This window comes from Aotus nancymaae, unplaced genomic scaffold (assembly GCF_030222135.1).
Source record: "Aotus nancymaae isolate 86718 unplaced genomic scaffold, 86718_ANA_hifiasm-v0.15.2.pri h1tg000032l_0, whole genome shotgun sequence".
Classification (NCBI taxonomy): Eukaryota; Metazoa; Chordata; class Mammalia; order Primates; family Aotidae; genus Aotus; species Aotus nancymaae.
The window spans coordinates 14,927,380-14,999,468 of NW_026988445.1; the positions used below are offsets into that span (position 1 = coordinate 14,927,380).

The following is a 72,089-nucleotide window of genomic DNA, read 5'->3' on the forward strand; positions in this document are numbered from 1 at the left end:
GCCCAGTGCTGGACACATGACAGATTATTTTGCCTGCAGGGTCTTAACAACATTTTGTAGGTGGTCTTGTAAAGGAAAGCAAATATTTAAGGCTTTTCTCTTTCCCTCTCCGTAATTGTTTATGTGGGGAGAGAGGTACCAGTTGCTCCTGATAAGAGCAGGCCACAGCCCCAGGCAGCCGTGCAGCGCATGCTCTGTGTGAGCAGCTCTGGCCTGCTGTGGTGAGCACTGCGCTGACCTCACTGCCCCCTGGGAGGAGGCCCCCAGTTAAGTGGGGAACATACATCTGAAAATGTTGAAGTGGATTGCTTCCACGGTCAGGGCATTTGGGAGAAACATCTATGAAATCGGTATAGCCCAGATGTCTTTATATGCACATGCTTAGCAAATCAGGATTTAACAGATGGCATGAATATATACACTTTGCATATCTAAAGATGCTTATATGATTAAATGTAAGTGATTTTGAATACTTGTATCATCCACATTTTGCAAAAGAAAAGCCGACCAATTATATGGTCCATGTTATGGTTTACATATGTGGCCATCATTATAAATTATGTCTGTCAAGCACTTACAGGGAGTTGAATTAGTTACTGTACAAAGCATATAGCCCTCTAGGAATTTATGATCCAGGGAAAACAACGTTCCCTGCAAGGGAATTGAAGACTGTATCATCTGTAATAACAATTGAGATTTGTATATGGTTTTACAAGGTACAAAGTACTTTCACAAACATGTATGATCTTCACAGAGGCCTGAGAAGGCTACGTGTCTTGGGAGAGGTCATGCAGTTATTAAGAGCTAGGCAGATTCATTACCAGGTTTTGGTCAGTTCTCTCCGGCCCCTAGTGCTGATATCTGCAGCCCCAGTCCAGCCCCAGGACTGGGCGGGCGTGAGGGGCCTCCACTGGGAATCAGGATGCAGAGGCCACGCTGTGGTTATGTGATGGGCTCACTGTGATTTCTGTGGTGTGGAGAGTGGTGAGCATGGGGTCGGGCACTCAAGAGAGCTGTGGCGCGGATGGGTGAGGCTATGCTGCAGCCATGGGGGGCTACCTTCAGGCCAAGTTTCCTTGGGGAAAAGGGCCAGGGATTTGCAACAGCCAGAGTCTCTCCAAGGATATGATTTCTGCAGGCAGAGCACTGCTTGGATGATTCCTCGTCCAGAGTTATACCCACCAAGTGGATGTGGTTGAGAACACGCCAGAGGGCTGGGTGGACAGTGTCAGCGGAGAGACTCAGAGCAGCAGGTGCTGAGCAGGCGCAATGGGCCGGGCTCAATGCCAGGAAGCCGAAGTCACTTCACCTCCCATCTTTCATCAAACCTTTTAGCACCCTCTTCCACCGGTGAGGAGACAGAGCTCAGACAAGCTGAAAACATGTCCCAGCTCACAAGATCTGGTAAGTCAGAGCCAGACTCCCAGCCACCAGCTTCCTCTGAAGCCTGAGTTCCTACCCACTCCGCTGGCTGTCTCCCGAGGACTGTGGGCACATGAGGCCAGAGACCTCAGAATTCAGCTGCACTGGAATCCCCCGGAGGGCTGGCTGAAACTCAGATTGCCTGCCCCCTTGCTGACTCCGTAGGGTCCAGTAGGCCTGAGAATCTGCATTTCTAACTAGTGTTCAGGTGCTGCTGCTGCTGGTGGTGCTGGTAGTGGGTATCCACTTTAGAGACCACTGCTTGAGGCTGGGAGACTGGCCGGGGCAGGGGACACTGAGGTCTGGTTCTGATTCCCCTGGGAACTGAGTGAGCTCCCCTGAGCCTGCTGGTTATCTTAGCATTCCCATTCTGCCTGTTCATGTCTCGAGGTGCATGGGGTGGGAAGAGGCCTTTTTTCAGAGTGCATGTTGCCCAACCACAGGAGCTATGTCTTTTTGTTTGTTTGTTTTGGAGACAGGGTCTCACTCCATCTCCCAGGCTAGAGTGCAGTGGCACCATCACGTCTCCCTGCAGCCTCAACTTCCAGAGCTCAAGCTATCCCCCCACTGCATCCTCTCACGTAGCTGGGACTATAGGCATAAATCACCATGCCCAGCTACTTTTTAAATTTTTTGTAGAGATGAGGACTCATTTTGTTGCTGAGGCTGGTCTAGAACTCCTGGGCTCAAGTGATCCTCCCACCTCAGCCTCCCAAAGTGATGGGACTACAGGCGTGAGCCACTGTGCCTGGCCAGGAACTATGACCTAATCTTCTCCTTGTTAACTAGTGCCAGGCACACAGTGACTGCTCAGTGAATAGTCAGCATCTCGCTGGCTTGTCTGACACCTCAGGGGCCTCAGACCCCTCAGTCATGAGCCCCAGCTGCCATCTGGCATGGATGCTGCCCGTGTTGCGGGGCCAGGATGTCTCCATTCTTGTCCATGGAGCTCCACTATTTAGGATACAAGTCTCTTTCTGGGCTTTTAGAACTCCATCTACATTCAATAAAATTCACATGATCATTCAGCTAGGACTACCCCTAGGCCTGCCTTCTTGCTGAGTTCTGGGCCCCATTTCTCCCAGTGGGAGCAGGGATTGGTCAGCACCGGCAGCCATTCCCGAGTGAGGGCATCACAGGCTTTGCTGCTTTGTGGGGTGTAGCCTCACCCCGTGGGTCTGGAGCAGGGAACCAGTGCCAGTCCTGGGTTTCTGTGCCAGGAAAGACACTTTTGACAGCATCAACTCTGTGGGTGAATTTGGAGGAGAAAAGCATGTTTTTAAAATTTTCATTAAAACAGATAGATATTTTATAGATTACAAGTAAAATTTGCATGATTTTTTAAGATAGAAATTTAGATGTGAAGGAATTGTGCTTTTAAATGGGGCCAGTCTCCTTGGGGTAACACCATTGCTTCTCCGAGCCTCCAGGGTCATCTCTGTGGAGAAGTTTGAAAGTTAGTGATGAAGAATAAGATGCTAGTGGTGACCATCTTACTATCTTAATATTGAGTCTTTATGTAAATATTGGCTGCAGATATTATGGAAGAGAAATAAGTTCACAGGGAGCAAAAGTTGTGTGTGATGGACAGTGGTCCTGGAGCTACCTTGTGGGCAGACAGTGGGTCTGTCCTGGACAATTGCTGTCACTAACCTGCAGCCATCAACATCAAGAAGTCAACACTTGTTCACAGCCTCAGTATTCTTAAGAGTCTGTGTTGCCAAAGGAGGTCACAGTGACCCTTCTATCCCATCTGCCCTTTTTGCAGCGTCACTTTGCCAGTTGGTCTGTGACTTGCTTTGGCCAATAAGATACAGCAGAAATTCTTCCTTAAGTTGTAGGTTCTATTCTTTCTCTGTCTTGGGAGCCAGCTGTCTTGTTTAGAAGTTCAGACTAAGCTGCTTGTTGGTGAGGTTGTGCAGACAAAGGTCAGAGTGCAGGAAGCTTAAGGCACGGGGCGGCAGCCAGCATCATGCCTAGATGACTGCGTGTGGCCAGCTCAGTCACCCAGTGACCCCTGTGGAGCAGAGATGGATCGTTCTACATAGCTTTGCCCAAATTCCTGAGCCTTAGAATCAACAGGAACAACACAGTGGTGTTTGAAGCCACTGTGCTTTGGGATGGTTTGTTATGCAGCAATAGACAGCTGGCATGGGCCATTGTCACAACCACACATCAGCTCTGTTGAGTATTGTATAGGCACAGTGGTACATTTAAAAATACTTATTATCTTCCTTAAGGTAATAGGTGAAGTCTTTAATGAGAATAATCTAGTAAATAAGTTTATTAAAATTAATAATGTCAAAGCTAGGTGTGGTGATTTATGCCTGTAATTCCAGTACTTTGGGAGGCCTAGGAAGGAGGTTTTCTTCAGCCAGAAGTTTGAGATCAGTGTGGGTAACTGAAACCCCATCTCTACAAAAGAAAAAACAAGATTAGCTGGTCATCATGGCATGCACCTGTAGTCCCAACTACATGGGAGGCTGAGGTGGGAGGATTTCTTGAACCCAGGAGTTTGAGGTTGCAGTGAGCTATGATCCTGTCACTGCATTACAGTTTGAGTGACAGAGCAAGACTTTGTCTCTATAATAATAATAATAATGCCACTATTGGCCAGAATATTAGCCTTGTGATTATTGGCCTTATTGGTCAATTAAGGCTACCTTGAAGATAATTCCATTTAATAAAAGATACCATGCAATAACCATAAGACAGCAGCAGATGGGTGAGTCTCGAAGCGTGGGTGCTTTAGGAGCAACTGGAGGAAAATGCTGTATGAGGCGACACTGCAGGAGAAACTGCCAGTTCCTGGGTCCTGGGATAAAGGAGGGAGGCTTTCGTCAGAGCTGACCGCACACGGGAAATCTTTGAACATTTTCTCTTTCCCTTTCAGTGAAGCAGAGCCTGCCGCCCCGGCCAGTGCTTGTGGATCTTTCCAGTTTAATGTTTTGTTTACCCCACTGCTGATTTTCCTGGGAGCACTAGTGTGTGTTTTAAATTACTTCTCTTTCCCCTTTAGACCAGAATGAGCCTCTTTTCCTTCTGAGTGCAAGATTCCATGGCCCAGTGTTTCAGGGAAAATCTCTGAAACTGCTTTTCCTCTGCTCTCACACCACAACCATCAACATGGAAGACTTCCGTGCCCAAATGCAGGGGGCTTCTTCTCCACCAACAAGCAGGGGACACCAGCTGGGTGTCCCCCAATTCAGTTCTAACACTACCTGGAGATAGCATCAAGTCCCACAGGTTGAGGGCTCAGTCCCCAAGACTGCGACACTGCCAGATACCACGCAGTTGGATTGCTGAAATAATGAGCATTTTTCCTGGATCAAGGCATCTGGACCAAGAGAAAAGAAAGTATTTCAGGCACTGAGCATTAATGGCTGTAGGTGTTCATTTAGAGAAAAAGAACTGAAGGAAACCTGGGTGGTCAGAAAACTCTAAAGCCACCAGGTTTGTGATTTTATTTTCTAAACTCTTTCTCCCCCAAAATCCCAAAGCATTTTACCTCTGTTGAGTCTGTTTTAATGGAGAGGGAAAGTGAGAAGTCTAAACTTTCCCTTAATTGATTTTTGGCTGTTGTGTCTATGAGAGACATGAAAATACTGTTCTTTGCAGATTTATTTCTTTTCCTATTAGGGCAAAGTTTCCTATTAGGGCAAAGATAAATTAGGATCTATTTATTTCTGTTTCGCTGGTGGTTTGATAATTATGAGCAGAGTATTGTGAGTGGTAGGTGAGTATGTTACAGAAACATTTAGCCATCATTGGCTATATAACCATCCCCAATAATCTGGTGTATTGGGGCCCAAAGAGAAAGACAAACTCCAAACACCAAAGAAAAGAATGTCACTCAAAGGTCAAATGGCCCAGGTGAGCCTGGAATGGAAGGAGCTATCGTTTATGTCACTAATCTACTAAAGCTCCCCAGGATTGGGAGTTCATATAATGGAGGGAGGAATGAAACAGTCCAACATAAAAAAAAAAAACATTGCTGGGAAGTCCTTTATTGCTGGGAAGTCCTTTATTGCTGGGAAGTCCTTTTTATTCAAGCTGGGCCATTGTAGCAGGTTGTCAGAGACACTCAAGGTCACAAAACCACACTTGAACTGAGAACCCGCTTCCACTAACTGTGGGGTGCATGTGAGTGACTCAGTTTGCTCCAACTCTCTCTTAGGCTAGGTCTGCATGGGACCTGGTAGGCGGATCAGGAGAAAGATATTTCTCAACAGCTGCCTCTCTCAGCCTCCCTCCTCCTCCTTATTATTCCTAGAAATGACAACAAACGTTGCCTGTTTTGCAAGAGGGCTGCCCAGCTGCTTAATTTGCAAACAAGAAAGGATCAGTGGATTCTTTCTCATTTTGGAACTGGAGAAGGGGAAAGCAGGAGTTTGGCATTTTCAACAGGAGACGAGAACCTGTGGAGGCTGCCCTAGAAATCGGCAGGTTCCACGGTGCCTGATGGGCCTTCTGATTCTTTATTGCTCAGTAACAAATCACTAAAACTTAGTGGCTTAAGAACACAACATTTAGGTTACTTGCAAATCTGCAGTTTGGGCAGAATTCAGTAGGACAGCTTCTTTGTCCCTGCTCCATGGACAGAGGCTGATAGTGACTGGTCCTGGGGCTGCAGTCATCTGTGGGCTCACCCGTTCAACGTGACTGGGTTGTTGCTGGTGGATCCCACTTGGGCCATCAACCAGAACCATTAAAGGAACCCCTCCCCATGGTTGCTGGGCTACCTCGTGATGGCTGGATTCCAGAGACAGGAAAGAGCAGCCACCAGCTTCTTCAGGAAGCATCCCGTTCTGCTGTATCAAGTGGCCAGGGAGCCTCAGAGAGCCGGGATGCAGGAGGGTCACATGTAGACACCCACTCTCCGCAAAAGGGCTGTGAGAGATATCGGGCCTTGTTTTATAGTGGTTGCAGTGGTTTACCTTCCAGTTGTAGAATCACAGCATTTACCTCTTAGAAGTCATTGAGACCACTTACAATGAACATCCACACTTTGCAGGATCCTTGGTCTGCAGCACGCTGGTGAAAGTTAATGGTGGTCTGCCTTGGATTGGGAGATCATGTGATCATTACAGAGCCATCCTATAGCAAGGACCTGGAGGCATCAGGCGCATGGCAAGAATGTGAGAAAGGCCCTTGAGGCCCCTGAGCCCCTGGCTAGGTCCCTGGCAGGACTACCGGGAGCAGCCTCCACCTTTTCAGTGTCCTTCAGGATGGGTCAGATGCAGAAGAGAAGCTGTTAGAAGTGTAGGCGCCAGCACCTGTGGGCCATGAGAGCCAGAACAGCCAGTCTTTGCACGTGAGCCAGTAGTCCATCTAAGTGGTACTGCCTTAGGAGTTTACTCAACTCTTTAAACTTGTTGCCATCATTATCAACAAAACCATCATCTTGACAGTATGGCTACACTTCTTAGCACCTACCACTTGACACTTTTGTTTCCTTTGTACGCTCACAGAGGTGTGTATATGACTCTGAAATCTATTCCCCTCACTAGAAAGTAAGCTTCATGAGGACCAAGAGTGAGTGCTTTGCTCATTATTGTTACTGTAGTGCCTGGAACAGTGACTGTACTCTGTAGGTGTCCAATAAATGGTTTTAAGGGAATAAATGAATCATCACCATCACCATTGTCATAATCATCCCGTAGTGACTTTTTATTCCAACCAAATGTCTGTCTCTTTAATCATTTTCTTTTTTTTTTGAGACAGAGTTTCGCTCTTGTTACCCAGGCTGGAGTGCAATGGCGCGATCTCGGCTCACCGCAACCTCCGCCTCCTGGATTCAGGCACTTCTCCTGCCTCAGCCTCCCGAGTAGCTGGGACTACAGGCATGTGCCACCATGCCCAGCTAATTTTTTGTATTTTTAGTAGAGACGGGGTTTCACCATGTTGACCAGGATGGTCTCGATCTCTTGACCTGGTGATCCACCCGCCTTGGCCTCCCAAAGTGCTGAGATTACAGGCGTGAGCCACCGCGCCCAGCCGAAATTCTATTTCTTATGAATTTATTTTCATTTTTATTTTGTGAGACAGAGGTTTGCTCTGTTGCCCAGGCGGGAGTGCAGTGACATGATCTCGGCTCACTGCAACCTCCACCTTCTGGGTTCAAGCAGTTCTCCTGCCTCAATCTCCCAAGTAGCTGGGATTACAGGCACCTGCCTAATTTTTGTATTTTTAGTAGAGATGGGATTTCACCATGTTGTCCAGGCTGGTCTCAAACTCTTGACCTCAAGTGATCCACCTGCCTTGGCCTCCCAAAGTGCTGGGATTACAAGCATAAACCACTGCACCTGGCCTTATTTCTTATGAATGTAGTATTTAGGAAAGGAAGGAATCCTGCCTGGGACTCTCCCTTCTTTGGCTTCTCTGGGTTCTCATCACTCACTGAAAATTGTGGATGTTGTCTCAGAAGCAAAGCACCCATTACATAGCACCACACCTGAGAGGTGATGATACAGTCTCTAGTCCCTTTGCCACTGAAGGAAAACTGAAGACCTACCACATAATACAGTTTGCCCTCATTCTTAGGCCCTTAGGAGGCCTGGGAGCTGTGGCTGGTCAGTTTTAAGCTTCTCTCAAGGCCCTGTTCAGTTTGCCTGCTTCCTGAGGCTGATCCTTATTCCCAGGCATGGTGACATCACATCCACCCAGTCCCTTTAGTTCTGATTTTCCACACTTTTATTAATTTATTTAGTTTTGCATCTAAGGCCATTATCTTTTAATCTTCATCATCTTCTTATACTCATGACTAGAATCTCTCCATCTAGAATTCAAGCTGCAGGTTTGAGAGGGATTAAAAAATAGCAAAAGAAATTATCAGCAGAGAAAACAACTTACAGAATGAGAGAAAAGATTTGCAAACTATTCATCTGGCAAAGGTCTAATTTCCAGAACCTATAAGGAACTCAAACAACTTTGTTAAAAAAAAAGACAAATAACCTCATGAAAAAGTAGGCAAGGAACATGAACAGAACTTTTCTAAAGAAGACATACATATTAAAAAAAAACCTCAATACCACTGATCACTAGAAAAATGCAAATCAAAACCACAATGAGATACCATCTCACACCAGTCAGAATGGCTACTATAAAAAGTCAAAAAATAAAAGATGCTGGCAAGGTTGTGAAGAAAAAGGAACACTTATACACTGTTGGTGGGAGTATAAATTTGTTCAACCATGGTGAAAAGTAGTGTGGGAATTCCTCAAAAAGCTGAGAACAGAACTACCATTGAACCCAGCAATCCCATCCTGGGTGTACACCCAAAGGAATAGAACTAATTCTACCATAAAGACACATGCATGTGAATGTTCATTGCAGCACCGTTCACAATAGTAAAGACATGGAATCAACCTAAATGCCCATCCAGATTGGATAAAGAAAAATGTGGTACATATATACTATGGAAATCTATGCAGTTGTAAAAAAGAATGAGATCACGGCTTTTGTGGGAACATGGATGGGGCTGGAGGCCGTTATCCTTAGCAAACAAATACAAGAACAGAAAACCAAATACCTCATGTTCTCCCTGACAAGTGGGAGCTAAATGATGAGAATTCATGGACACAAAGGGGAACAACAGACACTGAGTCTACTTGAGGGTGGAGAGTGGGAGGAGGGAGAGGATCAGAAAAAATGATTATTGGGTACTAGGCTTAGTACCTGGGTGATGAAATACTCTGTACAACAAACGCCTGTAACATGAGTTGACCTATATAACAAACCTGCACATGCACTCATGAACCTAAAATACAAGTTAAAAAAAATTTTTTTAATAAAACCTCTTTACTACCCACAATATTTAACACTTACTTCTGGTCACCAAATATGTGGGGGGGTTTCCCACACCAAGCAATTCTCCACTTCTCTGTGGACTCCAACTGGATATCCTACCATTCAATTCAATGCTAAACGCTGTCTATACCTGGAATTAATGCAGATGCTACAGGTTACAGGCTCAGTTCCACAAAGCTGCCCACCCCCACCACTCCTGACACCAGCCACAAGTCCAGCTGACAGCTGGGCTTCTGACCAACCAGCTATAATTTGGAGGTTCCCCTGACCTCTTCCCCAGGTTCAATAATTTGCTAGCGCAGCTCATAGAAAACAATTTACTTACTAAATCACAAGTTTATTATGAAGACTACAACTCAGGAACAGCCAGATAGATGAGCTGCATAGGGCAAGGTATGGGGGAGGGGTGCAACCTTTCATGCCTCCTCTGGGTATGCTACCCTCCCGGCTTGTGGATGTGTTTACCTCCTGGAAACTCTGTGAACCTCATTCTCTTGGGTCTTTATGGAAATTTTACTATGTAGGCACAACTGATTACATCATTGGCCATGGTGATTAGCTCAATCTCTGGCCCCTCTCCCCTCCCCAAAAGGTAGGGGTAGGGGTGAAAGTTCCAACCCTCTAAGTACATGATTGGGTCTTCTGGCAACTGGTCCCCCATCCTTAAGGCTTTTCAAAAATCACCTCATGAACAGAAACAGATGTGATTGGAAGGGACTTGTTATGAATAACAAAAGGTGTTTCTTTCAACTTTATTGCTCTTATCTCTTAGGAAATTCCAAAAGTTTTAGAAGCTCTACACCAGGAACTGGGATGAAGACCAAATATATTTCTCATTATAAATCACAATATCACAAAGCGTTTTAAAATGTAGTGTATTAGTAGGGAATTTGAGGTAGAGTAAGTTCAGTAGGTTATGAGATGATGACTGTTGGACAGATAGTTTACTACGCACAGTTCCAAGAGGAAGGAGCATGCCATGAATGGGCTGGGGGCACCGAGGAGGATTGGTCAAGAGGCAGAAGAGTGAGGGAAAAACAAGGGCAGGAATCCTTAGTGTGGTTTCCATGGGAAGTCATGGGTGACGCAGTGCAAGTAGGCTTAAGAATGGCTAGTTTGAATAATTTTAGTGGACTCTGGGGCATAAGGTCTGTCCCTAATTGTCTGATACCTGGCTCCGAGGTGATTAAGACAGGTGGATATGGTCCAGTGTGTGAGACCCCAATAAAGAAGGCAGTGTGGGTGTGGGCTCTGGATTGGTTGGTTTGTTATGAAAGGTGCTCACAGATAAGTTGTTTATTATCCCTAGGAATTGAGTAACCTGACAGGGGCAGTCCCTCCATGGTCAGCAAGACCCCAGATATCACAGCATCAGAATACAGAAAACAAGACATCATGGTTAATACAGCAGGTGACTAGGAAGTACAGTTTATGTTTTGATCTCTAGTGTCTGGTCTTAGCAGTCTACTTAAATACTGTGGAGTCAGTGTTTCTCAGAATGGGGCCTACAGAGCATTTATATCACACTCATTTGATGAGCTTATTAAACATGCAGATCCCTGGGCCCCTGCCCTAAGTGTGACATCTCAGCATCTCTGGAGATGGTAGGTTCCGGCAACTGGTATATTGAGAAGTTCCCTGTGTGAGTTCTGTGTCCACTCTGGCTTGAGAACTGCTGTAGTGTCTTACCGATCTCTTCTCCTCGTTGGCCCATTAGTCAGTTCTGAGTTCAGAGGAAGGCTTGGTTGAACTCCCAGGAACTTGAGCAACTTTCCCCAGTGGAAAGCACCAGTCTCCACACCTCTGGCTCAGTTGGAGAGAATTACTTCTGGAACTGTCAGGGGCTTCCTGGAGCACTGAGGTAGAAACAACTTTCCTGTCTTAATGAAGGCAGGTCGGGGAGTGGGTGATGGGGAAAGAGAACTCTAGTCTGGGCTGCACGTGGAGCTGTAGAAAACTAAGACATGAAAGTAACATAATGATAAGTTATGCCCTAACAACTACTCATTGGGTTCAAAAAGGCCAATGAAGCTTTTTTATTTTTATTTTTTTTTTGTTCAATTATGTTTGGAGAAATGTTATTTGAGAGAAATATCAGTAAGGACCTATAGTCCCAAAAGCAGAGCTCTGGTGACCCACCCGGACTTTGTCAAGAGCTGGGGGCAATGTGAGCAGCCAAATGGTCAGAGATGTTAGGGCTGAAGGGCAGCGGGTGTCACAGGAGGTGCACACAAACCACTGTGACCCGGGTATATAGCTAGGGCTAATAGGCAGTCCAGATAGGAGCACTGGAGTAAGGAGTTGGGTACCTGGAGTAATTCCTTGGAAGAGTTTGCTCTATTTGTTTTGGCAATGTTTTCCAAGGCTGAATGGGCTACCTCCAAGGTTGGACTTACTATTGTCTTCTTTAAAGGTTCCGAAGGGACGTCGATGGAGGAATTCTGTGCTCTAAGCTCTGTTCCTTTCTGCAGAATTCTCTGGCCCTCCTGGAGCTTCTGTGAATTACCCCCTAACCTTTGATAAGTCCTTGTAACTTGATTAGCTCTAGTGGGTTCTGCTGTCTACAACAAAGAACCCAGCCTGCTACCCATCCAATGAGCTGGCTACTGGGATTATTAAGCAGATCTCAAACTACGTGAGACCCATCCACATGCCTCTTTCATCATGACTTTGAACACAGCTCCTGCTCTCTCCATGTCTTGATTTTTCCCCTTCACTGCCCTCAAGGAGGGACCTACACTAGTTTTAAAGAGCCCTACCCAGTGCTCTGGACTAGAAGTTGCTAGGAAAGTTTAAAGTTTTGAGTGTCGAGTAGTGAAGACAACAGGACTCGATCTTTGTGCTCCTTGTAATCTCCCTCTCAAAGCAGTTGTCTTCCTAATTGCTTTGAATTCCTGTCCTTTGTTGTGCTGGCCTGGGTGTGTCTAATTTTCTAGAGGCCTAGGTCACTGCTGCCCAGACCCACCATTCATGTGCAAATGATAGGCTGGAGGTGTCAAAGACATCTGTGTCTACAAGAATAAACTCAGAAAACAATAGAGGAGAAAACTCTCCATCACCACAAGCCCACAGCAGTCCCACTGGGGACCCTCAGTAACATACCATATGCCAGCCCTACCAGCTCTCTGTAATCTTAACCTCAAATTTTAATATTACAATCAGCAGCTCAACTTATTTAAAACTTGAGAAGTCTGTGCTTTTTCTAGTTCTGTTAAAAGCGAATGAGCATTTTCCTTTTGGTCTTGTTTAGACAGTGGTATAAATGGATCTGTCAGTCGGATGGCACAAAACACGCAGCCTGTTTCTCCCTAGATGATGATAACTATGGTGAGAATGATAATGAGAATTGATGGTCGTGGAGCTGCCTCATCTTGGCTCTCCTTCCTAGGGTTGCTAGGGGTTTGCAGAGGAACATTTCTTCTCCTTAGTGAGGGAGGAGCTAGGTCGGGTAGGTATTAGGGAGACAGGATTTGAGCTCTTCAAGGAGGGCTGCTTGTTCTCTTTGGAACACCACCCAGGAAAATCTGGAATTGGTGATGCCAGCAAAGAAATCTCTACTCCGTTCACATTCTCAGGGATTCGGGTGAACTCACCACTTGGATCAGGGCTGCCAAGGAGGATCCAGGGCTGGTGACACAGAAAAACCAGGTTCTGATTTGGGCATCATGTCCAGTCCTCGGAGTCCTGAGTTGCACATCACCTTAGCTACAGTCTTCCTCCATTGTAAGGTGTTTTTCTCCATCATGCCCCACTGTGGCACCTGCCAAAATCACAGGAAAAGATGCTATGGAAATGCTAACCAATGATAGGTATGTTACATATTTTAAGTCTTTTTTAGAAATGTGGTTTAATATTGCCCCATTAAAAACTGAAACTAAGAGGTGATGGGTGACTCAAGGTGATGTGGGTGGCCAGGCAGAAGGAGACCCCTGTTTCTGTTAGGAAGTGCTCCCAGCACTAGCGCTAGCCCTGATGGCTGACCAAGAAGTTGCCTTCTCCCTGAATCTGCTTTGCCTGCCTGTGTCCTTGAACTCCTCTCCCCTCAGAACTTCTCCAGCTCGTGTAGCCTGTAACTCATCCCTGATCTTTGGCCAGCACTGCCTTGCATCATGGCTCCCTTTTTTTACTTGGGACCCTCAGAAAGGCCTCCGAGGGACATCTAACTGCTGTTTTCCCAAAACACTGTCCTCTATCAGCAGGAAGGAGTTAAGGCTGGTCTTCATCTCTATTTTAATGGCAGTTAGAGATCAATAACCCCTCAGAGGGGTCCCCAGTGAAACTCTACCTTCAAGCCAGAAAAACAACCTGAAGGCTGGAAGACTAGACTGCTGGTCCCAGATGTAACTGGTAACCCAGAGTGAGAATTTCTATTCCTATTTGCCCACCCTTTCCTGATCAATTCTTTCTGAATAATACCTTTTAACCAATCAAATGTTGCCTTCTGCAATACAACCTATGGCCTGCCCCTCCCCTATTCTAAGCCCATAAAAGCCCCAGACTCAGTCACATTAGGGGGGACTTTCCTGCCTTCAGGTAGGGGGGCCACCCCCATGTCCCCTCTCCACTGAAAACTGTTTCATTACTTAATAAAACTCCCCACCTTACTCACTCTGAGTGTTGGTGTATCCTCATTCTTCTTGGGCATGGGACAAGAACTCGGGAACTGGTGCACAAGCCAGACTTGGCCTAGGTGGGTTGAGTGGGAGGGCTGTCTCCTGCAGCAGGTAGCATGGCCGAGTGAGGCCTGGGCAGAGCATCCCTGGCCAGAGATTCCCAGCTTGCAAAGTGACTGAGAAGAAAATCTTGCATCAGTACTTCATGCGAGTATTCTCTCTGTCCTTCAATTAAACCATCAACCATGCAAAGGACATGGAATACTTTGTCCCTCAGGAAATGCTTGCTGTTGCTGGTGATCAGGCTCTGAGAGTAATCTCAAAGGTCACATAGTATCTACCTTAAGAGATTGTCCTACTTCCTAAAAGAATGTTCTCTATCACAATTCCTGGTCCTGACCTGGAGTGCCCATCAGGTGAGAGAGGCTGGGGAGGGGAGAGTCATCTCAATGCAGCTCCAGCCCTGTGGCTAGGACATTCTCCAGAGTTCTCTGGGACCCTTCACATTGGTATCTGCAGAGCCACAGCAACTATGAGAGGCAGGTTCTGTCTATTTACTTTGTTCTGGGCTCTAAGGAAAACTCCTGGAATTTTGCTTTCCTGGAGTTAAGGGCTGTGACTCTCCTTGATCCATTTCCTATTGCTGGTGCATCCCCACAGGACCTGCCTCAACCTATGCCCCAGGAAAAATCATTGTTCTGGCTCTTTCCCCTTTTTCTGACAAAGTATTATCTCTAAAGCTGAAGGGATTAGCAAAGTTGAAGAAAAGCAGTGTGCCGTATTGTATTTACAAAGGATAGACAAAGTGACTGCAAAACAGAATAAGCCTACCTCATCTGTCAGGCATTAAGAATACAATTTCAAAGAGGGAGAGGGAAATGAGTACTCTGAACCCAATTTGACCTACTCTTCTCTAAGAATCAGAGAATGCCATCCACACTCCTTTAATTAACTGTGGTTTCTTAAGTATGTATGAGTATGGAGGGTATATTTTATTCCCATTTTGAAAAAAGAACAATTTGCTGTTCTTAAGAAAATTTTTTAGACCCTGGATACAGTCTATATTTGGCTCATTTCTTTGTTTTTGTAGAAATGGTGTCTCACTACACTGCCCAGTCTGGTCTTGAATGCCTGGCCTCGAGCATAGTCTTTGTTTGGGGGAAATTGTCTTAGTTAGAAAACATCATTTGCTGATTTATTTATTTAGTATTTTATGGAACTACTTTATTCAGAAAATAGAACTAGTTCTGTGAATGATATAAAACTGAATAGGAATTTCTCTCTTTAAAATATTAAATTTGATTGGGGGAAGCAGACCACATGTATCAATGTCAACATTAGAAATTATAAATAAAATACTGGTTGGGCATAGTGGCTCACACCTATAATCTCAGCAGTTTAGTTTGGGAAGCTGAGGCAGGTGGATCACCTGAGGTCAGGAGTTCGAGACCAGCCTGGCCTCGAACTCGCCTTTAGTAGAGATGGTGAAATCACATCTCTACTAAAAATACAAAAATTAGCTGGGCATGGTGCTGGGCACCTATAATCCCAGTTACTCGGAAGGGTGAGGCAGGAGAATCACTTGAACCCAGGAGGCGGAGGTTGCAGTGAGCTGATATCATGTCATTGCACTCTAGCCTGGGTGACAAGAGTGAAACTCCATTTTAAAAAAAAAAAAGAAAAGAAATTATAAATACTGTGAAACCATGGAGGAAAGTGCTTATGGGTGGGTAGGCATGCAAGCTCTGTGGAAAGGTGCTTTGGAGCTGGGCACGAGAGGAAAGGTAAGGTGTCAGCAGACAGAGCTTGGTGTCCCAGCAAGACTGTGAGCAAAGGCACAAGGGTGGGAAGGCTGGAGTCTGGGTGGTGAAAAGGCCTAGTGGAGTGCAGGATGTGGGGAGGACTGGGAGATGAACTCAGTGTTTCCTCATGTTTGGAATCAGATCATGCAACTCTGGCAGAATATCAGAATATCACAGAAGCAATGCTGTGTTCTTCTCGTTGTGTCATATCAGGTAGCACAGGATTTCTATTTGTTTCATTCCTGATGGAATTTATGTTGGTCATTTGATTAATGATCTCTGTTAAGTTTCTCCACTATAAAATTATTTTTAACAGAATGACAATTAAAACACAACATATCACAATTTGTGGGAAGCAGTTAGAGCTTATAGCTTTAGATGCTTCTATTTGAAAATAAGTTCTAAGCTGGATGTGGTGCCTCATACCTGTAATCCCAGGATTTTAGGAGGTCTGGATAAATCACTTGAGCTTGGGAGTTTGAGACCACCTCAGACAGCAAAGCGATACCCTGTCTCTACAAAAAATAACAATGAAAACTAAAATCAAAAAATAAAAAGCCAAGACTAAATCAATAAGTTTAAGAAGGAAAAAAGGGGCTCCAATCACACCCAAAGTAAGTGGAAGAAAGTAATAAGAAATCGATAAAATAGAAAAAGACAAAACAAGCAATGAAACCAAATCTTGGTTCTTGGAAATGATTTAAAACTGATAAATTTGGCCAGGTGTGGTGGCTCAAACCTGTAATCCTAGCATTTTGAGAAACTGAGGCAGGAAGATTACTTGACACAAGAGTTCAAGATCAGAATGGGCAACACAGTGAGACCCCATCTCTACAAAAAAAAAAAAAATACCTGGGCATGGTGGCCCACACCTGTAGTTCCAGCTACTCAGGAGGCTAAAGTGGGAGGATTGCTTGAGACCAGGAGGTTAAGACTGTAGTGAGCTGAGCTCATACCACACACTTCAGCCTGTGTGCAGAGTGAGACCCTATCTCAAAAAATAAAAATAAAAAATTGACAAACTTCTAGTTAGACTAAGAAAAAAAGAGATGTTAAAAGTATCAAGAATGAAAAAAGGAACATCGCAACTGACCCGACAGATAGATGCTAAAAGGATAGTAAGAATATTATGAACAATTTCATGCCAATAAATTCAAAACCTTAAAATAAATTCCTTGAAAGACACATATTATCAAAACTGACAAAAGAAGAAACTGAGATTCTTAACAATCATATCTAAATTAAAGAGATTTAACTGAGAATTAAATTCCCATATGAAAACTCCAGACCCAGATTGTTTAGTGTTGAATTTTATCAAACATTTAAGAAAGAAGTAATACCAAGCCTACACAAAATTATTTTCTAGAAACAAGGAAAGAACATTGCCAGCTCAGCATCATCTTGATATCAAAACTTGACAAGGACATTACAAGAATAGAATACAATAAGCCATTTCATCGAGGAAATGTAAAATTTTTTTTTTTTTTTGAGAAAGAGAGAGAGAGAATGGGGAGGAGGAAAAAGGAAGAGAAAGAGAGAGAGAGAATGGGGAGGAGGAAAAAGGAAAGAAAGAGGGAGAGAGAATGTCTGAATTCAAGTCCTGAATATCCTTGTTAATTTTCTATCTCGTTGATCTATAGAATCGTTAGCTATTCTTGTTACATTGATCCTTTTACCATTATGTAATGTCCTTCTTTGCCTCTTTTGATCTTTGTTGCTTTAAAGTCTACTTTATCAGAGGCGAGAATTGCATCTCCTGCTTTTTGTTTATTTGTTTATTTTTACTCTCTGGTTGGTAAATCTTCCTCCTTCTCTTTGGGTCTTTCTGTATTGTTGCATGTAAGATGGGTCTGGATGCAGCATACCGATGGGTTTTGGCTTTTTATCCAATTAAAATATATATAAGTTTAATACTGGCATTTGATGCTAGCTGGCTGTTTTGCCCATTAGTTGATGTAAATTTTTCATTGTATTAATGTTCTTTGCTTTTTAATATATTTTTGGAAAGGCTGATATTGGTTGTTCCTTTATATGTATAGTGCTTCTTTCAGAAGCTCTTGTAAAGCAGGCCTGGTGGTGGTGAACTCTCTAAGTACTTGTTTATTCGCAAAAGATTTAATTTTTCCTTCGCTCATAAAGCTTAGTTTGGCTGGACAGGAAATTCTGGGTTGAAAGTTCTTTTCTTTAAGGATGTTAAATATTGGTCCCCACTCTTTTCTGGCTTGTAGGGTTTCTGCTGAGAGATCTGCTGTAAGTCTGATAGGTTTCCCTTTATGGGTAACCTGACCTTTCTCTCTGGCTGCCCTTAGTATTTTCTCCTTCATTTCAACCCTAATAAATCTGGCAATTATGTGCCTTGGGGTTGGTCTTCTTGAAGAATATCTTTGTGGTGTTCTCTGTATTACCTGGAGTTGAATATTACCTTGCCTTGCTAAGTTGGGAAAGTTTTCCTGAATGATATCCTGAAGAGTATTTTCCAACTTGGATTCATTCTCTTCATCACATTCAGGTACACCTATCAAACGTAGATTAGGTCTTTTCACATAGTCCCATATTTCCTGGAGACTTTGCTCATTCCTTTTTATCCTTTTTTCTCCAATCTTGTCTTCTCATTTCATTTCACTGAGCTGGTCCTCGACTTCTGATATCCTTTCTTCTGCTTGATCAATTCGACTGTTTAAGCTTGTGCATGCTTCGCGAAGTTCTCGTGTTGTGCTTTTCAGCTCCATCAATTCACTTATATTCCTCTCTAAATTGTCCATTCTCGTTAACATTTCGTCAAACCTTTTTTTAAGGTTCTTAGTTTCTTTGCATTGGGTTAGAACAAGTTCTTTTAATTCACAGAAGTTTCTCATCACCCACATTTTGAAACCTGCTTCTGTTATTGGAACACACTCGTTCTCCATTAAGCCTTGTTCCGTTACTGATGAGGAATTGCGATCCCCTATAGAGGGAGAGGCATTCTGATTTTGAGTATTCTCTGCCTTTTTAGGCTGGTTTCTTCCCTTCATTATATATGTATCCGTCTGTTGTCTTTGTAATTACCGACTTTCTAACTAGGTCTCTGAGCGGACGTCCAACTTTTTGATTCCCAGCGCCGAAATCTGAGCAATCCACTGCGCCGGCCAAGACAGCGGTGTTAAGATTGATGGTGCCTTTCTGTCCAGGAATCTCTGGACTCTGCACCAAGAACTGCCGCTTTAAGGCGCCAGCAAAACCGCCGCGCAGGCCACAAGAGTCGCTCTGGCGACCCGTGGAGCTCCTCCACTGGGAATCTCCTGTTCCGTGAGCTACAAATATTCATCTGAAAGTGTGGCGTCCTCTCGTTCTCTGCGCTTTCACTGGGAGCTACGTGCCCGAGCTGCTAGTGGTCAGCCATCTTGGATCTCTCTCCAGAAATGTAAAATTTTACGAGGAAATGTAAAAATCCTTACCAACATATTAGTACCAATTATGCAAAAGATCACTTCAATAGATAGAGAAACTGCATCTGAAAAGACTCAAGCTTTTGGAAGTTTCTTCTGAATGCCTAACAAGTCTCTCCTCCTTCTCTGGTAGGAGCTTAACTGTGTGAGCCTGATGTGAGTGCTTGTAGTTCTCTGCCCTGCTCATGGAGTTCTTTCATACTTGCTCTGATGAGTATTCACCGACAAGCTCAAAAGACCCATATACAGATTGGCGGGCTGTTTCTGCCATAGTTCTCCTTATCTTCTTACCCTGCCTCCTCAACTAAGAGCTGGCCCAAATGTCTTCCTATTCTGATCTCTTAATTCAGCAGAGCTGTCATCTCTGCTTGGGCCCCTCCCATAAGCTGTGGGTAGAAAGTGCCCTCAGGCAGAAAGCTGGGGAGACTCTGGGTCCTGCCTCTCTCAGGGACCCACAGTCCTCTTGCCTGTCGTCCAATGTCTGAAAATAGCTGTTTCATATATTTTGCTCAGATTTCTATTTACTCCAACATGGATTTCAGAAGTGAGATTCTTGGCAAGGAATTTTGAAGGTAGAATCACAATAACAGTTGAGAAAGGAGTACTTGCTAATTGGTTCTTTGAGAATACATAAAGGAAGAGAGATATCAAAGAGAGTGTCAAGCATTTGAGTTGGACACCTGATAAAGAATGGTGGGCAGTGGCTGGGGGACACACAGGAAATGCTCAAAAGGTTGAAGATGCAGGGCTCTGACTTGAGGGGCATATGGTGGTCAGAAGAGTCCACTTGATGGAGTCCACAGCTGTGGGAGGAGAAGCTGTTGTAGTGGATGAAATTTGCAAGGAGACAGAAGCGAGAGGGGAAAAGGAAAAAGAGAGCTAAGGACAGTTTCTTGTAAATAACTTAGGTTGTATTATAAGTAAGAGCCAGCAAAGAAGGCAGAGAACAGAATATAATCAGAGAAGTTATTTCAAAATAGCTAGAAGAGAAGATCTGAAATGTTCCCAACACAAAGAAATGATAGATGTTTGAGGCGATGGGTTTCCTAAATAATTTGACTTAATTATTACACATTCTATGCATGTATCAAAATATCACATGTATCCCCAAAATATGTACATATATTATATAGCAGTAGAAAAAAAAATTTTAATTCCATCTGGTGATGAAAAGGTCATTGGTGACTGCAAAAGAAGACTGCCAGTGAAACATGGAGGCGTGACCTTGACTGCAATGGTTAATGGGGAGTGAGTGTTGAGGAAGTGGAGGCAGGGGAAGAGCAGGTGAAAGGAAGAAGAGAGAGCTCAGGGCAGCTGGAGGGTGGTGAGTAGGTGGGCTTGGTTTAGGGCAGACCGAAGCATGGCTGTTAGCAGAGAGTCATCTTCCCTGAGCTGTAAATCTAACTTGCTGTTGGTGTGGGTGTTTGGGTCATAGAAATTCCATATCCATCTATTCATGTCTGTATTTATTGACTGCTTGCCTGGTTCCAAAAGGGATTTCAGTAGGCTCGGCTTCCAGTCTGTCATGAACTCATTCGACTCAGCCTCCCTCTTGTGTCCACCCATGTGTCATCCACACTGCGGAGGATGGCGCAGGTCAGTTCGTGAATTGCCAGCACCTAGGTATAACGTAGGCTGTCGAAGCCCAGAGCAAAGGGAATTATGAACAGAACCCTCAGACTCTGGGATCCATCAGGCTCCGCTGCTCCTGCAGATTGTTGACCCACCAGCTTCACAGCAGGTCCACTCTTCGGTCCCTGAGGGTGGGTGCTGTGTCCCGACTGCCCACTGCTCCTCCTGCTGTGGTGGCTAGGACAGGAGTCCCTGCTACACTGAGGTGCCCCTTCTCACAGCTGGGTTTCACTTTGTTTCTGGGCTTTAGAGCAGTGTGGTCTTGCTCTCCTGTGGGCTCTATTTAACTCATTGCTGTCCTGACAGTGACCATGGGCCAGCGGGGCACAGGGCTGTGTGAAGAGCCATCTATTTCACCTCTGTGCAACTCCAGGCCTCATGAGGGTAGAAGAGTCCCACGGGGTGAAAGTTTCTAAACTGAGCTAACACTGTCTCAGCAGGCCCAGGAAGGAAGGGCACTTTGCATGGGGATCTGGAAGTCTCTGGGGTAAAAGAACCCCACAGCTTGAGGTGATGGATTTTACCCCATGAGAGGGATGAAAGAGCCGCAATGCAGTGAACTCCACCCCATGGGGTTCTTTGACCCAGAGACTTCCAGATCACCATGCAAGGTGCCCTTCCTTCCTGGGCCTGTTGAGACAGTGTTCACTCAGCTTTTAAAAAGTTTTCTCTAAAAAATGCAAGCAGTTGTTAAGAGCTTATTCACTTTTGTCTAGTCAAATTCTCCTCCCGGGGAATTTGACTAGACCGTTCCCAGTTTTCAGGTGTGTCCAAAGAAGCCCCGAGAGGTCAGACGATGCATCCAAAGTCACAACTTGGGTTCAGTGTATGCTGCTCAGGTGATGGGTGCACCAAAATCTCACAAATCACCATTAAAGAACTTACTCATGTAACCAAAAACTACCTGTTCCCCAAAAGCCTATGGAAATGAAACATTTAAAAATAATAATAATATTTTTTTAATAAAAATAAATAAATATGTCTTGTCAAAATAAAATAAAATAACAGCCACTTTTAATTTAAGTGAGGTCCCTCAGCAGGTCAGCTGGACCACTCTCACTGCCTGCCCCACGCTGTGGAAAAGATATATAAATACAATCTATTTCCTTCTTTGAACAGCCTGGACTGGAAATAATAGAATCTGTTATGGGCTGAATGGTGTTTCCTCAAAATGCTGATGCTGAAGTCCACACACTCAATGTGACTGTATTTGGAGGTGGGGCCTGTGAGGAGGAGAGAAAGTTTAAATGAGGTCAGGAGGCACTTTGACCTTGGACTTCCAGCCTCTAGAACTGCGAGAAAATGAATGTCTGTGGTTTAAGCCTCACAGCCTATGGTATTTCTTTATGAGTGTTTATTTAAAATCCATTCTTTTGAAAATGAGGACATTAGGGCCCTGAGATGTGATTTGGTGGAAGTCACATTGCATCTGAGTGACAAAGCCAAAACCAGAACCAGATTTACAAGCCATTCCTCAACATGCCACGATGCATGCTTTAAACCTAAGCTCTCTGCACCCCAACCTCAACAGACAACGCTACTCGTTTTACTTGCATGAGTTTCTGCTGTCTTCCTGAGCATGTCACAGGACGAGACAACACAGATTCGAAGCGTTTATCAAAGAGCGATTTTGATCCAGAGCTTTTCAGGTGTGCAAACTCAAATGTTTCACGGACTCAGGCAGGTAAATGTGAGAAGTGGCTGGGTAAAACGTAATAAGGAGTGGTGAGGGTTGTGGCAAACTGGAGCAAGCCTGCTCTGAATGTCTGCTTTGTACATTCCAATTTTTTAATCATTAAAGCCAAAAACCAAACACATCTGGCTTGTAGGTCATCCATCTGCCACCTCTATCTGGGTAGGCAAGGCTAGGCTGCAAAAATAAAGAAATCCTGAAGTCTCAGTGGCTCATCACAATAAAAGCATATTGCTCACTTATGTCACATACTAATGTGGTTGGAGATTGGGGTGGGCTCTGCCATACACAGTTGTTCAAAGATCTGGCTCATTCCATCTTGGGGAACCACCAGTCCCAACACATGGCCTTTAAGCCTGTAGCAGAAGGAAGTGAGAAAGAGAATGTGAGGGAGCTGGTTGATATGCCAGGCTTGGAAGTGGCATCTGTCATTTTGGCCCTCATGGTACCATCTAAAGCCAGGCCGACGGCCCCACCTGGAAGGAGGGGTGCTGGAAGTATCCCTTGGTTTGCAAGCCCAGGAAGAGCCTGAAACAGTTTGTGGGCAGACAGCATTGTTTTGGCCTCACCTGTTCACAGGTGCTGTGCCATGCCCCATCACGCCTGAGTCTCACAGCTCACTCTGGGAGGTAGGCTGCATTCATAACCTCACTTTACTGATGACAGGAACCAAGGACCACAGGTGTCAGGCCACCTCCCCCGATCACAGACCACTAAAAGGCAGAGCCAGGGTTCCTGCCCTGTAACCCCCAGCCCAGCCCTCTCTTCAGCCCAGTTCCCAGAGCCACTCACCATGTGGCAAGGGACAGAAGGAGGTTTCTGGCTCTGGGCTATTCTATCAAGAAGGGGTGTGGTGTGATGGTGATGCTGTTCCTCCAGCTCCAAGTACAAAGCACCTTTTCTGGATGAAAGCCTCATGGCCTCTTCTCTGTAAACAGAAGGTGCCCAGATATAGAGGGAACAGATGGGAGCCAGGACTGAAGACTGCCCTGTGGTTTCCAGGAAAGTCTGTGGATTCTATTGAGGGCTGCGATTAAGAAGAACCAGATTCTCATCTACCAGTGTCGCTGGCTGTGCTGGGCAGTCCGGGCAGGGGACTCAGTGCCGCCCCTCTGAATGTGGCTCCACCAGGCCAGCAAAAGACACGGCGATGGGGCGGGCTGGGGGAGCAGGAATGCCTGAGATGAGAGGTGCCATCGGGATGAAGCATTGTGCTGTAGGACTCTGGAAATGGGGAAGCTACTCTCAGTGGTATCAGGCTGGAGAAAGGCAAACAGGCAAATGAGTAACTTATTTTGCTTTTTATTTTTATGTATTTATTTTTGCTTTATTCCTTTCATCTGGGAATCTCAAGAACTCACCTGGAATGAATTTCTCATCAACATGGCATTTGAAAGCTGCGAGGAGCTCAGAGCTCAGCTAGCTCAGCTGGCAGGGGAACGGGCAGTGAGCAGGGTGGGCCAGCGCCTGATGTAGCTTTGCCAACCGGACCCTCTCTTTTCCAAGGCAACCCTCCTGGTCAGCAGCCTCAGCTCCCAGGGATGGGCTCCTGACACTGTGCCATCTGGACTTTTTTTGTTGAGAGGAACCAAGTCTCATTCAGGTCACTTCAACCCATGGGTTGAAACTGGTATTTTAAGAACACATATGACTCAAATAGCTGAAAAAAAAGAGGAACAATCAGGTCTTTTATAAACACCGGGCTGTGGTAACAGGTGGGCCTGGCAGGCTGGCCTGGACGGTTCTCTGAGCTGCTGCTGCAGGCCCTGCTGTCTGTGCTGGCTCCAACCACCTCCTGGCCTCTACTTCCCAGGGCTGGGGCCCCGCACAGCGGACCCGGGCCACCCCATTTGGAGGGAGCAGGTGGGAAGTTTGTCTTAGTGAGGAACGGAGGCCGTGGCGTGCACCGTGGTTGCTGGGTCCGATGTGTGGAAAGCAGCACTATTTTATTGGAATCCCTGACAACCCTGAAGTGCCTTTGTGCAGGAAGGATGAGGTGAGGTGAGAGGGGTTCCTCATCTCAATTCACGGTTCTTAATTTGTGGGATGTGAGGGGCCTCCTTCGACTTGTGTAAAAATATTCTGTGTGTGGACATGAGCACACTTTTTCTGGGAAGAATATCTGTAATACTTTATCACACTCTCGAAGGGCTCTTGACCTACATGTGGCTTTGCTCCCCCAAAGCATGCGAGGGGGCTCTGCAATCCGCCCACCTCGACCTCCCAATTACAGGCGTGAGCCACTGCGCCAGGCCTGCCTCCTGAGATTTTTAAATGCCTGTTTATGGGTTTGGTTGTTTTCTGATTTGTAAAGCAGTCCGTGCTTATGTGATGAGAGAAGAAACAATGTAATAGAAGGTGACATGCAAAAGCAGAATACACAATTGTTATTTCTACTCCGCAAAAGTGGGTATTCACCGTGTGTCTATCATGCTTCCTGGCTGCTGAGGATACAGCGGAAGAAGAGAACAGACCTGAATCTTTTTCCTTGTGGAGACTGCTGTCTTGGACGGGGAGGCTGGTATCCATAACACAAAAACAGACAACAGCCGCAAAGATGAGTGACCCGTGGAGGCTGTTGGGTCGTGGTGAGTGCTAGGGAGAGGTAGGGTGGCCTCACCACCAGGCAGTATCAGCAGGCACAGATCTTGCGGATCTCTGGGAGAGGCTGGCTGGGCAGAGGAGGAGAGGAAGGGCAAGTGCCAAGGCCCTGGGACAGGAGTTTGGGGCGTGCTGGGCATGAAAGACCGTGTGCAACTGGCTTTCAGAATTCAAGCAGAAGCTTCCAGATGTTCAATGATGGAGCTGATGAATGGGGGTGAGAAGGCACAGCCCCCACAAGCCCATCAACTTAGTGGGCTCAGAAGTCATTTTCTGTTCCATCTGTCCCCATAAGGTGAACCGGTCTGGGATCCTCCATCACCCAGAACACAGACAGATTCAGCGGTGAGAGGAAAAGAATGTGCTTTTTGTAGAAGATTTAGAAAATATGGAAGAGAGAAAACAAGAACTGGGGACCTTCAGGTGCCCAGGCTCGCTCTCCTCAGCTTCGGCCAGCGGGACAGGCGGGGGAGTCATTATCCAGCACCGCTGGCCACGAGCCTGTCTTCTTTCTGCTTTCAAAGCAGCTGCATCATGTGGCTTCTCCCCGACCTCCCGAGCTGCGGGTAAGTACAACCCTTCGCGTGATTTAAAAGAGATGCAGTCATTGCTCCACGATGTCATTGAAAATACTCCAGGGCAGCGTAGGTGGGTGGGGTGGACTCATTTACACAAAGACCTGGGGCCTCTGGGGGCCACGCGCTGGCCAGCTCTCCTGTGTCTGATGGGGCTGGGGCTGAGGCTGGTTGTAGGGTGGGGATTTGCTGAGGCCTAGGGCTCTTGCAGAGTGAAAAACCCTCTGCTTTTACTTAGGGTTGGTGAGATCATTATCCAACAGCATGGCCACAGGAGAGAGCCTTTTCCAGGTTCCTGAAGTGATAAAAGACCACTCTCCTGATGAGGAACGACTTGGAATGAGAGCGCTGCTTGGCTCTCACTGCAAACTACAGTTCCAGTCAGCGTATAATGAGCTACACAAATGTATTTGGGACTAGAAGTGAGCGCAGAAAGCAAGCATTCTGGCAGCCTAGGATGTGAGTTGTTTTGACTTTAAAAAATCATCTTTGAGGTTGAAAATACGAGGGTTTTTTTTCCTCCCTAACATAAATATGCGCTCACTCTAAAGAACCCCAGGCATCCAGGCAGCACATACCATTTCCCGAAATGCAGCAGGAGGCTGCTACAGTGGATATGCACATTTTGCTCACAGTCCTCCCTCACGTTTCCCTCTGGAAAAAACCCAAAAAACCAAAACCAGCTGCTGGTGGAAATACTTCTCGTAAGGACACAAGGCAGGTTCAAAAAGAATCACGGATTTTTTTTTCCGTCTCAGTCTCCACCCAGCCACACAAAACAAACAACGAAACTCAACCCAAAAAGAGGGTTGAGCGACGTTTGCTTTGACTACCTGTGTGTTTTCTGGCATGAAGCACTTATTTGTGGGCTGACAGTTTGCAGCATTTATAAAGCATCTTAGCTTCCTCATGGGACTCGTGTGAGGTCTTGCCACCCACTCGTGGAAGCTGTAGCCCTCTCTCTCCACTGCTGTGGCCACCAGAGTGTGGATGGAGGGTGGGCCCCAGCACACAACTGTAACCAGGCCCACACGTTGGGTGTGGAGAGCTGCTCATTAGAAGGGCTTGGTCCAGCTGGGGCCTCTGCGAGTGGCAGGAAGAAACTCTAATGTCACCCATGGGTACCCCTAATAACATTATTAAGCTCAGTCCACTGAATCCGAAACTTTTCCTTGGTCCATGCACTCATGTCATACAAAATGCAAAAACCCAAACTGCCAGACCAAGTATTTCTATCTGCATCTTACCTTTCTTACCCTGTCACTCCAGGGAATACTTGGGAAGAATGTTCTCAATGGTGTGTGAGTTTGACTCAGCGTCAGCCCCTCCTGGGCTGCCACTCTGTTCTGTTCAGGTCAAGTGATCAGTGCTCTGGCATATTGGTGGTCTGCAGTGATGTGGGTGGTCCTGTGTGTTGAGAGGCCTTTGGTCGCCCCTCACTGGAGCAGGACCAGCTGGTCCTGGAAACACACTTGACACATTGGGCCTGTGGTTTGAGCTACCACACATCATGGGTCTTATTTGGGATTCAGAATATGTCCTGGAGAGCAGGGAACTTAGGAGTGTAACAGTGTCATTTGGCAGAGACCAGAGACTAAGCATTATCTTATAAGGGGGGCTCTTCCCCAAGCACCTTCCACACAGCCGCCAGGGGGCCCCTCCCAGCTTGCTGAGTGTCTGCAGAGCCCCTGCTATTGATGCGTGTATTTAGATCTCTCAGTGTCCTCCCATTGAAGTAAATGAGAGGGCTCGGCTTAACCAACACTGTGCTTACCTGCATGTACATGTATGCACGCATTCAACACAGCACATACACACACACACTCAATACCCAGCACATACACACATGCACACACTCAACACAGCACATACACACACACACTCAATACCCAGCACATACACACATGCACACACTCAACACAGCACATACACACACACAATACCCAGCACATACATACATGCACACACTCAACACAGCACATACACACACACACTCAATACCCAGCACATATACACACACTCAATGCCCAGCACATACACACATGCACACACTCAACACAGCACATACACACACACTCAATACCGAGCACACACATGCACATACACCTACAGACTGAGTGGCCAGTGCTGATGGGGAGGAGTGCTGGCAGAGAAAGATTTGGGGGCCAACACCCAGGCTGAGAGCTTACATGGGGCCCTGGGATTATGGCCAGGGTCTTGGAGAAAGGGGCTACATGTAGCGTGAAGTGGGTCATTTTCAGAAAGGTCTGTGTTAGACTCTGGTCTTTAAAGCTCAGATGAGAAAGAGTGACAGAGTTGGGAAAAGGGGTATCCCCCTCACTTTTGCACAGGACAGTATCACTCTAGACTGGGAGACTAGAAGGGCAGCTTGTGTCATTTGGTGCCATGGGGGTTCATCAGTTTCAGGAGATGTCCCCCACCCCCCAGCAGGGTGCTAAACTTGGAGGGCAGTCACTGATGCCTCCAGCAGCTTCTGGGCAGGAGATTCAGTAAGGAGCCAGAGAAGGAGGAGAGGGTCCTGGTGCCGCGCATGTGTGAGGTGGTTCAGGATTCCTCAGTGACCGGTGCTGTGACATCTACACGCCTCTTTCTGGGTGTCTGTCAACTACCTATTGATTATCTATCTACCTACCTATCCTATCATCCTTCTATTTTTCATTTATTTATCGTCTACCTATCTCATCTATGCATCTATGCATCTATCTATATATCATCTATCTATCTGTCTATCTATCATATATTTTTGATCTTGGTTACACCAGATAAGGTGAGGATTTTGCAGGTAAGCATGTGGAAGCTAAAGGCCAGCAAGACTTGGTCAGGAATACCAATGTGTCCTCTCTCACTGGTACCAACCAGCCGCTGAGGGATTTGCAATGTGATGAAACAGGCCTAAGCCCTGACTGGCTGAGGGACCCAGTGCCTCGCAGGTTAGTCGGCCAAATGCAGACAGTAGAAGAAACAATGCACAAGAGTTTTCTGAAAAGCAGAAATCAGTGTGCCCTTGAGTAGTCATGGCAGCAAATTAGCAGCAGTCAGTGGCAAGGTGCCCACAGCTGGGCTTTTCCCGGCCTCTTTTTCACATGCCACAGGGGACTGTTTGCTACAAGGGAGCCTCAGTTGGCACCACTCCACTGTTTATATTTGGTCATTTATTCCCAATCCTCATGAGTCAACCAGAGAGCTCTGCCAGTGGTGATGATTCCGCGGAGCTGTTTTATCTGGAGCAGTGCCATGGACTCTGCACTGATGCATTCTCCCTGAAGGAAAACAGGAAAAGATAGCCGTACACAGGCAAAATATGTACATATTTCACTGGGGCAGCCGCAAAGCCAGAATAAGTGAACCAGTTCAGCTAAATCAAAAGCCAACCCAAACACGAAACCACATAAGCCCAGGAAATTTTGTTGAAAAAAAAGAAAGATGTAAAGAAGGAGGAGGAAGATGCAACATGCGCTGGGGAACCCTGTTTCAGACGCTGTTTGGGTGATCCTCACGCAGGTGAAATCACTTTCCACAGAGGTCCTGGGGGCTTCGGGGGCTAACTCTCCCCACCGTCTCACTGAGGATGGTGCGTGCCCTGGGCCAATTCCTCACTGTGTATCCTAACACTCTCCTTTCCTTCACCCAGAGCCTGGAGAGCTAAACCCTACATTTCCTAGGCCCAAGGCTCCAGGTGTGACTAGTATCTGCCAAGCAAATTCCCTCCTAGAAGGGTTGATTTCAGAGCAGAGTTAAGGGGAACAAGAGGCGGGACACAAGACTTCCAGTTTTGCAGGTGCGGGACTGTAGCAGAAAGATCGTGGTTCTGCAATCAGCAGCTGCAGGAACAGCGCCTTGATTTCTTGGAGGCAGCTTTCCCTGGGCAGCTCTGCAGACTGCAGTGCTAACTGTGGGTTCCTGATTCAGCAGGCAGCCTCCTCAGGGCAGCAGGAGCTGTGGGGACTGTGGGGACTGGGGTGACTTTGGCAACCAGTCCTGCAATGTGGCTTCAGATGTGATTCCTAGAAGCTCAGCCTCAAATCTGTTTCCTCAGCTCTCCCAATGATTCTGTAAACCATTTCAAACCCTGAATAAATTATTCTCCGCTTACACTAGTGAGAGTGTGTTGTCTTCTGTGTAACTCAGTGCTGATGGATCAGAGTATAAAATGGATTGGAGCCGGGTTTTGTGACGCACACCTGTAATTTAAGCACTTTGAGAGGCCAAGGTAGGAGGATTGCTTGAGCCCAGGAGTTTGAGAGCAGCCTGGGCAGCACAGTGAAACCCCTGTCTCTACAAAACATTTAAAAATTACCCAGGTGTGGTGGTGAATGACTGTAGTCCCCACTACTAGGGAGGCTGAGGTGGGAGGATCACTTGAGCCCAGGAGGTTAAGGCTGCAGTGCTATGACTGGGCAACTGTACTCCAACCTCATGACAGAAAGAGACCCTGCCTGTCTCTAAGTAAAGAAATAAATAATGAACCAGATTGGCCATGCTCACTTAACAGTGAAGAGGATGGCATGGAGGCTCAAGGCAATCTGGGTAAGTGGCTAAGTTTAAGCCTAATATGAATGATAAAGGAGAGTTTGCCAACTTTTAACTTTCCTAATTTCAGAAATTCTCACTAATTCCACCATTTATCCCCTTTGAGATCCAGGAGGAATTCTTCCCCATATTGTAAACGATGCTGAAACACTGAGCTGGATATGTCTCTCTGAGATGAAACATCCTTGGGGACCAATAGGGTCTGGACATGGTATACACAGAGACAGAAAACCACTGTCACTTAGACAGATTCTTGATGGTCAGCAAATATCCTTCGGAAGAATTGTCTCACAGCCATTCCCAGTGTGTTGTCCTTGGATCAGAAAGCAGCGCTAAGGCTGCTGTTCCCTCCATGACCTGGCCAATTCTCATCTTCTCCAGACTGTGGTAGGCGGAATAATGCTCCCCAAAGATATCTGTGCCCGAATCTCTAGAACCTGTGACTACGTTATGCTACATGGCAAAGGGGATGAAGATTGCAGATGGAATTAAGGTGGCTAATAAACTGACCTTAAGGTAGGGAGATTATCTTAGACTATCCAAGGACCAATGTCCTTGTTCAAGAACGAGAGTCCTTAAACGTAGAAGAGGCAGGCAGAAGAGGATCAGAGGGAGATGTGATACAGAAGAATGATCAGAGAGATGCAGCATTGCTGGCTTTGAAGATGGAGCAAAGTGGTCATGAGCTAAGGAAGAGGGCAGCTGGGTGCAGTGGCGCACGCCTGTAATCCCAGCACTTTGGGAGGCTGAGGCGGGTGGATCACCTGAGGTCAGGAGTTCAAGATCAGTCTGGTCAAAGTGGCGATAACCCATCTCTACTAAAAATACAAAAATTAGCTGGGCGTGGTGGTGTGTTCTTGTAATCCCAGCTACTCAGGAGGCTGAGGCAAGAGAATCGCTTGAACCCAGGAGGCAGAGGTTGCAGTAAGCTGGAAATCACGCCACTGCACTCCAGCCTGTGTGACAGAGCAAGACTTCATCTCAAAAAAAAATAAAAAAAGAAAGAAACTGGAAGAGGGAAGGAAGAATTCTCCCCTAGAGCCTCCACAAGGAACGCAGCCTTGTCAAAACTTTGACTATTACCCAATAAGAATTGTGTCAGACCTCTGAGCTCCAGAACTGTAAGATAATAACTTTGTATTGTTGAGGCCCTCAGGTTTGAGGAATGTGTTGCAGCAGCAGAAGACAAACCTTATGCTCCACTCATGTCACTCCATCAAACTCCAAGGGCGTTCATGGCTAAGGAAGCCGTTTTGGGGTTGTGGCTGCTGGAGAGGAAGAGTTTGCAAATAAATTTGCATTCTCTAAGAAGACTGGCCAATGGAAAAATCATGCTTCCCTTCCCTAAGTATGAACAGAAATCTTTAGTAACTTTAATTGGACAGAAACAATGTGTAAATGATATGTAAAAGCAAATTTCTCAAAATTGATGATGGCTGTATTACATAATTCTATACAAACAGTCTGGTGTGTGGGATCCTATTTCCCTGATAAAATGAAAAGATAAACTATCCTATGGTGAAAAATTGAAGGCTGTATCAATTGCAAGTGGGAAAAAACTAGAGTTGAAACGCTATTATGAGTCATTTTGACCAGACCTACTGAATACAATATTACAATTTAAACGTACTGTCTCAAACACTGCTCAAGCACTTCATGAAACCCCTTCCTGCGGCCATGCACTGTTCTCATGGCTGAGTGCGTCTCTGATGAATGTTCCCAGAGGACAGGGACAAAGTGTCTCGGCTCTCTCTGCGTGATCCTTTTAGAAGCTCTTCTCACGGGCTCCCAAAGCAGGAATTTGACAAATATTTATTGGCCAAAAGGAACTTAGTCTGTGGCTACCACTTGATAAAATGTTCGTCTGTGCATTAAACCTTGCCTTCAGTACCAAAGAGCTAATGAAGCTCCACAAGGTGCTCATCTGATAAGCACCCCAGGAAGACCTGGCCGGGGAGAGTCTGACTGCATGAAGAGGACCATGCCCAGGCAGTGCCAATAGCAGATGGCTAGGAGCCGGTGGCAAGAGGAGTAAGGGCGAGGTCAGGGGTGGAGTGAGGAGGGCTGTCAAGAACTCTGAGCACCTGGGGGCAGCCCAGAACTGGAAGAGTGTGGGAGGTGGGGCTGGGGAGCTGGAATCATAAAACAGAAAGGGTTGAAAGCCCCTTAGACTGGCAGCAGTAGATATAAGGAGACCCCAAATATGTGGGAGCAGGTCTTATCTACCATTCTTTACACATTCTGAGATATCTACAGTCAGTCCTCCCTATCAGTGGATTCAGCCTCTGCGGGTTCAACTAACCACAGATTGAAAATATTCCAAGTAAATAAATAAATAAAATAACAACACAACAATAAAAAATAATACAAATAAACTACTACCATATCCCAGCTATCTACATAGCATTTACATTGTATTAGGTATGAGAAGTCATCTAAGATAATGAGGATGTGCTAGATATTACACTAAGATGAAGTATATGGGAGGATGTGCATAGGTTACATGCAAATACTATGTCATTTTATATAAAGGATGTAAGCATCTGCGGAGTTTGTAACGGAGCGGGTCCTGGAACCAATCCCCTGTGGATACTGAGGACCAACTGTATATATTTTTCACACTTGAACATACTGAAACAGCGCTGTGTCTTACAACTGATGCTGTTTTAAAACCACAGTCATCATCTGCCCAGAGGTGAACATAGTTGTTACTTGTGACAGCAGGACTGGACCACTGTAGTTCTTTGATGTTTCAATCAACAAACAGGGCAATTTGGGGAAGGATAGAAGTGAGCCCTACTTGACTTCCAAAACCTTTTCATGGAATTGCACTGCAGCGGAAAACCTTTTATAAATTGGCCATGTCTGGCAGGGTCACAAAAGCACCAGAATCAGACCTCGCAGAATGGGAATTAGAGCCCTGAAAGAAGATCCTGGAAACAGTCATGGGGGCATCTCAACAGCAAGTGAAAAAACACAAGTGAAACTTAGAGTTAAAAATGACTTGGAAGAATCAGACTCTGCCTGTGAAGAGGTTTTAGGAACATCTTAAACCAGTTCATTTCAATCATATTTTCCCTTTTATGTCTGCATAAGGGTTCGATTTAGGCACAAGAGTTTAAAAATAAAAGTCTAAAAGAGCTCTTTCAGTAAGTGCAAACTAAAATTTCTAATAGAAAAGCATTGTGCCATAGTTTAATTGACAACATTGTTTTCTTAGCGTTCATAAAATAGCGGTGCATCTTATAATCAATAGTGTCTCAGATCTTATGAAATATGACAATTTTCTCTTTAGCTGTGTTAATTTGCTATTAAACCTGCCAAAGGAATTTTAACTTTTAGATATTGTATTATTATTTCTAGAAGTTCTATTTGTCCTTTTAAAAATATGCTAGGTCACTTTTTATAGATTCCTGTTATCTGGAATTATTTTTAAGCCTATTTTATTTCTTTAAACATGGTGAGCATCATTATTTGACTTTGATAATTTCAATATCTAAATATTAAAGGCATATTCTTTCTGTTTATTCTTTCAGTTGTTTTTTGTCTGTGATGCCTCGTTTCCTTGTGTGCTTGGCTGGTTTTTACTGTGTTACTACTCATTGTCCTTGTAGAAGTATTTCTAGGTCGATGTTTAGAAGATACTTATCCATAATAGAATTTGGGGTTCATTCTTCTAGACACCTGAAGGCACTACCAGCCTGGGACTACTTTAAAATAAATTCATAATTAAAGGTTACCGGTACTACTCAGGTGATGTGCAACTACGATGCACATCCTTACAAGAGTCACCCTGTGGTCACAACTCCTTAGGGGCTGTGATTATTTTTCTGATATTTTTCCTCTGCTCTAATTATCACCAAGAGAACCTTACCTGCAGTCTCCCAGAGGTGGAAAGTGAGGTGGTTTTATTTCTGGTTAACCACTGTCCTTAGGCTGTAGACTGCTGGAATCCCAGCTTATGTGGAGAAGGTATCCTGTTAGATTTCCCTCCTTTGGTCAACACTGGGCCTTAACTTCTGGTCCCCGGCCCTCAATGCTGCTAAAACTGAAGGCCAGGCCTGCCTGGCTTGGCAAAGGACCTCGGGTAGAAGCAGCCTCTCCTCTCCTTGTTTCTCTGTTTCTGCTCACCATAGGCTTTGGCATGGAAGTTTCTTACAACTTTGTCAGCTGTTTGACACCGTTAAGGAGACGTTTTGAGTATTTAAATTAGAGCTTTGATTGTTTTCATAGGGCGAACTGGTTTCAAATAACTTGGCTGAAATTTCTATAAGAAAAAAATCTCTATTGTTGTTTTATTGTTCTATTTGACAGTACCTCGTGCACAGACACTGAGGCCTTCTACAGTGTGATGAGAATCAAAAGCAGAGAGGCAAAGATGCTGCAGGGAAGGAGTAGAGGGAAAGGGCAAGCCCCCCATGAGCCTGGGGACTGGCATGTCCCTGTAAAGTCAATTTCCTCACTGTTGTTGGGGAAAGAGGCCTGGGCATTCTCCCCTACCTATGACTTTGATCCTATGACACTTGGTATCAATTCATCAATTTGGTGCCCAATCAAATAAGTTGTTCTTCACTCTTTCACAAGCAGATCCCTTGACCACATGGAATCTCTGGGAGAGTGGGACTATACATTGTCTTTCCATTTGTATTTCACTCAATTTCAAAAAGAACAGAGGATACTAGAGTCTGGGAGGGCAGGGGGAATTGATGGATAGGGGGAGATTTTAAAGGATGCAAAATTACAGCTAGATAGAATTAAGTTCTAGTGTTTTATAGCACTGTAGGATGACTATAGATGACAATAACATACTATAGTTTCAAATAGCTAGAAGGAGGATATTAAATGTCCCTAGCATGAAGAATGATAATTGTTTGAGATGGTAGATATGCCGATTACCCTGATCTGATCGCTTTATCTATCAAAACACCACTATGTACCCGACAAATATGTCAATTAAAGAAATAAAATAAAAATGGGAAAATATTAAAAAGAGTACTATACCCTTCATTGAATAATAAGTTGATTTGGTAGGTTTGCAGTATCTACTAAAGCTAAACTTACAAATACCCTATGATCCAGGAATCCCATTCCTAGAAATAGTCCCTCAAAATACTTATTTATATTTCAAATGACATGGTACGAATGTTTGTAGCAAGACTGGAAACAATTCCAATTTCCATCAACAGTAGAATGGACAAATAAACTGCAGTACATTCATCAAGGGAATATACCACACACCCATGTAAATGGACAACTGACTGCTACAGCGAAACAGAGGAAGTTCAAATACAATGTGAGCGTGATACATCAGAAATTAAAGAGACCCTACTGTGTGACTCCATTTATGTAAAGTTCAGAAAGAGGCAAAAGTACTCTGTGGTATTAGAAATTAAGATCATGGCTACCTTAATTAAGGCAGTAAAGAGGGAGGCAGTGGGTGGGAGAGGACACGGGGAAGGCCCTGTGTTCTCTTTCTCAGTTGCTTTTCTTTCTTTTCCTTCCTTCCTTCCCTCCTTCCTTCCTTCCTCTTTCCTCCCCTTCTTCCCTTCTTCTTTCTTTTCTTTTCTCTCTTTCTCTCTCCCTCCCCTCCCCTCCCCTTCCTTTCCGTTCCCGCCTTTCCTGCTTGCTTGCTTTCTCTCTTTCTGTCTCTTTCTTTCTTTCTTTTTCATCTTCTTTTTCTTTTCTTCAGAGTCTGGCTCTGTCACCCAGGCTGGAGTGCAGTGGCACAATCTTGGTTCACTACAACCTCCGCCTCCTGGGTTCAAGCAATTCTCCTGCCTCAGCCTCCCAAGCAGCTGGGATTACAGGTGTCTGTCACCATGCCCAGCTAATTTATTTGTATTTTTAGCAGAGATGGGGTTTCACCATGTTGGCCAGGCTAGTCTTGAACTCCAGACCTCATGATCTAGGCTGGTCTTGAACTCCTGACCTCGTGATCCACCCACCTCAGCCTCCCAAAGTGCTGAGATTACAGGTGTGAGTCACCGTGCCCCACCCTCTTGATTGCATTTCTATATTGTGTTTTTGGTTTCTCCAGTGTATTGGCTTTGTGAGTCCCTATTAAGCTGTGTATTTTTTTTATTTGTTTGCTTGATTTTATTATTTTTAGAGACAGGGTATCTGTCACCCCGTCTGCAGTGCAATGGTGTGTTCGCAGCTCACTGCAGCCTCGACTTCCCAGGCTCAAGTGATCCTCCTGCTTCAGCCTCCCAGGTAGTTGGGACCGTAGATGCACACTACCACAGCTGGATAACATTTTATTTTTTGTAGAGACAGTGTCTCACTATGTGGCCCAGGCTGGTCTTGAACTCCTGGGCTCAAGTGATCTGCCTGCTTCAACCTTCCAAAGTGCTGGGATTACAGATGTGAGCCATCATGCCCAGCCTTGAACTGTATATTTATGATGTGTGCACTTTTCTCTATTTGTAGCTTACATTTTAATTTAAAATGTTGATGCTATAAAAATGTGTTGAATTTTTGTTTGTCCCTAAGAAAGGCCATTTCTACTCAAGTTTTGGATACAGAAAAGTACAAAGTCCTTCTCCAAATGGCTTTGGGGATCTCCCTCTCTGGGAGTTAACATTGGGATAACTCGAACCTGATTCTGAAAATCAGCACCAGGGCCTCAGGGCCTCCTATCACTGGGGCAACTCAACAATTCCAGAGCTGTGGGAGAGAAACACATCAGTTTACAAACCTGCCAAGCGCTCTCTCATTATTTCACCTTCCCAACATGAACCCAGTTGTGTTTTATTCATCAAAAATATAGATTTTTACTGTTTGCCCTTCCCTCTCTCTAAAGGCGGTGATTATGGTGATCGGTCACCAAAGTCCAGCCCCCCCCCTCAGGGGGGCTTTCTCCCCTTCCCCCTTTACAGCACTTGATCCTCTGCCAGCTGCTGTCATGTGGGTCTGCAAGAGCCCAACTGCTGGGAGGTAACTCATGGGGCCAAGGGGAAAGGGCTTTTGTTTCCCATTGTCTGAGGGGGTGGGTCTGGGTAGAAGGATGGTGTTAAATGCAAGGAAAAGTGCATTAAAAATGCACATGGATTATCCATTGATTTGCTGCTCAGGACCCAATTTCTCTCTGCACAGAACAATTTGATTTATCCTCTGGTCTCCACGGGTTGTGAGCAGCACACGTGTTCCCTGCCAGAGCAATCATGCACGTGTGTGAAGGACAAAGATGAGCAGCCTGGCTCTCTACCCTGGGGTCCCAGGCCAAGGGAGGGAGAATCACTAAACTTCGGGGTGATTTTAGAAAAATCGAGGCTATACATTTAACGGCCCCACAACAGTCTCATCTCAACTGAGGCAATTGTCTCAATTTTCTTGTTTCATTTTGCTGAACAAGCCCATTTTTATCAACATCAAGAAGATTTGGAAAAGCAAACGAGGGTGGGGAGGGGAAGAGAGGACACCGTTGATGTGAGGGTAAAAGCTCCCCCGTTTTTCAGATGAAAAGGCCTCCAGAAATCCCTCGGTGAGAAGGCAACTCAGCATCCTGGCTTTCCAGCTCAGTCCTGACTCACAAGCAGGGCAAACCCAGGTTTTGAAGAGCTTTATGCTTATAAAATCTGGGGGACACTTGTTAAGAAAAATAATACAAAATTACAATTACAGAATTGCCAAGGCCTCTTTCAGGGCCTTGGAAAGAGTTCAAATAAGGGAGGGACCCTGAAGGCTTAGCTCTGTTAACTGCATGGTAACATCTTTGCTCACGGAATACTTACTTTATAATAGCAGGAAGTTCTATCCTGTATTGTAAGATAAGCAGATGCATATAAAGTAAATGAGAAACTAGGATGAATTTGAAGATGGAAAACAACGTGCAATGGAAGAAGCAGTGATATTCAGAAAGCGAGACAGAGTGTAAGTAAGGTAACCAATTGACACTCAAGCCCACCCATTTAGAAAACAGTAGAATGCACAAAGAAGTATCAGGGAAAAAGAAAAAAGACTTTTAGTAGTCAAAATTGATGCACGAAAATCAATTATTTGATTTTGGCCGAAAGCCTTGGGGCCTATGTGCTCTGGGAAGCATGCACTGAGTTTAGGGTCTATGGGAGCCGTTCATCTCACGTTGGTTCACTCCTCACCAGCGATCTGGTCCCTGGTATTGTGAATTGCAGCCTCTCCCCTCACCCCCTGTCAATTAACGCCCCCCGAATACATCCCAGGAGTACATTCCACTCTTAAACACCTTGCAAACCTGGCCCTGCTCTCTCCTTTCTCAGGCCATTTACATCCTTGTTTCAGGCCCTTCTCATATCTTACCTCAATTATTTAAAGAACTTCCCAACCGGTGTCCAGGTTATTACCTTGCTCCTACCTCCACATGGCTGCTGCTGCTGCTGGGAATAAAGGGAGGGTTTCTTGGGTGGTGACATCACAGTCAAACACTTTCTCAAGTCTTTTTAAAGTGTTAACTTCAACTCTTACACAGTTTGAGTTTTGTCTTTTTTAAAAAATCAAAAATTAAAAAAAAAAACACATTTACCTGATGCAAGTTTTCTGAAATTTTTATTTGAAAGGAAATAAGGCTAATGGGAATAGCTGATTTAAATGTTCAAGAGGATCAATTCATGTCTATCAACAAATGAATGGCTAAAAGAATGTGGTATATCCATACAGTGGAATATTATTTAGCCTTATCTAAGGAAAGAAATTTGGAAACATTCCACAACATGGATGAACCTTGAAGATATTATGCCAAGTGAATTAAGTCAGTCACATAAGGACAAATACTGTATGATTCTGCTTATAGGAGGTACCTAGAATAGTCACATTCATAGAGACAGAAAGTAGAATGATGGGTTCCAGGGGTGGAGGGGAGGGAGGAATGGGGAGTTAGTGTTTAACGGGACAGTTTCTGTTTGAGAAGCTAAGGAGACTACTAGAGATGAGTGGTGGTGATGTTAGAACAACTATGTGAATGCACTGAATGCCACAGAACTATACATTTAAAAATAGTTAAATGGTGAATTTTGTTACATACGTCTATCATAATTAAAAAAAATTACAAGACACATTTGTAGCTATAACTCCTACTGCCTCCAAACTGAGAGAGACTTTCTCTAAAAGCAATTCCTTGCAGGCTAAGATCTCTCCAAATACAACATCCTCAAACATGGAAAATTCAGACATGTACTTTCATCTGGTTTCGGGACATCAAAATGTGGTAAACCCTGATTGAAAAAATCAAAAGACTTTTTCTTCCAAATGATTAAGAAGTAACACAACACCAGAATTAGAGTTAGCTGCCAAGGCACACATAATCCTGAGTAAGGAGCTCCTCCATTTCTGCATGAATAATCCAAACAGGCCAGCAGGGAAGCCATGTGGTTCTCGGGTCGCAGCTGTGTGCTCTGAGATTTGAAAGGCCAGCAAAATAGGCCTTTTTTTGCAGTTAGTGATGGCAGTGTGACCCAGGTCAAGCCATTTAACCTGCCAGGATGGTCACTTCCTTCTCCCCAACCCTAGCTATAAATCTGGGTCAGGGGTAATTGCATCCCACCCTCCAGCTACCCGGGTGGGTGGGGGCTTGGGGAGAACTAATGAGAAATGGGGTGGGGAAGGCAGGGAGCTCATTTGCAGGAGATGTGATACAACACGAGGCATTTTCACAGCACCCAGCAACCTGGCTCTGTTGTGGTCAGTCACGTCCCATCCTGCTGAATCTGGCCTTTAATAAATAACCACACAAAGACGGGTCAGCTCTAGACTGGAAAGCGTGAGAATGGAAAACCCGTCATCAAGGAACTGGCCACTCTCTGTGCTAATGCTTCTCCTAGGGTGAGGCCGCCCAGCTTCGGGAAAGTTGACTCTTAGAGCATCAGCAATTCTAAATTCTAAACTTCCTCCTGGGAAACGGGAGTTTTCATAGTGCTCAAAGTTATGATTTCCATTTCAAATGATGTGTTGGTGAGAGACCATTATGAAAACCATCAGATATACCTATTAATGACACAACAGCCATTCATATATATTTATATATAATATATGATACATCATATATGTTTTAAATATTATAAATAAATAGCTTTGTAAATAATGTAAAAATATTTATTACTCCATTTGATTTTTGGATTTCAACAGTCCAAAATCAAAGTTGATTTTTGGATTTTTTTTTATTTTCCTCTCTTTCTTAAAAAGAAAGTATATACACACATACATATTGGCTTTTTTTTTTGTTACTAGCTTGTTCACCTCTAAGGCTGATGGTAAAAATAAATAAAACTTTCATTATTTCTCCAGCATAGAATGACTGTGTATGGAGAATTACATTTAGAATGAGAATCATAAGATTTATTTCAGGATTTATGAGACGATAGAAGCCATGGTGACCTCCTCATCCCCATTTCACAGATGACTACATTGAAGTTAAAAGGAATTGAGAGACTCGTCTAAGTCTCAGTGAGCATTTGTGTAGAGCTGAGGTGGAAAGGCCCCCTCTAACTTGTGCCTCGAACTCCTCGTTCTGTGTCCTGTGCCCTCTCTGCAACTTAGGGGCTGACCAGGCTCTTTTTACACTATTCTGAATCCCGTTTTTACCTTTACCCTCACCCCCAGCCCACTCTATCCCACTTTTGATCATTTCACCATGGAAGAAAAGGAAAGTAGGAAGTGAGGGTGCAGGATGGCTTGAAAAAACAACCATTTAAAACGACTGGGCCTTAGATTTTAAAGATAACCATCTTACTGTATGTCTCATTACTTTAAGTAATAAAAGTTGGCTCGTTCAAATACCTTATCTATATCTCTAAGATAATGGGAATTATTGTTCACTGAGCATTTATTAGGTGCCAATTCCAGGCACCAATATAAGTGTTTAGTTACTCATCTAATTCTCACGATCACCACCAGGACACGGGTATTACCACTGTCACACCTATTTCACAGATGAGAAAACTGAGGCACAGAGGGTTAAAGTTACTCTTTCTTACTCCATCACACAGCTGCCCACCCCACTGCCAATGGCTACTGCTTTCTCTGTCCCCTTCCACCTGCACAGTAAACAGTCATTGAGGCGTAAGGGGATCCAGAGGTGATTGAGGCAGTACTCGCGGTCTCAAAGCTTGGATATTTGTCCCCCCAAAATCTCATGTTGAAATGTCATCCCCAGTGCTGGAGGTAGGGCCTGGCAGGAGGTGATTAGATCATGGGGGTGGGTTCCTGATGAGTGGTTGGGGCCATCCTCTTGGTGATAAGTGGGCTCTTGCTCTGAGTTCACACAAGATCTGGTCATTTAAAATCGTGTGACACCTTCCCGGGCCCCCAACTCTCTCTCGCGTGCTCCTGTTGTTGCCATGGGCCGTGCCTGCTTTCCATTCACCTTCCACCATGACTGTAAGCTTCCTGAGGCCGCCCTAGAAGCCAAGCAGATGCCAGCACCATGCTTCCTGTAAAGCCTGCAGAATCCGAGCCAACTAAACCTCTTTTCTCTATAAAGTACCCAGCCTCAGGTGTTTCTTTATAGAAATGCAGGAATGGCCTAACAGCGGGGCACATGCACAGCCACAGTGGAGAGGGCCTGAGAAGGCCTCGGAGCATGGATGCCGAGGAGGAGGCAGCGACCTCCTGAAGGGAAGCTGGAGGCAGTTTCCACACAGAAGGTAAGATTTTAACTGGTTATTTAAATGAACTAGAATTTAAATAAACAAGACCTCCCCCACCCCAGTCAAGAGGTTAAAAAGGGCATTTCTAGCACAAGACACAGCAAATGCAAAGGTTAAGAAGCCTAAAGGAAAATATAATATATTTCATTTCCGTCTCTCAATACATTTTTAAAAAGCCTCACTCTATTGTTCAGGCTGGTCCTGAATCCCTGGGCTCCAGTGGGGACTACAGTGTGAGCCACTGTGCTGACTCCCAGTACACGTTTATTCTTATGACAGTGACTGTTGTTTTAACAGTGACACTGCAGAGAAGAAAGAGGAGGGATATGTGGTCATTCTCTCTAAATGTGATCTTCTTGTAGCTGTCCTGGCCTCCTTTGGCTGGGGAGGTGGACGGTGCCAGGTAGAGAATTGAAGCAAAGAATGACCATGGAATGGTTTGCTAATTAGCTGCCTTCCCAGAAAGCTTAGCATGAGAGAGAGCATGGACTGAGCCAAACCAGAGCGGTCAAAACTGGACTGAGTAATGTTCATGTTTCTTCTCAGTAGAGGGAATGGGCTAAGCTAGCATTTAGGATAGGAAAGTAAGTGGGTATCAGGGAAGACGCTGAAAATTTGGACAGTGGGTCTGGCACAGTGGCTCATACCTATAATCCCAGAACTTTTGGAGGCCAAGGTGGGAGCCTAGGAGTTTGAGATCAAGCTGGGCAATGTGGCGAAACCCCATCTCTACAAATTTTATTCTTTTTAAATTAGTTGGGAGTGGTGGCGTGCACCTGTGGTCCCAGCTACTCAGGAGGCTGAGGTGGGAGGATCGCTTGAGCCCAGAAGGTTGAGGCTGCAGTGAACCATGATTTCACCACTGAACTCTAGTGGTGGAATTTACTCTCCTGAGCGGCAGAGTAAGACTCTGATTCTCAAAAATTTGGAAAGCAGGCTGGGCGCGGTGGCTCACGCCTGTAATCCCAGCACTTTGGGAGGCCGAGGTGGGTGGATCACGAGGTCAAGAGATCGAGACCATCCTGGTCAACACGGTGAAACCCCATCTCTACTAAAAATACAAAAATTAGCTGGGCATGGTGGCGCATGCCTGTAATCCCAGCTACTCAGGAGGCTGAGGCAGGAGAATTTCCTGAACCCAGGAGGCGGAGGTTGTGGTGAGCCAAGATAGTGCCATTGCACTCCAGCCTGGGTAACAAGAGAGAAACTCCGTCTCAAAAAAAAAAAAAAAAATTTGGAAAGCAATAACCGAAGGGGCCTTCAGCACAGGGACAGTAAGGGAAATGCTCCGCATGCAGAAAAGAAAGTGACCGGTAAGGGGACTTGTGGCAGAGGAGGTGACTGACAGTGGATCTGCACACTGGATCTGCACTGTGCTGACATGGTCATGGAGACCAGGGCCTGTGAGCTCTGGCCTTGCACTAGGTCTAAAACAGGGACAGCATCTTGAAGTGACCACATGTCATCAAAGGTAAGGTAAGGGCAGGTAGAGAGCTGGACCCGGAGCAGGTCAGTCACGTCAGGCGACTCTCCCAGGTGAGTCCTAGAGGACTGCACAGCAGACACAGGTGTGGAGGCCTCAGATGGCCCCACGTCAGGCCAGAACTCTGACCCAATGGGGGAGCCTCTTCGCCTGTTGCCTCTGACATCCTTTGTCTTCATCTTTGCCGTGTCTGCATTTCCATTTATAGGGTATGTGTGTCATGTGTCAGTGTCTATCCACAGATGTTTCTAATGGATTCACTCAAATTCTTACATTCCAGTGAACTCATTTGTTAGTGAAGGCAGTTTAATCATTACACCTATTAAAACATGGATTAACCACAGAATAAATGGGTTGGGGTTTGTTCACAGTGGGGGGATTGTTGATCATGGGATGACATTCATCAGGACCCATCTGGCATGCGTCTGGGAGGGACCGGGGTTGGATGGGGCTGGACAGAGCAGGGAGAGATGAAATAAGGGCCTGTTTTCTTTGGAGCAGACAAGGGCCTCTATATGCTGTCTTCCAGAAACTTGGTGGGGAAGGTGATGCTTTCAGTAACCACCCCAGCTCCTCCAGTGAGACTATTCTGTGCTTTGTGTTTTTCTTTATGGCCCTCCGTAAGTGTGGGATGGGTGGTGCAGCGCTGTGTATAGTTCAAACTGCAATTCTGAATTTTGGTTGTGCCTCTGCCTGTGATGTGAGGTTGACCAAAGAACAAGTCTGTCATTTGCTTCCTCTATTTGTTTAGCAAATAAGCTAGGCTACAGAATCGTAGGATTAGCTCAGCTTTTCCTGGGAGAAAAGCACAGGACAGAGGCTGTGAAAGAAACACAAGGGCAGCCATCCTGGAAGCTGTCACATTGGGCTGTTCTGCAAACACCACCAGTGACATTCGACCAGGAGCTGTCAATGCCTGTTGGCTGCTGGCCCCTGCTGATGGGCCGGCTCACTCAGAAAGGTGTGAAGTGGTGTGGCTGATACAGGCTGGAACACTGACCTGATAAATCTGTCACTGAAGAATCCCAGGAAACCTTAGGAGAAGCAGGATTGGGGCAATCGCTATGCGTCTGGTGGAGATACTCTCCCACTGAATATTCCCACTCTATGTGCCTGTTAGGAATAGAAATCTTCAGACTGACATCAGCCTGGCTGGATGCAAAAATACCCTCAACAGAGATCCCAGAGTATTCATCCAGAACCTGCCTCTCTGTATTGCCCATGCCTTTTGGTTTTTGTATTCTGATGCTTTGACATCAGGGGTCTTGCTGACCCTGGAGGAGCTGCCCCTCCCAGGGCCAGCCAATCCCTGGAGATAGCAAAAAGCTCACGTGCAAGCTGCAAGCGTGCCTCTCATATGCAAACCAACAGAAGCAGGACCCAGGCTCTCAGCAGCTCCTCTCTGGGGCTTTTACATTCTAGTTCACTGTCCCCTGCCCTCATCACCCCAGGACTAGGTACAGGTTCAGAACAGCCCTAGGCCCCAGAGCCTATTGAAATTTACCAGGACTAGCCAATCCTAAGCCTTCTTACCCTGCCTCACACACTTCTCACAAAAACCACAGTGAAGGCTCTGGCCCATAGTCCCCCTCCTTCTGCCTTCTGGCCCACCCTGGTGCTTCCCTATATGGTCCCCGAAATGTAATGCGGCCCCTCCTCTTGGGAACTGTGAGTAACAAGCTGTCTTTTTAATGGCGGTTGTCCATTAAAAATGATCTGTTGGTCCCATTACACCTAAATAATTATATTATATTTTAATTTGTATTTTTTTAATCCTAGACATTTAATCGTACATTTTGCATCCATTTCTAAAATGACAATACTGCACTGCAGAGAACAGTAATTAAATGTGGTCAGAATGTCTCTTGTTCCATAACGCTAAGCTAATATTGGTAGAATTATTTACTTGAACTCAGGTCTTTAGCACCACGCTGCTGAATTAGAGCTTTCCTGACTCATTAAAAACAATCTCAGTTTAGATTTTCCATTTAATTCAGCAGTTAATTTAGAAGTTCTTAAAATTTGTATGTGGCTTGAAATTACTGGTTGTTTACATTTTAGTTGATAATTTACTGTCATTTACAGTGTTCAGAAATATGGCCTGTTGAATTTCTGTCTCTAATTCAGTAATGGTTTTTAGTCCTAAAAACTTTCCATTTAACATATTAATACTTCTGTCTGGTATTTGAAAAGAATTCACATCTTCTATTTACTGGTTTAAAATGCTGCCCATTTAGTTCTATGACTAATTAGTCAAACTTTCTAATAAAATTATATAACACTCTTTATGTTCATTTATTTGCTGTACACCAAAACACATTAAAATTATTTTTTACTTTGAAATAAAAATAATTTCAACTTTTATTTTTAGATTCAGGGGGTATACGTGCAGGTTTGTTACACGCGTGGATTTTGCGAGGCTGGGGTTTGGAGTACCGATGATGTCGTTGTCTAGGAAGTGAGCAATTAGAGCCCACGAGGTAGGGTTTCAGCCTTTGCCCCCCTTCCTCTCTCCCCTTCTTGTAGTCCCCATTGTCTAGTGTTCCCATATTTATATCCATGCATAGCCAGTATTTAGCTCCCACTTGTAAGTGAGAACGTGAGGTATTTTAAAAACCCCCATTTAAAACCTCTTTCTTCAGTGCTGCTGGCCGAGTGAGCAGGCACAGGTGACTGGGCCCAGGCACCTCTCCCAAGCTGAGCCCAGTCTTCCCTGCCCCACCCCTTACCCAGTCTGCAGGCCACGGCTTCTCCCATCAGCCATTTGAGAACGATAACAAATGGCACTTCCACATCCGCTGAGAAAATCAGATGAAAACCCAACTCCTCTCCCTCTCCTGCTGGGAAGGGGATGACTTCATTTGGGTCACTCACATTTGGAGCAGCCTCGTGGGTCAGCCTCGTTTCAAAGCAGTAGGAAGGGCAGGGGGAGGCCCTGGGGAAGGGACCCACACAGAGATGGGCAGGGAGAAGGAACCCACTGCAACCCCCTCAGAAAGCCTCCCTCTCTTCTGCTAACCCAGGCAATGCTCAGACTGCTGATTTTGGAAGCTCTTCCAACAAGTCATAAGTTAAAATGAAAGATGTGATTGCATTAAGAAAAATCTGTACTACGTATTTTTAAAATCTCTCTGTTAATTCCCTATTTTCTCCCATTCATCTTGAAATTCTTTCTTCACACTCACTGACCACCCCCTTGGAGGTGGGATACGCAGTCTTCTCAAACGTGTAGAGGCCAGGTAAGCTGGAGGGCATAACGTACAGCTTAAAAGAATAAAAAAGAACACCAAGGACTCTGGAAGTTTTTAGAGTGGATGTGTTGGTCACATTCCCGTGAGCTGGGGATTGGACATGAGCCATCTGACCGCAACTCTGGGAGGACGCCTTGCTAAACGGCCTCATGCACTCGCTTCGGGAGCGGGGAGAGGCGGAGGGACTCCTGATGCTGTGGGATTGTTTGGCCCTGGGAGGTGGACATGGCCTTCTTTTGGGTCCACTAGGTGGTTAATGAGATGGAAACTTCTCAATGCTCATCCCCTGGGGAGACTGGAAGTCGTTTTCAGTGAAGAGGCAGCCAGGGACAGATGAAAGTGATGTTTGTGGTCTTTCTCTATTCCCGCTGCCCTGTGTTACCTTCCTCTTTACCAGCTCCCTTCCCTGCCCTCCCCCGCTTCCATCTCCATCATATTTTGCCCTTAGGTGAGGATGCTGTTGAACCATGAGAAGCCAGTGTGAAAAAGTGATAGCTCTTGGCCTCAGTTAAAGAGATAGCCTAATGACAACCCCCACTGCCCCCATCCCCAAATGCAGGGTGACCGTGAGCACACTGGGAGCCTGAAAGATGCAAACCTGCACTCCGAGGAGCAACTCCGGAGCCATGCAGCAGAGACTGGCCCAAACAGCCCAGCACCCAGGGTGTAGTCAGAGCAGCAGGCGCCCCAGGACAGGCCTTCTGCAGAAAGGGAGTGAAGAGTGTTCCCATGGAGGTGCCATGTGACCACATCCTCAAACATCTGAGGGTAAGAGGGACTGGATTTCTGCTGAGTGTTTTCAAGGTTGAGGCTAAGACCAAGGCCTCAGTAGAATTTCTGGGTCAGCAGGAGTGTCTGGAAGATAATTAGTTCAAATACTGATTCTTGAGACTGACGGGTTCTGCTTCATTCCTGACAACTCAGAGGTGAAAATAGTCAGTAGAAGATATGACAGCTTCATGAATCTAAGACTGGAAGGGAGCTTAAAAGTAAATTTCCATATTTTTAATCACTAGGTTTTTTTGTGTGATTACACAGCTTATTAGGTGGGTTCACTGCAGGACCTATAAACCCAGCTGCCAACGAGCAGGGTCCCAGTTCTCTATGATTTTATTCCTTGACACAGTTTTGAGAAGTAAACTAACATAAGCCTTTTAGTATAGTAAATGCTCAGTAAATTCTTGAAATGGAGGGCAAGGACTTATCCCCATCTCACAAGCCAGAAAACCAAAGAAGAAGCATCTTAAATTACAACTGAAAAAGAACCAGCCGGAATCTTGGACGTGGCCAGCCAGCTTTTGACTGGAGGAAGGATTGAGATTCTCTGCAATTTGAGATTCTTTGCAAAAAAGCTAGTTTAAAAATTTTAAATGTTGTTGTTGCTGTTTTGCCATTGTTGTTGTTGTTGCTATATTTTAAATATTGTAAGGACAGAAGATTTTATAAAGACAACGTGCTTAAAACGAAAGGAGGAAAAGCCAGGCAGGACCCCAGAAAGATTTTTGCATTAGTCAGAAGTGGCTTTGAATCTTGGCTTTTAAAATCTGTGTGACCCTGGGTGAGCTATTGAAACTCTTTGTGGTAGATTGTGTGATTGTTAAAATGTTTGCTGCCCTTTCCCATGGAGTCATCCCTGGGTAGAGATTATACTCCCTGTGCTGTTGACATGAGGCTCGTCAGGTGACTGTGTTTCTAAAGAGATGACAGTGGAAATGACATGTGTCCCTTTGGAGTAGAAACTTGGTTCCTCCACCTCTACCATCTGCCGTGAGAAAGACAGGATATTTCATAGATGGGCTGCTCCTTCAGCTTGGGTTCTGGTGGAAAAGGACATGAAGCCAATATGTAGCGTGACTGAGAATAACTGTCTCTGGTTGTCCATAACCTGAAGCTGGGGGTTATTTGTTAGTGCAACATAACAGAACCCATGCTGACTGACATGCACTTTAACCTCAGTCTCCTTATCTGCAAAAACAAATATAAAATAATCTGTCTGTGGTGGGAGATGGTGGTGATGATGATGATGGTGATGGTCCTCTTACTAAAAGCCAACATGTGGCAAGCCCTTCTGATGTGCCAGTGGTGATTTTAAATGTTTTCCATGTAGTAGCTCATTTGCTTCTCAAACAACAAACCCGTTACATGGATACTATTATTATCTGTATCTTGCAGACAGGGAAACAGACAAAGAGAGGCCAACATATGTAAAGTAGATGGATGGTGGCAGGAAATTGATAAGTGCGGGCATCTTTAACTTTTCTTTACGCGTGACAGTGGTTTTGGTTCTTTTTTTTCCACCACCTGCATTCCCATTTCCTGTTCTCTGCTCAGGAAAAACTGCATGAGGGTGACTCACAAAATTGCTGGACGATACACTCCTTCTGGAGGTCCATCGCCGTGGGCCATGGGGAGATGTCACCTTTTGTGGGTTCGCCCCCGCAGTTCCCCAGGTCTCACTGGACCTTGCCTGGGGCTGCTGGGCTGAAGCCAGGCATGATGTCTTTTATTCTGGGACTAACTTCTGTAGAGTGAGGAGTTAAAATCTATGAACTTACAATTCGCTTCAGCTACCACTGTCCTGTAGTCCTATAACTTCTCTCTCTCTTTTTTTTTTTTTTTGAGACAGAGTCTTACTCTGTCACCCAGACTGGAGTGCAGTGGTACAAATATAGCTCCTCAAACTCCTGGGGTCAAGTGATTTCATCACTTCAACCTCCTGAGTGGCTGGGACTACAGGCGCGCACCATCACAACTGGCTAATTTTTTTTTTTTTTAGTTCTGTGAGATGGGGTCTTGCTATGTTGCTCAGGTCTAGTCTCGAACTCCTGGCCTCCAGCAATCCTTCCACCTTGGCGTCCCAAAGTGTTGAGATTACAGGCATGAGCCATCACACTCAGCCTCCATAACTTCATAGAGGCCCTATTGTTTCCTATGGTTCATTTTAATCAAATGAAATTTTCTTATCATATAGGCAAACTCAAACCATTTGCAAAAAACATAACTTGGGAATTTTGAGTGAGAGCTGGGTTAGAAAGAGATAGCCTGTGACTTTTGCTTTGTCACAGCCTAGGGCAGTAGTTAGCACAAGGATCTTTACATAGACCAGCTGCTTCATGTGAACATCCCCGAAGCCCAGGGTGAATTAGAAAGTCGTAATTTAAAATGCAGTGATTCTGAGGTTAGATTTCTCCTCCTGAAATATAATGATAATCACCTCTCACTTCATAGGGCTTTGAAGGCTAAACATTCATAGTCCAATATGGCTCACCCATTCTTACAAGGTCCTATAATGGCGCACGGTACATGGTGCTGCTGGACAGCGTGAGGCACACGAAGGGCTGGCAGATGAAGCCCCTGCTCCTTTATGCATTTTATCCTGGTTGGAAGAAAACACATGCACATTCTGGAAGGTGAAGCAATTTCACTGCCATCGGAGTGATAGAAACTGTCAACATGAGTATAATAGTCTCAGGAGGAAAGATGGAACCCCCAGAACCCTAAGGGTTACCTGCATGGGACTAAGCTGGGTCATTCTCCACAAACATGCTCCTCTTGTGTCTTCCATGTCTGGGAAAATGAAACCTCCATTCAGCAGTCTGAAATTTGGGAGCCCTTCTTGACATTCTTTTCCATCCCCTCTACATCCAGTCCACCACCATGTCCCATTTATCCCATTCATTCCACCTTTAAGACATTTCATCCATCTCCTGCTCTCCATTGGGTCTGATCCACCACCTGCTCGCATCTCACTTATGCAATAGCCTCCTAAAATCTCCTGGCTTCCAAGTCATCCTCTCTTCAGTAGCAAGCAGATCCATAACCCTTTTCCAGTCTGTAAGGCCCTGTGTGGTCCAACTGTTTCAGCGGGTAGTTATTCAGACATAAGCAGGGCAGGAGAGGCCCTCCACAGGAATGTCAGGTGGCCGTCAGGTGATGGTCAGGCAATGGTCAGGCGGTTGTTAAGCTGTCTCTCTAAAACAGAAACACCTGAAGCTGGTGATTGGCAGCTTTTTGATAAGACTGCAGGAGTTGGGCAGGTAGGCTCAAGCACATGCCCTAAGAGGCAAAATGGTGGAGGTTAACTGGTCTGTGACCTCCCTAGGAACACTCAACTGGTAAGGAGAAAATGCCTCAAGTGAGCATGTACACAGCTTCAGTAAACGCACTGTGCATGCGGCCCCTCCCAAGCGCTGGCAGGCCACACTCATGTGGATAGCCACCCCGAGGGAAGAATCCGGGGAGAAGGGAGCAACCCCCCAGAAGCAGGCCAGTGCGTAAAACGCCAAGTAAAGGTCGAACAGCACACTTGAGTCTCTCAAGTCACCCGCTTGACCCTCTTCTAAGTGTACTTGACTTCCTTTTGTTCCTGCTCTAAAACTTCCTGATAAACTTCCACTCCTGCTCTGAAACGTGCCTTGGTCTCTCCCTCTGCCTTATGCCCCTCAGTTGAATTCTTTCTTCCAAGGAGGCAAGAACTGAGGATGCTGCTGACTTGTATGGATTTGCTGCTGCTCATGCAACCCTGCTTCTTTCCCCGTGTCACCTTGCGTCCTTCTTTCCTTAATAGGTGCCACTCCAGCCCCTTGGGTTTGCATCAGTTTCTTCCATAGGCCAAGGGCTTCCCCACCTCGGTGCTCTGCACATCCCTTCTGTTAGTCCTTCCCTGGCCAACTTCTGCTCATCCTCCATGTGTTCAGCCCAAAAGTCACTTCCTCAAAAAAGTTTTCCCTAATCATAACCCCTCATCAAAAGCTGATTCTCCTAACATAATCTTTTGCTTTCATAATTTGTGATTATTTCTTTATTGAATGCTTAGTATTTGCTCGATATCACCCGACCACCCTAGGACCAAAGCCATAGCTCATTGTTCATCACTATATTCACAGTGAAAGCATAGTTTCTAAGAAGGAGCTGTGCGTGAGTGAAAAGGCAGGTGTTTTCCTACCCTGTAGGTAAGGGGGCAGTCTTGAGGCTTGTGAGGAGGGAAAAGGCATGGTCAAAGGACATCATAAAAACACGATTTAGAGCCAGGGGAAGTGGCGTGTGCTTGTAGTTCCAGCTATTTGAGAGGCTGAGGCAGGAGGATTGCTTGGACTCAAGGGTACAAGATCAGCCTGGGCAACGTAGGGAGACTCCATCTCAAAAACACAAATGAATCCAAGAACAAAACAGATGATTTAGGTGAGCTGTGTGGACACGATAGAGATTTAGGCCAGTTAGGAAGCTGTTGCAGTTTTGGCAAGTGGGAAGGAAGACGGGGCAGGTTTAATGTGTGATGACGGAAGTCAGCAGTGAGTTACTCAAGGGTAGATGTCCCAGATACAAGAGAAATGGGAACTTGAGCATGCAAAAGAAGACAGAGTGGAAGACAGAGGATTTAAAAAGCCACTCTAAGGTTTAATGTTCTCACAAGTTTAGAATCTTTCCTGATACCATTAAAGGTAAACGTCCCTTTACTTTGGTTTTCCTTTAAAATTTCACTTCTAACTCCTCAAATGGTGGTCCCCTCTGCATGATACCAATGAAAGCACATGGCCAAGAGAAAGAACCATGGCAATTCCACTTGGTAAGCTGTCTGGCAGTGCAGCAAGATACCAGTTGGATCTAGGCAGCTGCAGCGCCCTTCCAATTGGTAGACATTTCTTACTTCTCATTTGGTTTGCTTCGTGAATGCCGGCTTCTCTAAGCATCCCCTTTTCTGTGACTTCTCCCTTGCCCCTGTGGACGTGGTGGATGTCCTTCCTCGGTGCCCAGGCATGGCGGCAGTGTCCCCAGTGGTGACATTTACCTGACCCCTGTGGACATGGTGGATGTCCCTTCCTCGGTGCCCAGGCATGGCGGCAGTGTCCCCAGTGGTGACGTTTACCTGACCATTGTGGACATGGTGGATGTCCCTTCCTCGGTGCCCAGGCATGGTGGCAGTGTCCCCAGTGGTGATGTCTCCCTGACCCCTGTGGACATGGTGGGTGTCCTTTACTTGGTGCACAAGCATGGTGGCACTCTCCCCAGAGGTGACATCTTCTGACCCCTGTGGACATGGTGGATGTCCTTTACTTGGTGCCCAGGCATGATGGCAGTGTCCTCAGCAGAGCAGCCACTCACTCCATTGTAACATCCCCTCATCTGGCAGCTATAGTTGGGTTCTGCAGGTACCGCCCATATTTATTATGGCCTTAGTGATAACTGTCTTGTTCTCAGTCCTGCGTCCACCTACTGAAGCTAAGTGACTCCTTTCCTGTGGTCCTAGAGAAGTAAAATCCTTTCCATTTGGGCCCCAGCGCTTACTATTTGGCTTATGGTCAAAAAGACACTCCACAAACTCCCCACCCCACCCCTACCCCACCTCCTGGTCTGCTGGGAATTTGTGTTCTCAGCATCCGGGATGATCAGCCTCTCCCTCCGCTGCCTCTTTCCCACCGTTTCCCCTTGCCCTTGTTTCGGTTACAAGCCCTCATTTTCTCAGCCACGCTTTTGCTGGCTGCCAGTTGCTCATGCTTATTGTCCTTCCTTCCCAGACGCTGTTCACAGTGCACTTCCCAACTTCTGTCACGTTCGGTTGCTTGCATTTGCACATGTAAAAAGCCCTTATGTTTTCCGGAGACATTCATGTGAATTTCCAATGATATTTTAAAATACTTGTGAACACTCTTTGCATTCTATCTCTGAAATTTCCCATATTGTTTTATCTTCCATTCTACAGAAATCACTTCCGAAGAGAAGGAAGAAATAGAAAGACAATGTTTTATATGATCACTGTACTAGAGGCATTTATTTATTCATTCAACAAATATGTATTGAGCTCCTAGTGTGTGTCAGACTCTATTCTAAAGGCTGAAAACATACCTGTACATAAAACAGGCAAAGTGCCTGCTCCTACAGTGTTTGTGCTTTACTGGGGAGAGGCAGACACCGGGGCATTTACAAACATATACTACAGCAAGCAGTGTAAGTGCCGTGGAGTAATATAAAGCAAGGAGGTAGGAGAAGGGAGGATAAGAAGGCAGCCCACACTTGAGCAGAAAGTTGGGGGAAGTGAGGGAGCCCGGTGGATGCGTGAGGGAGATGCTGTGGCGGGAGCAGTCAGTGCTAAGGCCCTGAGGCAGATGGCCAGACAACACGGAGGCCATGGGCGAGGGAAGGAGTGAGGTGAAAAGAGGCTGCAAGCCTGTAATCCCACGGGCTTTGCAGGTCATGGGGTTGATCTTGTCTTTTACTCTGAGTCAGACTGAAAACCATTTGAGAGTTTTTGACAAGCTGGTGACTCAATCCTGGATTTAAAGAGCCTCTTGGCTGTGGTATGAAGAGAGACTGCAGATGTGGGAGTGGGGCCTTTGAGGAGGTGACTGCAACAACCCAGCAAAGAGATGACAGTGACTTGGGGCGGTCTAGTGTATGAGATGGCCACACTTCTCCTGTTGTCCTGTGACGTAATACAGCTTTGTAGTAAGAACTAGTATCATTTTCACGAGGAAAGGGCGGCTGAGAGGGTAAAGTGTCTTGTGCAGTCACGCCGTGCCAGGGAGAACCCCACTTATGAGGACACACACCCGGTTTCGTAGGGTTCTAAACCCCCACTCTTTCGCTCTGACATGTGCTTTCAGGAAGCACGCTGCCTGGGGACCCTCCTTCCTCGTCTCCCTCATCTCCATCGGGCCTGTCTCTGGGGTTCTAGAATCATTTCTGAGGAAAACCTGTGGAGCCTGAACACAGACTAGGCTTGTGGGCTCCCAGCTGAGGGTCCCCAGGAGAGAAGTAAGCTAGGGGGCAATTCTGTGCTACTCAGAAGTCGCTGTTCAGAAGTCACTGCTCATCCTTAAGCAGCAACCACCCAGCTGGTGCCTCCAGGAAGGGACGAGGGGTAGCGATGAGGGGGTTAGTTTTTAATCAGGGGAAAAAATCACTCAAGGTAACATAACCAAAACATTGGTCTTTTTCTGCATAAAGTCAGAAGACTCCAGAAAGAGCTCCACCTTCTAGCAGTGGGGAGAAAACAGGGTTCCAGGCAGCTGCCCCCCTTGACATGAGTCAATGCAGGATGGTGGGTGCTGAAGACTTCACCTGAAAGACACTGGTAATTCGGGCTTCCAGAGTTGTCCATGTGTTGGTGTGGATCAGAGCGGGATGTGGAAATAGGAAGGGACCCCAGGGACAAGAGGCCAGAAGTAAAGAATACTTGGAAAGGTGGGGACACAGAGCTTTCTTTCAGCCCATCTGGCTAAGAGCCACCAGTGCCATTAGGTAGAGATGAAAAGTAATTCATCTGTGGGTTATATGTAGCTTTTGTATGTATAATTTATACTTAATGTTGAACAAATGGTACATATTTCATTTCACAGTGTGGTTCAGCTACTCACAATAAGCCTTTCTTGTCTATATATCTTACTGAATTAACTGCAAAACACCTATCTCACAAATAACTTGGATCTAAGATGTGTAAAGAATTTTTTTTGTGTGTGAAGGAGTCTTCAGACTCAATTACAGGAAGATAAATAATCCAACTTTAAAAAATGGGCCAAAGATTTGAACACACTCTCTTCACCAAAGAAGATAAATGAGAGGCAAAATAAGCAACATGAAAAGATACTCAGCATCATTAGTCCTTAGAGAAATGCAAATGAAAATCACAATGAGATACCACTACATGCCTAGCAGTGGTAACATTTTAGAAATGGACCATACCATGTGTTGACAGGTGGGTAGAGGAACTGGAACTCTTCTACGCTGCCGGTGAGAGTGGAAAATGGTACAACTACTTTGGAAAACAGTCGGATAGTTTCTCCAAAGCTAAATATACACTCACTATACAATCCAGCCATTCCACTTCTAGGTATTTATTCAAGAGAAATGAAAGCATATGTCCACACGTATACAAATGTTCATAGCAGCTTTATGGTAATGGCCCAAAAATGGAAAACAATCCAAATGTCCCTCAACAGGCAAATGAATAAGCAAATTGTGCAATTTCCACACAGTGGAATGACACTCAGAGATCAAAGGAATAAACTATTGATACAGACAACAGTATGGGCAGATTTCAAAGTAATTATGCTGAGTGAAAAAAGAAGACAGACAAAAATAGTACATCCTGTATGATTTCATTTATATAAAATTCTAGAAAATGCAAACTAAGGCATAGTGACAGAAAACATATCAGTGATTGCTGGGAAGGGATGGAAGGCTGGGCTTGTGCAGGGGAATGGGGAGCAAGGTGGGCTTAAAAGGACATGGGGAAACTTGGCAATGATGAAGGTGTTTGTTATTTTGATTGCGATGACAGTTTCACACATGTACACCAATGTCGAAATTCATAAAATTGTGCACTTTAAATATGTGCTGTTTGTTTTATGCTAGTTACATGAATAAACTTGTTTTTTAAAAAGCATGTATAAAATCTGGGAGGAATGAAGTAAGCCGGTATTTGTCTTCAAAGTTTCACATCCCAGATGAGTGAGTAGCAAATTAAGCCACACCCTACAGGACGCCATCTGAGCAGAGCCATTTCTTCTGGGACTGCCCATAGCACATTTCCCTCGTATCCCCAAATGCTCTGGCATTTTAACGCTTCCATCAATCATCTCAAGCTGGAGTTTCCAAGTACCGTGTGGCTGTGGTGTCTCCGTCTGCCATGGTGTGAGCAGGGCTGAAGTCTTCCACATCTGGTCTTTATGAATGTGTGTTTTCTGTGTTCAGTTCCTTCACCATGAGAATTTCCAGCTGAGTCACAGGTTTATCCATACTGAGAAGTACACATTCAGGCAAAAGTGTCTGGGGTTAGAGGCAGCAGGAATTCAGCTCTTACAGGGTATCTACAGGTAGCTCTATAAACGTTCCATGTTCACATAATGAAGGGTGCAGAGAAGAACAGGTGCTCAGAGTTTTACACCATGTAGGTTTGCTCATAAAAGAAAATCGCTAGGAGAGCGGAGGGTGAGGGCGGCTCCAGTCCCCCGGCTCTGCCCGCTGTTGCCGCACAAGAAGTAAATTCCTTTACTCTCTTAAGCCTCAGTTCCTCCATTTGCAAAATAGCCATTGTGATATCTTGCAGAGTTGTTGGAAGGATCCAAAAGAAAATGGCTACAAAAGCCTTGAAAAAAAAATTAGCCATTCTTTACAAATGTTAGGTATATCCAACTTTGACTTAAGGGGAGTGTATTAGTTTGCCAGGGCTGCCCTAACAAAGTGCCACAGACTGGGTGGTTTAAACAACAGAAATCTATTTTCTCACAGTGCTGGAGGCTAGAAATCTAAAATCCAAGCGTCCTCTGAGGCCTCTCTCCTTGTCTTGCAGACGGCCGTCTTCTCCCTGTGTCCTCACGTGGTCTTCCCTCTGTGTGTGTCTGTGTCCTCATCTCCTCTACTTTCAAGGGCACCCAGTCATATTGGACTGTGGATCACCAAATGACTTCGTTTTAGCTCCATCACCTCTGTAAAGGTGACTGGACCCTATCTCCAAGTACGTTAACATTCTGAGGTCCCAGGCATTAGGTAAAAGTGTGAATTTTCGGGGGCACAACTCAGCCCACAGCAGGGAGATCAGTGTGGGTGATGGGCATCTGATGACAATATTTTTTCAAGTCCCCAGTCATATTGGAAAATGGACAGTATAGCAGAGCCAGTACAGTGTGCTGAAGGTGATGGGGCCCTCATCATCACATTTGTCTGGCTGGATTTCCAGGTCTATTTTGTCCCTTTTCTGTGGACGGTGACCAAATCAATGGTGGAGGGCAGATGTGAGTCTGGGAAACCACCTGTAAGGACACTTTCTACTAAGTAGCCCCTGAATCCCTGGAGACTTGTCCCCCTTTCCTGTCACTCTCCTCTTTGCACAGACTACTCCTGAAGAGGGTCAGGGAGCAACACTGTGGCTGCTGTGGGTATAAGTTGGGGTGAGACGCAGGGGCAGAGATGTTAACATTATCTTGGAGGAAGTTCACGTTGTGCAAACCAAAAAGTGACTTCATTTGTTGAGCTGTTTTTAGCTTTAGGGACAACGAGCGATTTAGAATGGGGCTATTCCCATGTGGTCTTTGCCTATGAACACAGTGCCGTGGAATATCTGTTTGCCCACTGGCATTTGCTGCAACTTAAAACTGTATCTCCAGATGAGACAGGCAGAGAAAAGCTGGACAAGGGCCAACCGAGTGACCCTCTTGGGTTAGTGCTCCTGATCGCGTGTACAAAATGATGTTTGTGGTGGATTGGAGAGTTGAGAGCCAATGAGCTTTTTCCTGGACTTGTCTGCTAAGAGCTTTTCATTTTATCTTGGAGCAAACTAAATCGAGGCCCTGGAAGAAGATCCTGAGCCGTGAGAGGGCAGCTCTGCGTGCCACAGAGCAAACGAGGCAGCTTCACCTCTGCCCTGCTCACGCTGTGCTGGCACTCACCTTTCCGACGGGGAGGGTGACAACAAAGTCAGCGGGCACTTGTGGATCAGTTCAGACACAGCCCTCCTGCTCGCCTGGCAGGGGCCAGGTGCACCGCTGCTTTGGCAGCAGGCCTTGTTGATAAATGATTCAGGGTTATCGCTGGTGATTAGGGATGTGCCCAGAGGAAGCTGGTGTCCATCCCGACATAAGCGATGTATGCATTTTGTGTGAACTGCTGTTAACTTTCCCTTCTGAGTTTTTGCTGGTACATCACAATGAGCCATCACTACTATTTGTTTTTCTCAACTCATTACACTAGTGTGTAGGCACATGAGACGCCTGCAGTTTAGTGCAGAAGGCTATGCCTTTTTCGAGTGTATGTGTGGGCATTTTTCTGGGGAGGGATTTATCAGATTATGCTTGGCAAAAAAATGCCAAGAATGAGATGCCAATGACTCATGCCACTGTCCCATAAAGAACAGAACTAACACAAATTGATCGTGGGAGGTGTGGGGGATCTCGGCGGTTATCTCAAGAATCAACCACCACATCTAGTTCCGAGCCTTCATAACTATACTTATTATCAACCTGAAGTTTTTTTTTATAATAAGCTAATACACCCCTGTATTCCTTTCCCAAGACTGTTGCTAACAATGTATCCCAAACAGAGTGCCTTAAACAGAAATTTATGGTTTCAGAGTTCTGGAGGCTGGAAGTTCAAGGTCAAAGTCTTGGCAGGGTTAGTTTCTTCTGAGGGCCATGAGCGAGAATCTGTTCCAGGCCATCCTCCTGGCTTCCAGTAGCCTCAGGTATTCACTCATTTCCCTGTGTCTCCAGAAGCCTTCCCTCTGTATTTGTTTGCTTCCAAATTTCCCTGTTATATAAGAACACCAGTCATATTGGATTAGGGTCCACCTTAATGACCTAATCTTACCTTGTTCATCTGCAAAGACCCTATTCCTAAAGATGGTTGTATCTATAGGTGCTTGGAGTTAGGACTTTAACATCTTTTGGGCAGACACAATTCAATTCATAACAGCTCCTCTGAACCACCACCACCAACTCAATGCTTATTCATGAGCCAGGAGTGCAACATTGAATGCTGTTGGGCTAAACCATCTGCCCCAGAGAGCCCAGGTCAGGCAGGGCTGTCTCTCCTACATCTTCCAAAAGTGTTCCTGGCCAGCCTGTTGCTGCTGATCCAATCGCATGCTTTACCATTTAAACCTCAGGCTGGCCTGATTTTGAAGGTGCATGGAGAATTCAGTGAAGGGATCTCCTAAAGAAGTCAGGCTGCCAGGGAGTTCCTAGCCTTTAAGAGAAAGATACTTGGCAATTCCAGGAGGTTGAAAAGCCCTCTCTTTCTTTGCTTGCGTTGGGTCATATTATTAAAGAAAGAATAATAGCAACACTATTACCCGCCTGTGTATCAGGCATTGTTCATGGGAAGTTATAAGATCTCTGTGACACACACAGGCAGAGCATGCCACCCTCAGTTAGGAGGGGAAACCAGAGGTCTTGGAAGTAAGTCAGACACTAGCAAGGAAGAGACCTGGATTTTCCCACGGTTGCCACTACAGCCTTCCTGAACTCTTGTTCCATAGATGCTGTGCTGACATCCACAGATGCCTTCTCCCCACTAGAGCCCTGTGAACAGGAAGAGGTTGTTGTCCAGCTGTGTAGAGGCTGGGAGAACAGCCCACAGTGCAAGCCATGACTACCTGCTCTGAAGTGGAGGGGCTGCAGATCAGACAGCAGACAGCAGGCTTCTCCCAGCTGAGCAGAGCTGGGCAAAATAGATCGATTTAAACCGCCCTTAGCGGATGTTCTCATTTCCCTGCTGCCCTAAAAGTGGTGTCAGCCTGAGGTGAATACTATAAATAACTGTTTCCAGGCAGGTTGTTACAGGACTCTGTGGCCTGTGTTGGCAGAGACAGATTCCGGGAAGTCAGTGACTTGGTGGCTTCCTACTCAAAACTCAGTGCACCAAGGAGCCTATACTGGGCTAAGTGCAAAAGGCTGGGAATCAAAGAAGAAACGTTAGCGGAGGGACCAGCATCTCAGATAGACTGATGCCATTTGTTCCTTCCCAGGAGGCTTCTTTCAGCAGCCACGGTGAAAAGTTGGGGCTGTGAGGCCCCAGCACCAAGCCGCCTCCCTCCACCTTTGGGAATCTTGGAAATGTGAGGAGGGGGCAGGCACCTTGGCTCAGGCCTGTAATTCTAGTACGTTCGGAAGCTGAAGCAGGCGGATCACCTGAGGTCAGGAGTTTTTGAGACCAGCCTGGCCAACGTGGTGAAACCCTGTCTCTACTGAAAATACAAAAATTAGCCAGATGTGATGGTGGCGCCTGTAATCCCAGCACTCGGGAGGCTGAAGCAGGAGAATCGCTGGAACCTGGGAGGCACAGGCTTCAATGAGCTGAGATCGTGCCACTGCCCTCCATTTTGTGTGACAGAGAGAGCCACACATTCTCAAAAAAAAAAAAAAAGTCAACAACAACAAAAAACACAAAGAAGTGTGAGGAGGGTGGTTACAGATCAGACCTCACATTCCTTTTTGTTTATTTGTTTATTTATTTATTTTGAGACAGGGTCTCGAATTGTCACCCAGGCTGTAGTGCAGTGGCACAAACTCGGCTCACTGCAATCTCTGCCTCCTGAGTTCAAACAATTCTCCTGCCTCAGCCTCCCGAGTAACTGGGACTATAGGCATGCACCACCACACCTAGCTATTTTTTTTATTTTTTTTTATTTTTAGTAGAGACGGGGTTTCACCATGTTGGCCAAGATGATAGTGATCTTCTGACCTCGTGATCTGCCCACCTCAGACTCCCGAAGTGCTGTGATTACATGCGTGAGCCACTGCGCCTGGCCCAGACCTCACATTCCTAAGTGCACGTGCTGAGATGAGATTCCACTCCTTGCTTTTAGCCACAGTTTAGAAAAGTTTTTTGTTGTTCTTAACAACTCATTATGTGGGATTTATACCCTGGACAGAGGGAAAGTGGTAAAAATGATTTAATTAATTATTAACCTTGGTATTTTTCCTTCATAGTTCTCAACATGCTTCACACACCTTTCCTTCTTTGAGCCTCCCAGCAACACCGTGAGTAATCTTATTGTTGTGATCCCATTTTACAGATAAGAATACTGAGGCTCAAGGATGAACCAGGAGACAGAGGCAATAAACATAAGAGCTGGGTCTCACACCTGGATCTGCTACTCCCTAGCCCCTAGTTATTCCCTCACCTCACACCCAAGGCCATGATCTGAAAAAAAAAAAAAAAAAAGAAACAACTTTAAGAGCAGGCACCCCTGCCTGGTTTAGGCAGCAGTAAGCCATCAGCAGATCTCACCCAGTTACAGCTTGATCCACCTGTTTGTAATAAGCGCAGTGAGAAGGACAGAATCCTAGTGGGGTGGTTGGCAGGTTGAGATGAAACTGACCGTAGGGTGTGTTTGGTTTCTGAATGGGGTTGGGGTCCTTCTGAGCATGAGACGATAAATGACACTCGCCACAGGAGGCTGTGCCCAGCAGGGCCACCAGCCTGGAAGCAGTGGGGTAGCAGCTCTCAAGTCAAAAGTTGAGGCTGCAGTCTTGGGGCAGAGTTTCTTCTGTAAGACATCTGAGTTTTTGCTCTTGGGGGGTTCAACGGATTGAATGAGGCCCACCCATAATCAAGGGCAATCTCTTGAAAATCAGCTTATTGTAGATGTGACCCACACCACAAATACCTCCATAGCAACGTCTCCATTAGTGTTTGATTAAATAACTGGGTCCTATAGCCTGGCCAAGCTGATGTATGAAACTCACCATCACACCCCTGTATGCATCTACAGCTTTCTAAGCCACTGTGGCAGCCCAGGTTGAGCCGCTGTGCTCTAAACTCAATTCTCCAGAACAAAACTTCCAGGCCACTTTTTTTTCAGCAGCCACAGTGAAAAGTTCCTGTGTCTCGCCTCTGATGTGCTCAACTGTGCCTCAGGATTATGAGGTTCTAGGGTGGAGGACAAAGAAGGAAAGAGGGAGCAAGCGTCTGGGAGGGGCAGCAGCCGGCTCCGCCGCTCAGGTGTGTGCTTCCCTCCTAACCCACACCCGTTGCTGAGGCAGCCGTCCCTGCAAATGGATATGACTATGAAAAGCCGCACATCCCAATTCATCCAGAGACCAGACGGTGCTGCGTAAAAGAGCCACAGTTTTCCCTGAGTGAGACTGCAGCAGACGCGAAAGACAGCCGAGGTACTGGATGAGGACACAGATCAGGCAAAAGCACGGGAACAAAGCGTTGGTCCCTGGTCGGTGTCCCCCAGCTTCTCCTGCAAGCAAGTCTACATATAAATCCTCGTTTTCTCATGACTATGGTTCAGTTGATGGTCAGTTTACAGCACCTGGACATGGTAGTTTAGGGAGAGAAGGTTGGGAGGCCTAATCCTGTGATTTCTGGAGAAAAACGTCGTGTTGAGGGGGACCCAATGTGCAGCCTCACGATAGAGCCCTTGGGAGGTTGTTGACCTATTAGATTCAGCCCTCAGAGCTTGCCATGGTGTCTCTCAAAGCTGGCAGGACTGAGGGGGTTGCTAGTCAAGAGAGGTCAGGGCACAGGCTCCTGTGGCTCTTCTACGCAGCACCATCTGGTCTCTGGATGAACTGGGATGTGAGGCTTTTCATAGTCATATCCATTTGCAGGGACGGCTGCCTCAGCAACGGAGGTGGGTTGGGAGGGAAGCACACACCTGAGCGGCGGAGCTGGCTGCTGCTCTTCAAGTTGTTTATGTGACCTCATTCCTCCTGAAAGCCAGACAAGAATTCAGGTGCCATGAGTGTGGGTGCAAAGGCTGTCACACTGACCGTCTACTGAGCTGTTAACATTTAAGCCGTCCATGGATGGCAAAGCTAAAGGTGCACTGTAACCCTCCCTTCTGGGGCTTTGGGGTTGCAGTCGCCCTTCAGATGCTGCCATGGGGCTCACAAAGTTTTGCTTCCACCATTCCCAAAAGTGCTCACCCTGGCTCCTGCACCAGCTCATCTGTACTCCCCCTCCCACAAGGGGTGGAGGGCAGCAGGATTGAGTCAGTACAGTCTCCACCTGCCAGCACCAAAGTGGCTGACTAGTTCTAGTGCCCAAGCACCCTAGTTCCTGCCTGCAAAGGGGTCAGGGAAATATACTGCTTCACCATCAAGGTGGATGTGATATAAGCAGCTAAGTGACTAAGGAAGTCTATGCTAAATGCCATCAATCAGGCTAGAAAAATAAGATTCTGTTGCAGGAAGGGGTTCCCTGATGCTTTGTCTGTGTGGCAGAAGGAAAGTCAGGGGTTTGGGTAATTGATGAGACCCTGTGACATCTTTTGTTTATTTTTATTTTTAATTTTTATTTATTTATTTATTTTGTAGAGATGGGGTTTCTTCATGTTGGTCAGGCTGGTCTTGAACTCCCGACCTCAGGTGATCCATCTGCCTCGGCCTCCCAAAGTGCTGGGATTACAGGTGTGAGCCACTGTGCCCAGCCTGACCCTGTGACATCTTAACTGGATCACTAGGAAAGAAACCCCAAGATCAGTGGCAGACACTGTGTTCAAAACACACAGACAAGGTTTGGGAAACAGGATGAGAGCCTCCCCATCTGGAATGATTTTCTTAGAAAGCAATTGCTTATGTAGATTGATGTGAGCCTGGGCTCAATGTACTTGTCCTAGAAGTGAAATTCACTGTGTTAGCGGTTCTTCTCCTGCAAGGTTGATGCCAAGGCTTACATACATGGCTGCCCTAACAGGGAACTTAGAGTAGGGGCTTGGTTTTGAAGGATGGCCCTCTTCTCCTATTTTAGCAATTCGTATTTTAGAATATGGTGAAAATTCATAATTTGAAAAAATTTAAACTATTTCCTAAATTCACTGTGTCTTTCTGGAGTGTAAGCCAAGTTGAATGCAAACAGGGCTGCCAATAATTTCGCAGCTGCAGTTCCCAAAACTAGACTGTGGGTGCTTTGCAAGATTGACACCAATATGACTGGGGAGGAATGGCACTCACGGCCTCTGCTCCCTAGAGCCAAGTGACTGCTTTCCAGCAGGAACAGTGCTGCCACTTCCTCCAGGACAGGCCCATTATTTTTTAATGCTGGATTAATACATAATGATGAGGGCTACTTAACATCTTAATGGGTCATTCATTATTGCTGAAATTCTAATGAATTCTGGAGGTGGGGGGCAAATAGCAAATCACACAGGTTTGGAGTGAATACCCTCCTCTGACAGAAGCAGAAAATAATAGGATACTTAAAATTACTGGTCACCAACTCCATTTGTAAGGCTTGCGTCCTGCTTTTCCTACCATTCTCTGATAGGACACTTGAGGACTGAACTGGGACAACTCGTATATGCAACTGGGAGAAAAACCTCATTCTCCTGTATTATCTGCTCTAGACTCTGCACGCAGGCCAATCTGAATATAAAATAGATTTAAAATATTTCTACGAAACAGCATTCCCTCAGGGAACCCAGTGAAAGCACACAAAGGATGTTTTGACTTTGCTCTTGCATTTTGATTCTTTTTTTTACCCTAAGTGCAATACCACTAAGCAGGGTCAACTGGAGGTGACAATAGACATTACTGTATATTAGCAAGCACTCAGGTTCCCCTCATTTCAGACACTTAGCCCTGCACTCCCTGGTCTCCCCTTTCAAGTCAGACCATGTGACTTGCTTGGGCCAATACATTGTGTGATGTGTGTCACTTTTAGGCTGAAGCTTTCTGAACGGTGTGAGATTTGCCGTATCCCTTTTCTGCCTTGGCAATCCTGGAAGTGTGTGTTGAGACGGAGCCTTCCCCATCTTCAGTCCCTGAGTTGTGATAATGAACAGAGACCCTCTCCCAACCCATATGGGGCAAGAGTGAGAAATAAAATTGTATAGTGTTAAGCCACTGAGATTTTGGGGGCATTTTTGTTCCGACACCTCATTTTGACCAATGCAACTTCAGAAACAATGGCTCTGGGTAAGTCAGAGGCGTGGAACACTCCCCAATCCTTGGTGATTTTGCTAATAATGGGTTGGTGGTTTTAATATAGGTCTCAAATTCTTTGACACTATGCCTCCTTTCAAGAGAGAGCTTACGTTTTCTCTCCTTGAATACAAGCTGAACTCGGTGACTTGCTGCTAGTGAATAGAAAAAGACAGCTAATGCTAAATGCCTTAGTCCATTTTATGTTGCTGTAAAGGAATGTCTGATGCTGGGTAATCTATAAAGAAGAGTGGTTTATTTGGCTCACAGTTCTGCAGACTGTGTGAGAAGCACGGCGCCAGCATCTGCTTCTGGTGAGGGCCTCAGGCTGGAGCCACTCGTGGTGGAAAGCGAAGGGGAGCTGTTGTGTGCGGATATCATATGGTGAGACAGGAAGCGAGAGAGCCGCGGGGAGGTTCTAGGCTCTTCTTAACAACCGGCACTGGGAGAGAGGGGAGACTAACAAAAGCCAGAATTTACTCGCCTCCCTCTCCCCTCCAGCCAGGGAGGACATTACTCTATTCATGAGAGATCCACCCCGTGACCCAAACACCTCCCATTAGGCCCCACCTCCAACACTGGGGATTAAATTTCAGCATGAGGTTTGGGGAACAAACGTCCAAACTGTAGTAGCGTGGCACAAGACGGCTGAGGCTTCCTGATAAACATGCTTTGAGATTCCTTCTTGCCGTCCCTCTGGAGAAGCCTCTGACATATCATGAAGACACTCAAACAAATTGAAGAGCTCAAGAGGTGAGGAAGCGAAGCCTCCTACAAACTTGGTGGGAGCTCATCATCTTGGAAATGGATCCTCCAACTCTGGCCGATATCTTACTACAACCTCATGAGAGACCCTGAACCAAGTCATTTTTGAACTCCTGACCCAAAGGCACTATGAGATAATAAATTGTTGTTGTTTATGTCACCAAGTATTGGGATAATTTGTCTTACAGCAATATACAACTTACACAACGGAAAAGGAATTAGATCCAGGAGTGTCTAAATTAAAATGGTTACTTCTAGTGCTGCTGCTGATGCATGTCACCTTGCTAGTGGAAGTCTTTAGATCTCTTTCCCTGTAATCTCTAATATCTCTCAAAGCTAACTCAAATAAACATAAAATATCAGTTTAAAAAAATCAGTGGACTCACTATGTAATTATAACTTCAAGATAAATTCCCGAATACCCTTGCCCAACCAAAGTTATGACCCTAAATCTCTCCTTGACAGAAATTCCAAAATTGTTACCAATAACTTCAAAAATTAGAGTTCCCAAATAGTGAGGAGACTGTCTCTATCTCAATAGGAGGAAGTTTCTTTAAATGCAGTGTATGCTGTGGACCATGAGAAGATTAACTGGTATATCATATATATGTATATAGATACAGATATATATGTATATATATATAATTTCTGTATTTATCATTTGTGAAGCTCCAGTGAAATGCAAAATACTTTCTCAAGCAAATAGCAAGTCTCACTAAACCCCTGCTATAAGCTCAAGGTCAGAGCTGGAGGAGGCCCAAATGTGATATAAGCTCAGTTCTCACCTTCTAGGAGCTTAACATATAGCTAGAGAGATAAGACATGCATGAAACAAATTGGAAAAATACAAAATAAAATTTAAGTGGTGATAGAATATAGGGAAGAAAAAATAATTTTCTCTTTACTCTTTATAGTTCTTAGTTGGGATAGACCCCTGTAACAATAGATAGATTAACAAGGGAAAAACAAATACTTATTAACACGTTTAGCTCATGTATGTATGGGAGATAACCAGAGAAAAAGAGTAAATCACAAAGACGTGGTGTGAGTTCAGGCTTAAATACAACATTCAACTGAAACAAAGAAAGAAGCTGCCATGGTTTGAATGGCCACTCCAAAACTCATGAACCTTAATCCTCAGTGTGGCAGCATGAGAGGTGGGGCCTTTAAGAGGTGATTGGATCATGAGGGTTCTGCCCTAATGAATGGAATAGCCCATTCATGTATTAATGGATTAATGAGTTATTATGGGAAGGGAACTGGTAGCTTTACCAGAAGAGGAAGAGAGACCCGGGCAAGCACAGGAGCAGGCTCAGCTCCTGGCCACGTGATGCTCTGTGCCTCCTTGGGACGCCTCAGGGAGCCTTTCTAGCAAGAAGGTTCTCACCAGAGGTAGCCCTCTGACCTTGGGCTTTTCAGTCTCCATGACTGTAAAAAACTAAATTTCATTCCTTTTTAAAATTGATACATAAGAGATGTACATATTTCGGGGTTACATGTCATATTTTGATACATATATATAATGTGTAATAATCAGATTAGGGTAATTGGAACATCCACCACCTTAAACATTTATCTTATCTGTACTCTGGGAACATTTAAATTATTCTCTACTAGCTATTTTGAAATATACAATGCATTGTTGTTTACTATATTCACTCTACTAATTTATTGAACACTGGGTCTTATTTCTTCTAACGGTATTTTTCCTGTCAATCATCTTCTCTTTATCTATTTCTCCCCTCTGCTCTGGCCTCTGGTAACCAGCAATCTACTCTCTATCCTCATGAGATCCACTTTCTTAGTGCCCACATATGAGTAGAACATGTGGTTTTGACTTTCTGGACTTGGCTTATTTTACTTAACATAAATTCCATCTCTGTTCCTGCCAAGATGGGATTTTATTCTATTTTATGACTGAATATATCCTATTGTGTATATATACACCATGTTTTCTTTAACCATTCATCCATTGATGTGCACTTGGGTTAAGTCCGTATTTTGGCTATCATGGATAGTGCTGCAATAAACATGAGAGTGCAGATATCTCCTCGATACATTGATTTCCTTTCACTTGAATAAACAACCCAGTTGTGGGATTGCTGGGTCATATGGTAGTTCTATTTTTAGTTTTTTGAGGCACCTCCATACAGTTTTTCGTAGCGATTGTGCTAATTTATATTCCTACCACTAGTGTAAAAACTTTTCTCCACAATATTACCAGTATTTGTTGTTTCTATCCTTGATAAAAGCCATTTTGACTGAGATGAGATGAGATCTCACTGAGGTTTTGATTTTCATTTCTCTGGTGATTAAATTAATGATGTTGAGCATTTTACACACACCTATTGACCATCTGCATGGCCTTTTTTGGGAAGAGTCTATTCAGATATTTCACCTGTTTTTAAAATTAGATTATTTACTTATTTTGCTATTGAGTTGTTTGAGTTCCTTATGTATTCTTGTTATAACTCCCTGGTCACATGGCTAGTTTGCAAATGTTTTCTCCCATTCTGTGGTTTGTCTCTTTGTTACAGTAGGCAGCTAGTCACACACGAGCAGGGCAGGAGAAGTCCCCCAAACTCCAAGCAGAAATGTCAGATGACCATCAGGTGACGGTCAGGTGATGTTAACTGTCTCCCTAAAATAATAATTGGTCACAGCCGGCTCCAAGGAAAGGCAGTCTCCCAATAGACAGAAAATACCTGGAACTACTGATCCGCAACTTCTTGATAAGATCTCAGTAGTTGGGTGAGTGGGCTCAAGTATGTGCACCACGAGGCAAAATGGCAGAGTTTAACTGGTATACGACCTTCCTCTAGGAACATTCAACTGTTAAGGGAAAAACACCTCAAGTGAGCCTGTGTACAACTCCAGTAAACACACTGTGCCTGTGGCCCCTCCCAGGTGCTGGCAGGCCACTGTGCATGCACACAGCCCACTCCAAGGGAAGAATCAGGGGAGAAGTAGTGCAGCACCCTGGAAGTATGCCAACGTATAAAACCCCAAGTGAAAAGGTCAAATGGTGCACTTGATCTCTCACTTTGTTGATTGTTTTCTTTGCTGTGCAGAAGCTTCTTAGCTTGATGATTCCATTTGTCTGGTTTTGTTTTCTTTGCCTATGCTTTTGAGGTCTTACTCAAAAATTATGTGCCCAGACCAGCGTCCTGGAGTGTTTCCCCAATGGAGCATTTCTCCAACTACTCCAATAAAACCCTAGTAGTTTTATAGTTCCAGGTCTTAGATTTAAGTCTTTAATCCATTTTGTTTTTATTTCTGTGTATGGTGAGAAAGAGCATACATTTCCCATTGTATGCTCTTGGCACCTTTGTCAAAAATGTTGGCAGTAAATGCATAAATTTGTTTTTGGGTTCTTTATTCTGTTCCATTGGTCTATGTGTCTGTTTTTATGTCAGTATCATGCTGTTTTAATTACTACAACTTTATAGTATATTTTGAAGTTAGATAATGTGATGCTTTCAGCTCTTTTTTGCTCAGAACTTGTTTTTGACTATTCAGCATCTTTCATGGTTCCATGTAAGTTTTAGGATTGGTTTTTCTCTTTCTGTGAAAAATATCATTGATATCTTGATCAGAATTGCATTGAATTTGATTACCTTGAGTAGTATTGACATTTTAACATATTAACTCTTTCAATAAGTACCCAGTTTCAGGTATTCTGTTATAAGTAATAGAAAATGGACTAAGACAGAAAGGCATTAGGGGGCCAGCAATGGGGAAGTTAAGAGGAAAAGCTCAGTAAACAAGGGTCAGGTTTGTTATGCAAATTTAAGTCAGCGCATTCTCCATGGATAAGTCAGTAACTTAGAGTCATTCTTTTCTTCCTGGTACAGAGAGGGAGACACCCTTACAAATGGAGATTTTCTTTATACATGTAAATTCTCCTTATTAAAGGGTAACTTCTACACTATGTTTAGAGTTTCTCCTGAGTCTAAAGTTTCCCAAAATAATCAGCTCAAATAATCCTTATGCAAAAAAAAAGCATATTTTAGGGGGGTCATATTCTGAACTCCTGCAATGTAATTAAGACTCCACATGTAATAATTCTGGAGAAGGCATGGTACATAAAGCCATGTGAGTCACACTCTCTGCTTGCAAAAAATTCATCTCCTTAAGCTTGTGTAAGATGGTCCAAGCCTGTGGTTTCATCCCAAGTATGTGGAGGAGTTGGCAGATTGGCAAGGAAAAGGCCTGAGCAGTGCTGAGTGGGCAAGGGCAGCAACAACACTTTCCCAAAGGGCCAAGGAGTTTTGAACTGAGATGAATTAGATGACCATTAAGGTTTATTCCAGTCTAAGATCCAACGCTTCTATGACTCTAACGCATTTTACAGTTTCTTGTTTTGATGCTGCAGTACCACTAATAGCTATTATTCACTAAGCCACTTAACATTGAAACTGCCCATTGCGAAGTTGTGACTAAGGCAGTGAAAAAGATCTGACCTAACCAAATCCATCTTGCTTCTAACCTCCAAGCTATCCTTGTCCATTCCTGGACATAGGCTGAACTAACTTTGGGAGAAACTTAGTTTATAGTTAATAGTTTAAAACAAAGACGATAACAGCCCTTTCCCAAAAATCAACCTTCCTCTTGCCTGGGAACTAGACTCCCTTTGTAGGACTAAAACGGTAGCCACAGATCAGAAATTATGGTTTAGGAGTCATGCCGCTGGAAGCTACAAGACTCTGACCCTCCCTAAACTGTTCCTAAAATCAGTGCTTGAGATATTTTGCAGAACCTGCACTTGATGGATCAGCTGGTACCACCTAGATCAATAAACTGGCTCCTCTGATCTTGTGGCCCCCACCCAGGAACTGACTCAGGGCAAGAAGACAGCTTCGAATCCCTATGATTTCATCTCCAAGCTGACCAATCAGCACTCCTGGCTCACTGGACTCCCCACACCCACCAAGATGTCCTTAAAAACTCTGATTCCCAAATACTTGGGAAGACTGGTGTGAGTAATAATAAAACTCTGGTCTTCCACACAACCAGTTCTGTGGAAATTACTCTTTCTCTATTGCAGTTACCCTGTTTTGAGAAATCGGTTCTATATAAGCAGTAGGCAACATGAACCCACTGAGTGGTTACACTATGGGACAGGGTATGCTGACTGCTTTGTATGTATAAGCTTATTTATTCTTCATGATAACATGATTTTTAAAAAGTCTAAATCTGTTGAAATGAATTTATGAGAAATATATTAACAGGAAATAAGATGCACAAATGTATTAATGTGCACATGGACACGAGTCACACAAGTAGGAGACTCAAAGAAGGACCAGATGGTTGAGGCTTATATAATCTCTTCATGGAGGAGAGGGGGATGGTGAAAATGAAGGCAATTTAAGGGACTGCAAATAACTTTTAGGGGAATTGAGTGGGCCTGGGAGGCAGATATTGCCTTGTAAATGATGTTCTTAGGAAACTGAATGGGACCTGCAAGTTACAGGAAGGTGAGGGGCAGAACTGTACTGCGAACAGAGGTTGTCTTATTATGTAGAAAGTCTCCCAGGCAATCTATTGGAGCTGCCCTCAGAACAAATAAAAGTCTATCTGGGTGTGGTTGCAGCTTTTAATCACTTATCTTCTTCTTAGTCAGATAAGAAAATTCCAGGGTCCCTTCCTGCACTTGGGTGAAGAGGACGTGGTGAGAGAGAAACAGAAGATTAGAAAGGTTTTGGTTCTGAGACAGCTTCTAAGGCCTTCCAGTTTCTTTTGTCAGCAACAACAAACAAAAAAGCAAACCCTGTAAAATATTTAAAGAGACTTATTCTGAGGCAATATGAGTGACCGTGGCCTAGAGAACAGTCTCACGAAGTCCTGAGACAGTGTTCCCAAGGTGGTCAGGTTACAGGTTGGTTTTATACATTTTAGGCAGACAGAAGTTACAGGCAGACATAAATCAATACACGTAAGGTATACATTTGTTTGGCCTGGAAAGCGGGAGACCTCGAAGTGGCAGATTTATAGATGCATTCATAAGGGAATCCTATGAGTGGAGAGATGTTCCTATGAGTGGAATCCACTCAGAGTGGATTCAAAGATTTTCTGATTGGCAAGTCATTGAAAGAGTTCAGCTAAAGACTTGAAGTCATTAGAAAGAAATGCTTAAGTTAAGATAAAGGGGGTTGTGGAAGCCAAGGTTCTTGTTGTGTAGACAAACCCTCCAGGTGGCAGGCTTCAGAGAGAATAGATGGCAAATACCTTTTTTCGGACCTTAAAAGGTGTCAGACTTCTTAATCTCTCCTACATCCAGGAAAGTTCTGGCTACACTAATTATGATTCCCTACAAATAGAAAATTTTCCTCATGAAAGAAAACTTTGCAGAACCATTTCAAAATATGTCAAAGAAATCTATTTTGGGGTAAAATATTTTTATTTCTTTCAGGATCTGCTATCTGTCATGTGATGCTGTACCAGAGTCAGGTTGGAATTTGGTATCTCATTGCTGAAGACT

The 72,089-nt window shown here is 45.1% G+C and overlaps 1 long non-coding RNA gene across 3 annotated transcripts; it reads left to right on the forward strand.

The window, feature by feature from the left end:
- Positions 1 to 24,270: 24,270 nt before the first annotated feature.
- LOC135277430 (uncharacterized) lies at positions 24,271 to 29,673 on the forward strand. 3 transcript variants are annotated; one of them, XR_010345028.1, is made up of 4 exons: positions 24,271 to 24,392; positions 24,804 to 24,984; positions 25,293 to 25,563; positions 25,811 to 29,673. It is a non-coding gene; the product is annotated as an uncharacterized LOC135277430 (long non-coding RNA). The 3 variants fall into 3 exon arrangements; XR_010345030.1 differs by having other exon boundaries at positions 24,853 to 24,984; XR_010345027.1 differs by lacking the exon at positions 24,271 to 24,392 and having other exon boundaries at positions 24,698 to 24,984.
- The last annotated feature ends 42,416 nt before the right edge of the window (positions 29,674 to 72,089 follow it).